General features: G+C 34.3%; 5 protein-coding genes and 2 pseudogenes across 7 annotated transcripts; 3 read left to right on the top strand and 4 right to left on the bottom strand.

Moving 5' to 3' along the window:
- The first annotated feature begins 2,689 nt into the window (after window positions 1-2,689).
- Window positions 2,690-16,022, top strand: LOC143637221 (kinesin-like protein KIN-5B). The gene is made up of 24 exons (XM_077104664.1): window positions 2,690-2,964; window positions 3,608-3,737; window positions 3,807-3,962; window positions 4,054-4,391; window positions 4,481-4,619; window positions 4,714-4,811; window positions 4,916-5,072; window positions 5,227-5,296; window positions 5,385-5,461; window positions 5,551-5,604; window positions 5,697-5,776; window position 6,179; window positions 12,927-13,038; window positions 13,114-13,200; window positions 13,284-13,459; window positions 13,522-13,683; window positions 13,801-13,908; window positions 14,039-14,198; window positions 14,305-14,387; window positions 14,468-14,673; window positions 15,129-15,230; window positions 15,303-15,412; window positions 15,506-15,654; window positions 15,804-16,022. The coding sequence occupies exons 1-24, from the start codon at window positions 2,765-2,767 to the stop codon at window positions 16,020-16,022; spliced, it is 3,174 nt and encodes a 1,057-aa protein (XP_076960779.1). The 5' UTR covers window positions 2,690-2,764.
- A 2,006-nt stretch (window positions 16,023-18,028) lies between these two features.
- On the bottom strand, window positions 18,029-19,914 carry LOC143637220 (WAT1-related protein At2g37460-like). The gene is made up of 3 exons (XM_077104663.1): window positions 18,717-19,914; window positions 18,277-18,438; window positions 18,029-18,187 (listed from the first exon to the last, which is right to left on the bottom strand). Exons 1-3 carry the CDS (start codon window positions 18,879-18,881, stop codon window positions 18,032-18,034), a joined length of 483 nt encoding a protein of 160 aa, XP_076960778.1. The 5' UTR covers window positions 18,882-19,914; the 3' UTR covers window positions 18,029-18,031.
- Window positions 19,915-37,986: 18,072 nt separating this feature from the next.
- LOC143637235 (disease resistance protein RUN1-like) lies at window positions 37,987-38,778 on the top strand. Its single transcript, XM_077104681.1, has 3 exons — window positions 37,987-38,177; window positions 38,281-38,391; window positions 38,562-38,778. The coding sequence occupies exons 1-3, from the start codon at window positions 37,987-37,989 to the stop codon at window positions 38,776-38,778; spliced, it is 519 nt and encodes a 172-aa protein (XP_076960796.1).
- Window positions 38,779-45,549: 6,771 nt separating this feature from the next.
- On the bottom strand, window positions 45,550-48,665 carry LOC143637234 (WAT1-related protein At2g37460-like; annotated as a pseudogene).
- Window positions 48,666-50,155: 1,490 nt separating this feature from the next.
- LOC143637217 (uncharacterized) lies at window positions 50,156-57,958 on the top strand. 2 transcript variants are annotated; one of them, XM_077104661.1, is made up of 7 exons: window positions 50,156-50,537; window positions 52,149-52,176; window positions 52,549-53,421; window positions 54,162-54,230; window positions 54,318-54,516; window positions 54,604-54,689; window positions 57,792-57,958. In XM_077104661.1, the coding sequence occupies exons 2-6, from the start codon at window positions 52,174-52,176 to the stop codon at window positions 54,669-54,671; spliced, it is 1,212 nt and encodes a 403-aa protein (XP_076960776.1). In that variant the 5' UTR covers window positions 50,156-50,537; window positions 52,149-52,173; the 3' UTR covers window positions 54,672-54,689; window positions 57,792-57,958. The 2 variants fall into 2 exon arrangements, with proteins under 2 accessions (XP_076960776.1, XP_076960777.1); XM_077104662.1 differs by lacking the exons at window positions 54,604-54,689; window positions 57,792-57,958 and having other exon boundaries at window positions 54,301-54,443.
- Window positions 54,794-57,481, bottom strand: LOC143637219 (WAT1-related protein At2g37460-like; annotated as a pseudogene). Its single transcript, XR_013154390.1, has 7 exons — window positions 57,225-57,481; window positions 56,619-56,681; window positions 56,432-56,548; window positions 55,791-56,031; window positions 55,543-55,704; window positions 55,166-55,317; window positions 54,794-55,096 (listed from the first exon to the last, which is right to left on the bottom strand). The product of XR_013154390.1 is annotated as a WAT1-related protein At2g37460-like (transcript).
- Window positions 57,959-64,013: 6,055 nt separating the features above from the next.
- LOC143637233 (F-box protein At4g22280-like) lies at window positions 64,014-69,101 on the bottom strand. Its single transcript, XM_077104680.1, has 3 exons — window positions 67,864-69,101; window positions 67,336-67,482; window positions 64,014-64,145 (listed from the first exon to the last, which is right to left on the bottom strand). Exons 1-3 carry the CDS (start codon window positions 68,755-68,757, stop codon window positions 64,014-64,016), a joined length of 1,173 nt encoding a protein of 390 aa, XP_076960795.1. The 5' UTR covers window positions 68,758-69,101.
- Between the last annotated feature and the right edge of the window lie 2,988 nt (window positions 69,102-72,089).

The raw sequence follows: 72,089 nt of genomic DNA, 5'->3' as shown, positions 1-72,089 counted from the left end.
GGTTGATAAATTATTTTTCGAACATATTAGTTATTATGATGTATGAAACTTTAATAATTAAAAAATATAATGTAACATATATTAATGTCAAACATATTAATCAATTTTGTGTAAGACGTTTAAAATTTAAAGTATAAAATAAATACATAAAAAACTATAAATATAAAATGACTTCAAATATTTCAATATATTTACAAATCAATTACAAATTTCTAAATACTTCTTTATATACAACATTCATTGTTGTATTTGAAAGATTACCCTCACTATCTAGAATAACAACTTTAAGGCTGTCTCGTCTTGTAACTCTTGATAATGCAACATACAACTGACCATGTGTAAAAACTGGTTTTTTTAAAAACAAACCAACTCTTGATATTGATTGTCCTTGACTTTTGTTTATGGTCATTGCAAAACATACGGCAAGCGGAAATTGTCTTCTTTGTAACTTAAGGTGGAGTTTTTTATCTGTAGGTACCAAAGTAATTCTTTAAATATAATGACGATCTCCAATGTGACTTCCAGATATAATCTCAACTTGTATTACACGATTTCCCAATGAATGGATAGGAAAATAAATTGTATAACATTGTTAGGAAAATAAATGGATAGTGTGAAATGTTTGTACTACTACTAAAAAATTGTATATAATAATAATAGTGAAAAAAGTATGTTCAAAAAGTGGACTAAAAGTGAAAAAAGACTACGTAAAACTCAAAGCTCAAACAGTGGACTACAATAAGAACAGTATAATTAAAAAAAAAACATTAACTAATTATAATATGTTAGTAAATATGAATACAGTAAAATTAAAGATAAATAGATGTTAGTCTTAACGGAATCATTAGAAAAAACAGTTGTCAAAATTACTACAACAATCAACAGTGTTATGTATCAAGAGAGACTAAAGAACTGTTTGGTAATGAAATTATTAAGTTACATGTATATTAGAAAACATAAAACAGTCTAATAAGAGAGATGTGACAATGCTAGTTATGCAAGGTGTTACTACATATAAATGAAACAAACATATTTCTAAATAGATGCAAGTATGTTCAAACAATAGACCAACAATGAAAAAAGACAACTAAAATTCAAAGCTCAAACATTGGAATATAATAATAACAGTATAATTAAAAAAACATTACCTGATTCCTTTAGAACATGTTCAAATCGAGGAAACCATCTTCTGAGAACATTAGCTTGCATTGTAGTACCCTATAAGTATAAAAAAAAGTACCATATGTTATATACTTTAAAAGATTTAAGTTTACCTAAAGCAGTGGCGAGTGACGGTGATTGAGCAGAAATCGAAACCGCATAAAGAAATATGATGATGGAGAAGAAACCAGGAAGAAACAGGGAATGTTTATTGATGGAGAAGGAAGAAATCTTGTCGATGGAGAAGAAGAGGGAAGAAAGAAAAGAGAAAGGAAAGAGATGCGGCGTGTAAAAGATAATTAGGGTTTGGAATATTGAAAGGGAGACATGGATACGTAGAAATCGAACACGTTAGTAAATTAAATGTGAAGTGAACACGATAGTGTTTGAAATATTAGGGTGACACGTGTCCAAACCATTTTGCTTTATTATGTATTAAAATTAAAATTAAAATTAAAATTAAATTAAGATTAAGATTATTATCATTATATAAAATCAACAGTAACTTGGTTTATGATGCATTACTAGTAATTTTAAAGTATGTTTGTATTTTCGTTGTATTTTAATTCATACTTACAATTTTACTAATGACAATCATAACTTTCATTTTTGTTGCCAAGAGTAATATGGTAGCATGATCATCAAGATTTTACACTCAATTTATATTTTATTATACTTTATTTCACTAGTATATTTTTCCATTTCATTCATAATCATTATTATGAGAAAAAAGTGAGTTAAAATCAAGTATAAGGATTTTAACATTGGGAAAATATGTAATTAAGAGCCTTAAGAAGGGGATATTGTGATGGATGACCCGGAGCACCCGGGTTCGAATCCTGATTCTTCCCGGTTTTACCATAGTATTCAGATTTCGGTCTGGTTAACTTGACCGTCGTGCCTTCGGGCGGGTTGAGGCTATCGGATTTTCCCGGGGAACGCCCAAGCCAAACTCGGACGCCAGCTTGGATTCGGTTAAGACAACATAGTCTGGCCTGAGTGAGGTGGACGGGCTCCTCTTAGAGGAGATGTGGCATCCCATTATAGAGAGTCACTGTTTCAAAAAAATGGAAGGGGATATGTATAAAAATTCCTTAAAAAAAATTAATACGCGTTAAAATAAAAATATATGGTTTTAAATATGGAAAATCTGTTCAAGGCGCCTCATATTTAAACTTCAACAATTTGAATTGAATCATTATTCGTACAAAAAAAGCCAACCTGGACCCCACACACACCCTCAAATCGTCAAATAAATATTCAACTCTTTGTAGCCGTTGGCAAATCTTCAATTCAAAAACCACACACAAAAACCGCAATCGCACTCCACAAATCATCGATTTGAATCACTGTTTCCGCTTAAATCACTTCAATCGCAGGTATAATTTCACTAATCTGCTTTCAATTTCGTGTCTTGATACAGTATCGAGCTTAATTTGTGATGAATTATGTTTTTAGGTTTTGATTGTAGTAATCAGCTTGATCAGCCTGTTCTAGTTCAATTTGAGGTAATATTTCAATAATTTGCTTTTAATTTCGTGTTTTGATACAGTTTCGAGTTTGTTTTGTGATCAATTTTGCTTTTAGGGTTTTGATTGTATAAATGGAGTATAAGAGGAGTATGAATTCAATGACGCCGGATCAGAGTGGAAAAGTGGGAGTCGGAATGGCGGCTAATCCGTTGCCGTTTCTTACGCCTAGGCCGGAACGAAGGCGGCCCGATTCGAGAGGTATAGATTGGAATTCGAGTAAAGGTGACAAGGATCGCGGTGAAGTTAATATCCAGGTTCTGCTTAGATGCAGGTATATGTTGTTAATTTTAGCTAGGTGTTTGATTTATGTGTGTTTTTGGATCCTGAATGACTAATTGAATTGATTTAATTACGGTTTGTGTATTCGATGGAGATTGTATGTCATAGATGTTGAAATTTGTGTGATTTGGCTGCAAACAATAGATTCAAACTGCCTTTTTTTTCTTTTTCTTTTCAACTGTGAAATTCTTTTTTTGTCTTAAAATCTTAACGTGCTTGATTGATTGACCAAATTAACATGGTCCAAGTTGAACCTTCATCTTTCCCTTCCTTTGAGCCGAGTCGAGCTTGAGCTCGGCTCGTTTCAAGCTCTTTTTTTGAAGCTTCAGCTCGGCTCGTGAGTCGTTTTTCAAGCTCGGGCTTGATAATCAAACGAGCTTTGTTTGAGGCTTGATAAGGCTCGGCTCATTTCAACCTTTTTATCGATCCAGTCTTGAGTAACTCGCGAGTAGCTCGACTCATTTGCACCCCTAATATTTTTTTTAATCAAATTTACATGAAAGTTGTGAAACTTGTGTATGGTTTCTTGTGATTGTTCCAACATTGTATGGGATATGCACAATTTTTGATGTGTTGAATTCGCTTGAAAACGAGTTAAAATGTCTTCAGGTCTAAATTTTCTAATGTTCTCATAGGCCCTTATGTGACGAAGAACAAAAATGCAATGTACCAAGGGTGATAACATGCAATGAACACAAAAGAGAAGTCTCTATATTGCACAATGTTGCTAACAAGCAAGTGGACAAAATCTTCACCTTTGACAAGGTACATCAGTTAATCTATATACCTTTTAAATGTGAACAGTTATCTTACTATATAATATTTCTTTTGAAGGTTTTTGGACCCAAAGCGCAACAGAGGTCGGTCTACGATCAAGCAATATATCCTATTGTGAATGAAGTGCTTGAGGGCTTCAACTGCACGGTGTTTGCATATGGCCAAACTGGTACCGGTAAAACATACACAATGGAGGGAGGCATGAGAAATAAGGTAGTTAAAATAAGCAAACAGTTAAACTATTTTCACATCCCTTATGATATTGACATAATAACAATTCTCTTTAACTTTATTCACATTAAAGGGTGGAGAATTACCTGCTGAGGCTGGTGTAATTCCAAGAGCAGTTTGTCAAATATTTGACACTTTAGAGGCTCAAAATGCTGATTATAGTATGAAAGTTACTTTTTTGGAACTTTACAACGAAGAAATAGTTGATCTTCTTACCACAGAAGACAACACAAGATCTTTAGAGGACAAGCAAAAGAAGCCCGTATCATTAATGGAAGATGGAAAAGGTTGTGTATGTGTGAGAGGTTTAGAAGAAGAAGCTGTATATAGTGCAAATGATATTTATAACCTTTTAGAACGAGGTGCTGCTAAAAGGCGTACAGCAGATACATTGTTAAATAAGCGCAGCAGGTAGACTTATTCTTACAAGTAAATTCTGTTGGGGGTTCGGATAGATTGTGTTTCATTTAAAATGAAAAAATTACATTTTTTTCTTGCAGTCGTTCTCATTCGGTTTTTACGATAACTGTACATGTCAAACAAGCAACGGTTGGTAGTGAGGAGCTTGTTAAATATGGAAAGCTTAATCTTGTTGATTTAGCAGGATCAGAAAATATTTCCCGATCAGGTGCCCGAGATGTAAGTAAAAAAACGAAACTTTTTTACTTTGTATTTTCCAAAAATGCTATTTTCATTATGAAATTAATGAAAATTAATTTTTTATTGATTGGAGGGCAGAGCAAGGGAAGCTGGAGAAATAAATAAGAGCTTGCTTACTTTGGGTCGTGTCATTAATTCACTTGTGGAGCATTCCGGTCATGTGCCTTACAGGTTTGTGCTGATATTTTAGATATCTGCTAGTATTAGTTATGATTACAACAATATATTATTACAATAATTATTCAAATCGAGATGTTATATGTTTAATGTTACAGGGACAGCAAACTGACTAGACTGTTACGTGACTCACTTGGTGGGAAAACCAAAACATGCATCATTGCAACGGTTTCTCTGTCTGCTCATTGTCTAGAAGAAACATTAAGCACTTTAGACTATGCACACCGTGCTAAAAACATCAAGAACAAGCCAGAGGTCAGCATGGTTATAATTATAATTCTTACACATACAACTATTTATACGTATGTATGTAACTATGTATGTACACAGACACATACACCTAACTGAATTAAAATTTATAGTTGCTGTTCTAAAAACACTGTACTCAAATTTATATAATTTATTGCAGGCAAATCAGAAAATGTCAAAAGCTATGCTTCTCAAAGATATGTATTTGGAAATTGAGAAAATGAAGCAAGGTTTGTTTTGCATTATCCATAGTTGTGGCATAATTTATTAATGTTGCTTATGAATGCATACGTATATATAATATTGCAATATATGTAGATCTTCGAGCAGCTAGGGAAAAGAATGGTGTCTATATTTCACATGAAAGATATGCACAGGAAGAGACTGAGAAGAAGGTATGCATCCATGAAAGTGCCAATTTTATTTTCACAACGTTATCTTTTATTTATATGTGATTATGTTGACAATTGCATCATCTTTACAGTTGAAGAATGAAAAAATTGAGCAACTGGAGATTGATCTAAACATTAACGAGAAGGTAAACTAGTTAGTAGTTGTATTTTATCTACCTTCACTTAATTACTTGAAGCATCACTGAAAAATGAAAATTATATATATTTTTTATTGTAGGAAGTAAATAAATACCGTGAGCTCTATGAAATTGAACATGAAAAGAGGATGAGTTTAGAAAGTGATCTTAATGATTGCAAGTAGAGGTGCACAAACCGGTTTTTTTAAAAAAACCGGTTAATCGGACCGGTTTTTTTGGCCCGGAAAAAAACCGGTTCGGTTAATAACCGGACCGGTTAATAACCGGTTTTTTGCTGTCAAAACCCTAACCGGTCTAACCGGTTAGGACCGGTTTAGAAACCGGTTAGAACCGGTTAATAAACCGGTTTTTTTATTAACCGGTTTTTTTTATCAACCGGTTTTTTTTTTTTTTTTTTTTTTTAAATTTCGCGGTTTCAAATACGAATATTTGTTTTTTATATTTTGTACTTAATGAAGACCATTATTTTTTCACAGTATAAACAAACCGGTAACTACAAGGCAAAACGGTAACTACAAGGCAAAACGGACTGACCGAAGCCATTCTTTGCTTTCGTTGTTAGGGTTCTTTGCTTGGAAGATGAGTATGAGTGTGTGTTGGTGAATGTGTTTTCAACAAACCAAAGATTAAAAACACATAACTTTCATTTATAGTTTTTACATTAAAAATACAAACATTAAATCGTTATCGCATATTCGTAACTCAAAAATACAAACATTAAATCATTAACACTGAAGAAATCTCTGCCAAGAACTGTTGTTCATGATTTAACTCAAAAATACAAACATTAAATCGTGAACTAGCAGATGCTCCTGTTGTTCCCAATCGCAGTTTGTTCATGATTTGCCTCCATGTTTGCTGTTTCTTTAACTAAATTAGAAAAATCCAAATCAACAAGTAAATAAGAGCACATAATAGTAAAAAGAATGCTTAGACACGATTACATGAACAACTTGCTCTTTCTTACTCATGATTTGCCTCCATGTTTGCTGTTTCTTTAACTAATTTTCTTCGCTACCCGATCCCGAGCTATTTCTTAGGTAATCGTCGTACGCGGCTTCTTCATCGGTCATTGGTTGAGTGTGTCCTTCATTGACCTCGTCTTCATACAAGCCCGCTTCATACTCCATTTCCCCCTCGAGTGAGCGTTGATGTTGTGCCCTATCTAAAGAGTCCAAGTAATCCTTGTAGCAAATCGACATCTCTATAGCTGGTGCAGTGAGTCGAGTCCTCCTAATCGATATAACCCTGCCAGAAACAGAAAAAGCAGACTCCGAAGCTACCGTGGAAGCTTGGACCGTTAGTAAATCTTTGGCCATGGCGGCGAGGATCGGAAACTCATCCTCCTTACCTCTCCACCAAGCCAGCAAATCAAGACTTCTAAATTCCTCCGGAGTCATGTGTTTCACAAAGTTGGTACCACCATACCTTCCAAGTTCACTGCTTGGGGTGTTTACCTTTTGACGTTTACCGGCGTCTTCCCAAATCATGTAGTACATCCCCATTTCAAGGTCGGTTTAGGATTGGGATTGGGCAACAGCTCTTAACGAGTCATGAATTTGGGAAACTCATCCTCCTTACCTCTCCACCAAGCCAGCAAATCAAGACTTCTAAATTCATCCGGAGTCATGTGTTTCACAAAGTTGGTACCACCATACCTTCCAAGTTCACTGCTTGGGGTGTTTACCTTTTGACGTTTACCGGCGTCTTCCCAAATCATGTAGTACATCCCCATTTCAAGGTCGGTTTGGGATTGGGATTGGGCAACAGCTCTTAACGAGTCATGAATTTGGGAAGACGACCCGTATTTTGTAAGGTAGACATCATACATGTTTGACAAGGTGGTGTTGAAAGCATTCTTTAAAGTTTGGCTATAATAGGGGTTTTGATCGTCGTTTAACCCTAGCTCATCACAAATTTTTTCTATTAAAGCTTCAACACCACCAACATTGATGCAAGGGTTTAACGCAGCAGCACATGTCAAAACAGCGGGTAGTTCTTGAAAATATTTTCTAAATTTTTCTTTCATTTTTACACCCATATCAAAATAAGGTGCACCCCTACAATGAAGTTCACTCAACTTTGTGCACATGACAGCAATTTTTGGTAAAGCAATGGGGCTTGTTGGATAGTAAACCCCGGATAAACTAGTTGTGCAAGATTTAAAAATTTGAAGGACCTCTGTAACGATCTCAATCAATAACCAGTTTCTAGGATCGTACGGTGCAAATTTACCCCTACTTGACAAAATTTGATGAAACGCAATTAATGATTCTTTTTGTTGGATGACTTTCTCAAACATATTACAAGTCGAGTTCCATCTTGTTGGACAATCCCAATTTGGCCCCAACCATTGACAATTAGCTTCAACACAAAATTTTTTGTATCTTGAAAATGTTTTATTGTTGCTAAAAACATCTCGTAACATTCTTTTAAAATTGTTTCTTTGCGTTTCGATCACGTTTAACCCATCTTGCATGGCCAAGTTGATAATATGTGCAATGCATCGGCTATGAAAAAACGCTCCATCACAAATAGGTTTATACTTTAATTTTAAATGGCCAACCGCGGCCGTATTGTTGGACGCGTTATCAAACGAAATTGAAAAGATTTTATGTTCATTCTTGTATTGTCGAATGACTTTATCCAAGATTTGAAAAATATTTCTACCCGTGTGCGGGTAATCAAACAATTGAAACGCAACGGTTCGTTTCATCATTTGCCACGACTCGGGGTCAACCCAATGAGCCGTCACACAAATGTATGAGTCGGGCGAACCATGAGGTACCGACCACACATCCGTTGTTAAGTTTACACCAGTTTGTAAGTTTGAAAAGTATGAAATTAGTTCGGATTTAGCGTTTTTCCATGCTTTAAGACAATCTCTTCTAAGGGTCGAACGACTTACGTGTTGGTAGCGTGGTTGAACATAGTTTTGCATCATCTCCGTGAATTGAGGGTTGTCGAAGTGGTTGAAAGGAAGTGTTTGTTGAATCACAAAGTTTGAAAACTGTTGACGTACCGCTTCAACGTCGTACGTAAACACCGCTCCTTGATTCGTCATCTCACGCTATATGACGAATCAATTGGTTAACCGGTTTATAAAAAAACCGGTTTATAACGGCTATATGCCCGTTTTTTTTGTTTTTGGACCGTTTTTTTTTTTTTTACCATTTTACCCCCACAAACATCTATATATAGTTTAGGTTGGGTATTGGTTAGATCACACTCGATTATACAACTCCAAACGCTCTAAACGTTTATTTCATACGCGATTATTTTGTTATCTCACGCTCAATTATACCACATTACCACTCCATACGCTCTTATTTCGTAGTCGTTTATTTCATACTCGAGTATACCACTCTTATTTCGTAGTCGATTATCATGGCCTCCCAAAGTGCTGCTTCATCCGACAACATGGGTGCCTCGAACACGGGAGAAACGGTCGTTCGGGTCATCCCCACGAAACGAAACCATTATGTTTGGCAACATTTCGACCTATGCGAAATGTCTAACGGTAGCCAAAAAGCTCGATGCAAACATTGTTTGAAGTTTTATGGCAAAGATGCAAACTCCACTTTAAAAGCGCATGTACAAAGGCCCTTTTGCAAGGCCTTGAAGGACGAATCGGGAAGTAGTTCGCAGCCGGAGATGACGAATCAAGGAGCGTTGTTTACGTACGACGTTGAAGCGGTACGTCAACAGTTTTCAAACTTTGTGATTCAACAAACACTTCCTTTCAACCACTTCGACAACCCTCAATTCACGGAGATGATGCAAAACTATGTTCAACCACGCTACCAACACGTAAGTCGTTCGACCCTTAGAAGAGATTGTCTTAAAGCATGGAAAAACGCTAAATCCGAACTAATTTCATACTTTTCAAACTTACAAACTGGTGTAAACTTAACAACGGATGTGTGGTCGGTACCTCATGGTTCGCCCGACTCATACATTTGTGTGACGGCTCATTGGGTTGACCCCGAGTCGTGGCAAATGATGAAACGAACCGTTGCGTTTCAATTGTTTGATTACCCGCACACGGGTAGAAATATTTTTCAAATCTTGGATAAAGTCATTCGACAATACAAGATTGAACATAAAATCTTTTCAATTTCATTTGATAACGCGTCCAACAATACGGCCGCGGTTGGCCATTTAAAATTAAAGTATAAACCTATTTGTGATGGAGCGTTTTTTCATAGCCGATGCATTGCACATATTATCAACTTGGCCATGCAAGATGGGTTAAACGTGATCGAAACGCAAAGAAACAATTTTAAAAGAATGTTACGAGATGTTTTTAGCAACAATAAAACATTTTCAAGATACAAAAAATTTTGTGTTGAAGCTAATTGTCAATGGTTGGGGCCAAATTGGGATTGTCCAACAAGATGGAACTCGACTTGTAATATGTTTGAGAAAGCCATCCAACAAAAAGAATCATTAATTGCGTTTCATCAAATTTTGTCAAGTAGGGGTAAATGTGCACCGTACGATCCTAGAAACTGGTTATTGATTGAGATCGTTACAGAGGTCCTTCAAATTTTTAAATCTTGCACAACTAGTTTATCCGGGGTTTACTATCCAACAAGCCCCATTGCTTTACCAAAAATTGCTGTCATGTGCACAAAGTTGAGTGAACTTCATTGTAGGGGTGCACCTTATTTTGATATGGGTGTAAAAATGAAAGAAAAATTTAGAAAGTATTTTCAAGAACTACCCGCTGTTTTGACATGTGCTGCTGTGTTAAACCCTTGCATCAATGTTGGTGGTGTTGAAGCTTTAATAGAAAAAATTTGTGATGAGCTAGGGTTAAACGACGATCAAAACCCCTATTATAGCCAAACTTTAAAGAATGCTTTCAACACCACCTTGTCAAACATGTATGATGTCTACCTTACAAAATACGGGTCGTCTTCCCAAATTCATGACTCGTTAAGAGCTGTTGCCCAATCCCAATCCCAAACCGACCTTGAAATGGGGATGTACTACATGATTTGGGAAGACGCCGGTAAACGTCAAAAGGTAAACACCCCAAGCAGTGAACTTGGAAGGTATGGTGGTACCAACTTTGTGAAACACATGACTCCGGATGAATTTAGAAGTCTTGATTTGCTGGCTTGGTGGAGAGGTAAGGAGGATGAGTTTCCGATCCTCGCCGCCATGGCCAAAGATTTACTAACGGTCCAAGCTTCCACGGTAGCTTCGGAGTCTGCTTTTTCTGTTTCTGGCAGGGTTATATCGATTAGGAGGACTCGACTCACTGCACCAGCTATAGAGATGTCGATTTGCTACAAGGATTACTTGGACTCTTTAGATAGGGCACAACATCAACGCTCACTCGAGGGGGAATGGAGTATGAAGCGGGCTTGTATGAAGACGAGGTCAATGAAGGACACACTCAACCAATGACCGATGAAGAAGCCGCGTACGACGATTACCTAAGAAATAGCTCGGGATCGGGTAGCGAAGAAAATTAGTTAAAGAAACAGCAAACATGGAGGCAAATCATGAGTAAGAAACAGCAAGTTGTTCATGTAATCGTGTCTAAGCATTCTTTTTCCTAATATGTGCTCTTATTTATTTGTTGATTTGGATTTTTCTAATTTAGTTAAAGAAACAGCAAACATGGAGGCAAATCATGAACAAACTGCGATTGGGAACAACAGGAGCATCTGATAGTTCACGATTTAATGTTTGTATTTTTGAGTTAAATCATGAACAACAGTTCTTGGCAGAGATTTCTTCAATGTTAATGATTTAATGTTTGTATTTTTGAGTTACGAATATGCGATAACGATTTAATGTTTGTATTTTTAATGTAAAAACTATAAATGAAAGTTATGTGTTTTTAATCTTTGGTTTGTTGAAAACACATTCACCAACACACACTCATACTCATCTTCCAAGCAAAGAACCCTAACAACGAAAGCAAAGAATGGCTTCGGTCAGTCCGTTTTGCCTTGTAGTTACCGTTTTGCCTTGTAGTTACCGGTTTGTTTATACTGTGAAAAAATAATGGTCTTCATTAAGTACAAAATATAAAAAACAAATATTCGTATTTGAAACCGCGAAATTTAAAAAAAAAAAAACCGGTTAATAAAAAAAACCGGTTAATAAAAAAACCGGTTTATTAACCGGTTTCTAAACCGGTCCTAACCGGTTAGACCGGTTAGGGTTTTGACAGCAAAAAACCGGTTATTAACCGGTCCGGTTATTAACCGAACCGGTTTTTTTCCGGGCCAAAAAAAACCGGTCCGGTTAATAACCGAACCGGTTTTTTTAAAAAAACCGGTTTGTGCACCTCTATCTCCGGCTGCGAACTACTTCCCGATTCGTCCTTCAAGGAAAAGGGCCTTTGTACATGCGCTTTTAAAGTGGAGTTTGCATCTTTGCCATAAAACTTCAAACAATGTTTGCATCGAGCTTTTTGGCTACCGTTAGACATTTCGCATAGGTCGAAATGTTGCCAAACATCATGGTTTCATTTCGTGGGGATGACCCGAACGACCGTTTCTCCCGTGTTCGAGGCACCCATGTTGACGGATGAAGACTTTGGGAGGCCATGATAATCGACTACGAAATAAGAGTGGTATACTCGAGTATGAAATAAACGACTACGAAATAAGAGCGTATGGAGTGGTAATGTGGTATAATTGAGCGTGAGTTAACAAAATAATCGCGTATGAAATAAACGTTTAGAGCGTTTGGAGTTGTATAATCGAGTGTGATCTAACCAATACCCAACCTAAACTATATATAAGAGCGTATGGAGTGGTAATGTGGTATAATTGAGCGTGAGTTAACAAAATAATCGCGTATGAAATAAACGTTTAGAGCGTTTGGAGTTGTATAATCGAGTGTGATCTAACCAATACCCAACCTAAACTATATATAGATGTTTGTGGGGGTAAAATGGTAAAAAAAAAAAAAAACGGTCCAAAAACAAAAAAAACGGGCATATAGCCGTTATAAACCGGTTTTTTTATAAACCGGTTAACCGGTTTTTCCATAACCGGTTAATAAAAAAAACCGGTTTTTCCATTAACCGGTTCGTTAACCGGTTTTGGATCTAGAACTTGTAACCGAAAGACGAACCGGCGGTTTCTAAACCGGTCAAACCGGTTTTTAAAAAACCGGTTTTCGTAAAAACCGGTTTCCGGTTTAAACCGGTAAACCGGTTCCCCAACCGGTTTTTTTGGCCATCTCTAATTGCAAGGTATGAAATGAGCAGTAAACTTATGCATATGAATTTATGAATCTTGATTTTGTTTTTTTATAATTTCTGTTAATATTGAATTCAGGAAAATTTGGAGAGCAGTAACAAGGCCTTGTTAGATATTCAAGGTAAACATAAGGAAGCTGTCTTAATGTTGAAGAAAAAAGATTTTATCGTCTCCAAACTTCTGGATTCAGGTTAATTGGTTTTGTTTACCCTTTGTTTATTACCTCAATATCAATAATTCTGATGATTTTTGTTTAAAAAAGCAGAAAACTGTTTGGTAGAGCATGCAAAAGGTCTGCGAAACAAACTACAAGATGCATCAGAGGACGTGACCGTATTATCTTCCAAAATAGGTAAATCCATTATCATATTGTTTTCATTTAATTTTATTTTGCTAGGTAATAAAAACTAATATCATTAAATGTTGGGTTTATAGATCATAAGAGCAAGTTAGAAGCAGAAAACAATGGGCTGCTTTTGTCATTTAGTTGTCAACTAAATCACGGCTTAAAGGACCTGCAAAAGGTTATCGTAAGTTCGGTTTCACAGCAACAACAGCAAATGAGATCCATGGAAGAACATGTTTCTTTGTTCCTTGATAGTAAACATGATGTAAGAAATTAACTTATTTTCAAAATTTACAAATTCACGACTAATTATCTGTTATTTACCAGAATGCCCAGATCTTGGAATCTAGAATCAACAACATAATCGGCACGTACACTTCAGGCATGAGGTTATTAAAGAAGCTAGTTGATACTGTGCAATTGAAAGCTTCTTCTGATTTGACTCATATGAAGTGCAAAATAACTGATCAAATAACGGCAGTTGAGAATGTAAGCAATCTAATTTTTCAGCATAATCGAGATTCGAACAAATAATTTTTTTTCCTGAAGATACATATTAAATAGCAATATGTTTAGAAACATTGTTTTGCTATTTTGTGTAAACAGATCTTTCAAGATGCGGTTATGGAGGCTAAAAATGCCACCTGTGATATTCAAAACTCTATAGCTGATCAAAAGCAAGTATTGGCTTTATCTGCTCAACAACATGAACAGGTGAGTCCTTTCTTAACTTAAAAGTTTTCAATGTTATTATCCTTTTTTTTATTGATTTTATTTATTTCCAACAAATATTCAACACTCTTTATATTTGATACTTATTTGATTTTTCTTTCTAATTGTATAGGGACTACATAAGAGTCTGGCTTCTGCGCACAAGATCGCGACCGCAACGATTAATTTCTATAATAATCTAAGCCAGCAAGCAACTAAACTCATGGCAGCTCTTGAACAAAATCATAAAACTAGATCTCGTGAGCTGGCAGAATTTGAGAGAAACTTCAAGGTCAAGAAAAGCAATAATATTGATAAATTATTTATAATAAAGTATGCGGGTTTAATAAATAACTTGACAAAAGCTAAATTTTGAGTCATTACATTTTGTTTCACAAAAAGATGCAACTAGAGAACAACAACTGGCAATAGAAAACATTTCAGCAATTTTAAGAAACTTAACATCAAAACAAACTTCAATGGTAAGCTAGAAGACCCTTTGTTGTACATATCAAGAGCTCGTGACGTAAAAACGTTAATCCATAATCAATATCATGATCAGGTTACCGAGGCGTCACGAAAAGCTGGCGATTCAAGTTCAGAAGATAACAAACAGTTGTTAAAAGATTTGTCTGACATGGTGCAAATAACAAATGATGGAAAACATGAGATGAATGAATATATAGAGAGCTCAAAAACTCGTTTTACAGAAGACACATTTATGTCAGCTGAGAACCAAACCGTTATGGAGAATTGCCTTGAAGAGTGGTAATTATTATTGTGTTAGTTAAATACTAAAATACTAAACTTTTTATGCCAGTTTTAACTTTTATGGAAAATTGACTTGCAGTACAGACAAGGTCGAGAAATCTTTACAACACTGGGATAACACAAAGTCAACTATCAGTCAACGTAATGAGAGTAGTATGGCTGATACAGAATCATTTATAAGGTACTATACATTATGCATAATAGTATATAACAAACAGTTGTTAAAAGATTTGTCTGACATGGTGCAAATAACAAATGATGGAAAACATGAGATGAATGAATATATAGAGAGCTCAAAAACTCGTTTTACAGAAGACACATTTATGTCAGCTGAGAACCGAACCGTTATGGAGAATTGCCTTGAAGAGTGGTAATTATTATTGTGTTAGTTAAATACTAAAATACTAAACTTTTTATGCCAGTTTTAACTTTTATGGAAAATTGACTTGCAGTACAAACAAGGTCGAGAAATCTTTACAACACTGGGATAACACAAAGTCAACTATCAGTCAACGTAATGAGAGTAGTATGGCTGATACAGAATCATTTATAAGGTACTATGCATTATGCATAATAGTATATTTATTATTATTGCATTCTTTTGACCACTTTAATATTTTGTACAGTGAAACGATGCATGTAAATAAACTCAAAAATGAAGATATTGCGGCAGCACACGTGTCAATGGATGCATTATTTCAAACACATACTAATGATCTTAAATCAACTGTTAATGGTAATCTTAAACTATAATAATATGTGATTAACTTTCAAGAATTTATCTACTTTTGAACCGATAATTTAATTGGGAAAATGGTGTTACAATCAGATTCACTGATGCTGGACCGAGAAATGAAAAAAGAGTTTGACTTAAAGCGAAAGATACTTTTGGATCACGTGACATGCTTAAAAGACAAACATGGTGACACAACAGAAAAAATGATAAACCAAGTTGACAGTCTAAAACAAGATTATCAGGTAAACCATAGATACTTTATTATTTATTATCTTACAACTCCAAACCAAGTAATCTTGCAATAGAATTAATAATCTATGCAATTAATTCTTTTGAGAATTATAGAAATAGCTTGGGATTTGTATTGATGTTTGTATGACATATATAACAGGTTGATAATGATTCTACTCCAAGAAAACATGAAATAGATGTGCCTAGTTTGACATCTATTGAGGCAATGCGAACACCGTCTTTTGCTGATCTTTTGGCAACAACAAATATTGTTAGCGAAAACCGACAAAATTGTGGGGAAAAAGGAAGCAAATTGAAATATCATCAACAAGTAACCTTGGGATCTCCAAACAGAAGTCCTTTTGCAGATGTTAATTAATTTTTTTATTTTGCAAAATAAATATAAGATTGTATGTTCTTATATTGATCTTGACAATATATGCAGTTAAAACTCGGTTTTGTCCTCATCTACCGATGAGCATGAATGTTGTAATGGAATTGAGTAAGTTCAAATTTTTATTGTGGTATTTAATATCATTTATCATAAAATGTATCCATTATTCCTATTGAGTTTTATATATTGTTACAATTAGGCTATGTGTTGGGTTTTAGCTAAAAAGTGCCGAACACACTGCCAAGTAGGTGATTTAACTAAAATTAAATAATAATGTGTGTGTGTGTGTGATTGGTGGAGTGTAGTTCCTAACGCCCCCCCCCCCCCCCCCCCCCCTCTTCTCTTTTTAAAATGCATGGTGCGTTGTTTAACTAACTTTTTGAGTTTTATCCAATTGGAAAATTCGAGTGAAGCGCCAAATTATTTGGAGAATTATTTGGATCTGAAAGTGTCATGCACGACTCGCAGATTATCCAAGCGTTGCATCTTATGAATCCCCTACAAATGTTAAAATTGTTAACTTAGGATGATGATGATTAGTTGTGGTTCTGATGCTATAATCCTGTTATAATGATTTTACTTTTGCTTTTTGTATCACTTCACTCAGTTTGTAACTATGTGCCTTTCGAACATTCAGTTTGATTACAAGTTTTTGCATCAACTGAGTGAATACATTCCTGTTATTTGTCCATTTCCTACACCTTGATATCAGTAGATTATGTTTCCCCAAATTATGACTTACTAGTTACTACAACACTCCCTAAACATGAAATGTTGTTCGTTAACACGTAGTAAACTTTGTTATAAACCTCAAAAGGTTTTACAACAATAAAGTCTAATTCTGCTGACTGATGTAAGCTAAACAGCATAAACTGGTTAGAATCTTGCCATTGTAACATGTTATAAAGGACCTGTCTTTGATAACATATTAAAATTTGCAGTAATGAAGTATTTTTAACATAAATATGCAGAAGTGTTTATGTGTTGGTGAAGTATTGCATTAAATAACCAAATGTATACAGAACTTATGTTTGAAAACTTGATAGTGTTTAGCAATCATGCAATATTTTTAGTGACTTTTAGCAAATTTATTGACTAGATATACAGATTAACTCTTCTGCGCTTTTTGGGAAATATGAATTATATCATTTTGACTATTTAACTCGAATGTTTATTATGAATATTCGTCTAATTATCGCTATGTAACCGGGCGATTTAGTGAACGGTATATGGCAATGTACCACGAAGGACAACTAACTTATGTGAGATTGATTCTACATTTAGAGGTTTTAGTTATGGTGAGATTAGAAAAGTCAAAGTCAGTAAAGTCAAAGATGCTGATAATTTTCTGTGGGTCCATCTGCCAACATTTTAAAAATCCTACTTCTGTTCTGATATATATTATTTGCCTTTTTAATGTATTCTTAACACTATAACTTTCTTCATTCTTCAGCATCATTTCTAGCTGCTACTCGTGAGACTCAACAGATATATGCGCAAGAAGAAGAAATGGCGCCATAGACGGTTGACTTGGTCAAGGTACGACACGTTTCAAGCATAGTTCTATATATCATTTTTGTAATACTATAGTTACATAAGTAGGCTAAAGACATTGGAACATTAAACCTATTATTTCTAAGGAAGGTTCATTTTATCTTACATTCAACCTGATATCCTATTTTGCTTAATTGACGGATGGAATGCTCGGCTCAACATTTACTATTACATCAACTGTCTTATCTTGTTTAGCACATTTTTCATCTGATGACTTGATAATAATAATAACCTTGTGGCCACCGTTCTCTTCGGATTCCTTCTCCAGTAATTCTTCTGGTAATATTCGATTGCCAGTAGAAAGCTCGTTATCCTTACTTTTACCCCAAACAACCATATAGAGCCCTGCAACTATCACTATAGCTCCAAGAACCCTGTAAGAATTTAAATGAGTTAAAAAAAAGTAGAATTTTTTACTTTTGTAAAAAAATTAATAATTTTTACCTTCCTAGATATGTTTGCTCGGCTAGAATAATCGAGCCCATGATAGCTACAATGATCATACTCAACGGACTGAATGCAGTCACGAAAAGCGGACCCTTGTCTTTCATTACTATTCCTTGGATGTAGTAAGCAAGACCCGAACATATTACGCCCTGCATACACATAAATAAAAAGTCGGGTTAAATATTATTTATACAAATTATTTATGAAAGTTTTTATTAATTAGTTAAGAGATCCTTACACTATAGAGTGTTGTTAGAAGTGAGATGTCCCACTTAATAGCCCAAACTGCTAAGTTACTTCTCTCCATCACTAATGCCACTATTGCTCCCTCAATTGTGCCCAAGAAGCATATCCAAGCGGTTAATGACAGCGCAGCAGGATAAGACTTTAGTGTAATCGCCTACATATTATAATAATAATAAAAAAAAACATATTAAGTTATTGTTAACTGTTAATAATACTTGGTTCACTGGCTGGCAATTCCGACCTGTTTAAGACACGATTAAACATGTTTAATGAAACATGCATACAACGAGTTGTATGTTTCATTAAACATCTTAGTACATGACACATACAACGAGTCGTATTCATGTTTGATACTTGTGTTAATCGCGGCATTTCTGGCATGTTAAACACGATAGACCTGTTTTGCCAGCTTAAAAACATATAAATTCTTACTTGCAAAACCATGAAGCAAGCCCAGCTAAAGATTCCAATTATGATCATAATAGCACCCTTGAGAGAATGATGTAAATCTACCCCGTTATTTGTTACATTTCCATTATATCGTCCTTTTGTCCAAAATAGCTCCAAAACCGGGCTTTTAACCAGTGTCTTAACCATGGCTCCTGCAACGGTTGTAATCGTTCCAACTACTTTGGCTTGACTGCGGATACTCTTTATTTTGACCACCTCAAGCCTGAGTCAACCAAAAGGTTAAATCTTGTTTTATATTGACTTGTTTGACATAAGCAATAAAGCACAACCCAAATGGTCAAAAAGGGCCATCTTTTGTTTCTTTGACCACTTAATAATATTACTGGTTTTATACTTTTATGTTAAGTTTTTATTTTATTTTTTTACCTTAGAATGCATGCAATGATAAAAGTTATAGCAGGAAGAACATTGGACAATGAAACTGCAAATGTTGCTGTTGTGGCTTTCATTCCTAGAAAGAAAAGATTCTGATCAATAATTGGCCTGTCAAACAACAAACATAACATAAGGTTAATCATTTAATCACAACATAGTAACACTTAGCACATGCTTCTCTTATTATAACTTACTCCAATAGTGCAAGCAGCATAAGCTTTACAAATATCGATTTGGTCATCTTCGGTCTTATTTTCCTGTTAAAAAAAAGTTAATAAATATTCAAATATTAAACCGGTGAGAGAGAGAGAATAATTAGTGAAAACATAAATTACATAAATAATTATTTTCTTGTTACAAAAGTAATATTAATTTACTTGTCTAGAACGATGGCGAAAGGGGCCATGACAACAGTGGCTATAACGTTACGCTAAACAACGAATACATAGCTACTCATTCCTTCGTTCATCGCAACTTTAGAAACGACACTCAATCCCGCAAGCCCGAATTGCAGAAAAATAACTGCAAAAAAGGGTTTTCCCTTTTGGAAAAACTCACTCACTCTCTCACTCATTACTTGCTTACTCATAGTGATATTTATAAGTAACACTTGTTTTAATTGTATGGAAATATGCTACCATCTTATGTCTATTTATAGTAGACTTCAGCAAATCAGCACTCAGCATGATCCTATCAGATATTCTGCATGGCATTGTTTGTAATTTCATATTTTGGTTCTTTTTTTTTGTTGGTAACATTTAACATATTTTGGCTGTTTTGCATGAAACTTCAAATATATTTTGTGACGGGGTTTGTTGCCCAATGACAGAGACAAAAGTCTCTCGGTCATCTAATGGTCATAGGTTCGAGTCCCAAGAAATAAAAGAGCTTTTCCGTTCTGGAAACAAAAAACATGTCATTCTGCTATATCGGATTTATGGTAAGTTTTTTGACCTTGGTAAAATTGTTTTGGCCTTTGGCTAGGATGTGTTACGGACTGAAACCATTGCAAGGTTTGAGACTTGTCTCAAGTCGATTGTATGGGCAACTGATGTGGGGTTTAAAAACCAAATGGGTTCCCTCACCCAAAAGACTAGTCTAATAGGTGAGGGAACTCATTTGGCTTATAAACCTCACATCAGTTGCTCATACAATCGATGTGGGACAAGTCTCATACCTTGCAATGGTTTCAGTCCGTAATAGCACATTGTGATTTGACTTTTGAGATGGTAGTAAATGAGTATTTTAATTGTTAAATTCAAGGAAAATATCTTGCAGGTTTCTCACTTCTATTCTTGTTAGATAACTTCAATTGCAATTGGCATGGGGATGATAGTATGAACGGTTGGTATCTTGTTCACTCAGGTATTGGAGGTATTTTAAAATGATGTTCAAGAAAAAAATAACTTCAATTCATTAAATAGTTATTGACTTAATATTTAAAAAAAATAGCATTGTTGAATAGTTAATTTGGATTGGTATCGGTACCGAATTTGATACCAATTTGGTACCGCCAGTACCGAATCAGTACTAGGTTTTGAGTTTTTGGGAAATACAAGCACCAAATAATTTCAAATTTCGGGATCGGGATTTTCGAGATCGATACCGATACAATCCCGAGATCATCCCTAATCTGGATTCGCGCAACGAATGTTGGAAGCGGATCCTTATGATTTGAACCAAATTCCAAATTTGGTTTTTGACTCAAATTTGAACTATGTATTTTAAATAGACCCGATTATTCGAATTCAATCTATATAATTTTCTATAAAAAAACATTTATTTTTTATGTGTTGTGTGTATCTATAGATTATGTACCTATTATTTATTGTTTCTCGTTTTTTTATATATAGTAGATAAATAACGCTCATGATTACGATCTAATTTTTTATTTTAAGGTGATGATAGGAACTATATCATTACTTTCTTATATTTTAACAATTAAAAAGTAAATAAATAACATCAACATCACAATAAGTTATCTGCTTAGATTTGAGGGGAAAAAAACTAGCAATGCATTTCATAATCAAGGGTTATGATTGCATACTAATATACTGTATTCAACTATGCTGAAGTTGATTATTATTTTCTTAAAAGACAATGCTACCCTACCCATCTTACTCCTTCTAACTAGTGTTTAATACAAATAAATGGAAAACGAAATGGAATGAACCATTATAACTTTTAAGGTAATGAAAAACAGAAAGACGTTTAGTTAATCAATGTAATGGAATCATCAAATACATAAGGAATCTCATTCTATCCACACGATTTTTTTCCTTCTTCACCCTGTACTTTCTCGACACCACCTCCAAATGGCCATCGCCACCACCACCACCACCGTCACCGTCACCATTGTTGATGTCATCACCATCACCATCACTGTATGTTGCCACTAATAGTTGCCACCCACCATCACCATCGTCGCCACTACCACGTTCGTTGTTGCCCCGTCACCGTTATTACCATTTTTTGTTTAGGTAAATTTTATTTATTTTGAGCCTAAAGGTATTTTTTGTCATTTGTATTTTATTATTTCATTTTTTCTTACCTACCAAGCAACCAGGAAATGTTAATGACGCATTTCATTCTAGTGTCCATTTCATTTCCTCATTCATTGCAATATCCCATACCAAATAAACCATACACCAAACTAAATTACACTAACCTGCTATAGTCGAGGCTTGAAACCCTTAATATCAAAAGTAGCTTCACCACTCTAATTGTTAGAGCATGTTTGGATTGAGTTTTAAAAAGTCAGGATTTAAGGCTTTTAAAAAATTATTTTTTAACCATTGTAAAAGGCTAAAATAAAAGAAATTTTTGTGATTGCCAATAAATACCAAATACTATTTAACTTATTAGCTTTTTGAAAAAGCTAATAAACCAATAAGATGTTTTTAAACTCAATCCCAAGTGATGGGGTGGACGTGGGTTTCTGCATAAACAAGTAATAAAGTTTGGCCTTAACCCAACTTCCAATTTTTTTAATAAAGAGCCATGAAAGTTGATTTTTTAAATATTTACATTACGCATGTAAAAAAGTCAGAATCATGGATAAATATAAATGAATTTTAGACGGTGTGTAATGGGTAGGTGGGCGTGAAAGGATACGTGTTACATCAATATCACGTCTACTATGACATTGCACCACCGTAGTTTCATAAGGCGCAAAGAGTGTTACGATCGATGAGGGAAATCGCGAGCGTTGAGACAAAAGAGAGTTGAGAGGGCTATCTAATTTAACTATTTAAGGGTATTCTCAGCTCGTCTTCATCCTCATCTCTATAATTACATTATAAAAACATCACATTTCTTTCATGTTCAATTAAAATAATCCTTTTTTTATACATTTATCATATAGTTTATCTTTCTATACTAACAACCAATTGCAATATATACTAAAAAATAACTTGGAGCAAACAAGCTTTCCACAAATTACAAAATATCACTAAATTTTTTCTCTCATTCACTCATAAATGATTTTGATTTGGAATGGTTTAAAATATAAACATCCTAAGGGGGAGGGGGTGGTTTCATTTCCATTACCCATCACACTCAATGGGATGGTGAAACCTCATCCCAACCAAATCCATGACATGTGATGGAATTTAGTAGGGGTGGTGGTGTGGTGTGGTGTGGTGTGGTGTGGTGTGATAAGATTTTTTTTTCCAACTTAAAAAATAAAAATAATATTTTACTTAAACATAATACAACTTAAAAATTATAATTAAAAAATAAAAGTTACAATAAAGGTTTACTCCTCGTCTGAATCCGGAAATTCCAAACCTAAAGAACCTATACGTTCAACTAGATCCCATCTCAACCGATGGTGAATATTGTCATCCCGCAAGTCTAATTGCACATCATCGGGAACGGGAAATTGAGTAGGAAGATCTGGTACCTAATCTGGAGAAATTGCATGTCCATATTCTTTTATTAACATATTGTGTAATATGATGCATGCATATACGTAGCTTTGCACGAACTGTTTGACTGAGTATGCACCATCTACCCTTTAAGACATCGAAAGCTCTCTCGACATCTTTTCTTGCCGATTCTTGCAACTTCTTGAACGCTTTTTCATTGTCCTCGACAGGAAACGAAAAGACTTTTACAAAAACAGAAAGGTGCGCTACCATCTGTTACGCTCTGAAACAACGGTGATGTGTACAGAATAATGATGTCGTTGTTTGAGCCGGGAACACCAAAATAAGAATGCCAAAACCATAAATCATTTGACGCGACCGCTTCAAGTGAGATGGTCGGATCGTTTGATATCACCCCTAACATACTCCCCTCGAAAATCCCGTGGACAATCCTCCATTCGATATGTGTACAATCGATGCTACCGAGCATCCATGGAAAATGCCATCTAGCCTCATGCGCGGCGTAAAGACGTGTAATGTCGTGTCTTGTTGTTTTTCGTAGAAACTCTTTGCCATACAATTTATTAATCGCGATACAAAAGAATTGTAGACATTTACGTGAAGTTCTCTCAGACAGTTGTAAGTATTTATCGAATTGGTCGGGTGGGTTACCTGTCGCTAATTGACGAATAGCGGATGTGCATTTTTGAAGCGCCGTAAAACTTCGTTTGCCCCTCACGTCGTAAGATGCTTGAAACCATTCTTCGCTTACTTCGACGTCGGCTACAGTCTTTAAAAATAAAGATTTTGGCAAATGAAATCGTTCCCTAAACGTCTCGTTATTGTATTTCAGCTCCTTCACAAAATAGTCGTTCATTAGCACTTCGTGGGCATGCATACGATCACGATCCACCAATTTTTTCTTTGGACGGATCAGGCCTTCAAGTTCGTTATATAACAACGGGAACCATTCGACAATGTCATCGTCCGAAGACGAAGAGCTATCGGTGTCTAAGGGAACCAAGTTGTTCGGAAATTCCATATTTTATTGTTTTGAATGAAGTGAAAGATTGAGAGTGTTTTGAGTTGGATTTGGTTTTGAGTTGGATTGAAATGGTTGTTTAATTTTTATTTATATTGTTTATTCTTTTTTAAATCCCCCCCCCCCCCCAACGGTAATATTTCTTGGGTTTCAAACGCGTGATGGCCACCACGCTAACGTGATGAGAGGGCTGGCGACGGTGTTTGCCAAGCCATCACGTGTGATGGTTGGCTATCTAGCTCCACCCCCGTCCCCTCTAAACTGTATTGAAATTCCAAACTCTTTTCACCCTCTCTCCTCTCTTTCTCTATTCTCTTTCTTTCACCTAGGAGCCACCTATGATTCAAACAACACAAAAACTTATCATTGGAGATACCCTAATGGAGCTTCACCGGTTCATTTTCTTTTTATTTTTAATATTTTTTATTGTAAAAGTTTATTTAAATTTTAATTTGATTGTTTTTAAATAACTTATACACTATAGGTATCAGAGGTGCAAACGAGCCGAGCTACTCGTAAACTACTCAATATTGGCTCGTAAAAAGCTCGATTGAGCTGAGCTTAATCGAGCCCGAGCTCAAACCTAAAAGTAAGCTCGCTTAATAAACGAGCCGAAACCCGAGTTTCACTTATCGAGCTCTAGCCATAATACTTAAAAAATGTATAAAAATAATTAATGACAATGTTTACTAATACTTAAAAAATGGTTCGTATTCACATTTTCAGAAACCATCCAACCTTTTTTTGTTTTCGGGAACCTTGTATTCTAAATCATGGATTCGAGCAATGGCAGAACTAGAATAAAAACTCAGGGTATTTCAAAACTTTTTCTTGGATCTAGGTGCATCCTAATATTTGCTCATAGGCATCCCAATACATAAAATGGAGAAGATTATTTTTTTTAACGCTAATTTTTCACTTGCAAGAAAATTGTATGCCAGATTCGCCCTGAATATAAGCATTTGCCAATACGAGTAATTGATTGTTTCATGCTCTTACTCTATGTCAAGTTGTCAACGTGGCAACACTTTTTTTCACACTCGCTAACTCAGGACGGATAATATCCTAAATGAACAAACAATCTAATTTATTAAATTTGGTTGATTTATCTTCCTGCTTAAAATCAAACTTTCTGTGTGACATTGACATTCATAAAAATATTTTCTTAAAAGAAATAATATCTTTCACCAAAAGAGAGTCGAGTATTATAATCTTTTGGTGCTACGAACATTTGAGAATAAACTAATATTTAAATTCATGCAAGACTGCACCTTTGCATGTGTAAGCTTCTCATCCAAAACGAACAAAACTTTAAATATAACCGAGTGGGGGTGTTCACGTGACAGGACCTTCTGTAGAGGTAGAGGTAGGGTATTGAACTCACCGTTTAACCAAGTATAACACCCAAACCCAACTTTACTAGAACGCTGGGCGAGTCAAGTGGCGGACAGAATTCCTGTACGCCAAGTGTAGCACAAGGCGCCAAAGTTATATCCCAATATAATAAATTCCCTGACACCTAGGGAATGGCGCCACAAAAGTCTCATAAGCATGGGACAAAAAGATACAACTTAAATAGGGATAAACACTCAACCAATATGAATTGAACAACACACAAAGGACGGTACAAAATAGTACCACACGTCCCTACCAAAAAACCATGATGTCCACCAACTTCCACCAACCTCCACGGTCACATGGGTAAAGAATATTATTGGTGGAAATACCTGACAAGGTAGTGGACCACACTCTCTCTCCTCCGGCTATAAATACCAATAGACCTCAAAATGGTAAAGGATATATACATTCTCATATTATCACTATCAATATCTTACATTTCGTACAACAAAGTAATGATTCTCACGCCGGAGGGTGGTTACGAGAGAATCCCCCCCATTCCTCGTAACGAGCTCACGGTGTTCTGTTTTGCGGGATATACTCATCTGCGCCCGGAAGGTTTTATAACCCATCGTGGGGAATACTTAACCATAACCCTCGGACTATCGTGTTAGACTTGATTTTTTAAATATTTACATTACGCATGTAAAAAAGTCAGAATCATGGATAAATATAAATGAATTTTAGACGGTGTGTAATGGGTAGGTGGGCGTGAAAGGATACGTGTTACATCAATATCACGTCTACTATGACATTGCACCACCGTAGTTTCATAAGGCGCAAAGAGTGTTACGATCGATGAGGGAAATCGCGAGCGTTGAGACAAAAGAGAGTTGAGAGGGCTATCTAATTTAACTATTTTAGGGTATTCTCAGCTCGTCTTCATCCTCATCTCTATAATTACATTATAAAAACATCACATTTCTTTCATGTTCAATTAAAATAATCCTTTTTTTATACATTTATCATATAGTTTATCTTTCTATACTAACAACCAATTGCAATATATACTAAAAAATAACTTGGAGCAAACAAGCTTTCCACAAATTACAAAATATCACTAAATTTTTTCTCTCATTCACTCATAAATGATTGCAATTATATCCTATAATTTCAATGATTTGGAATGGTTTAAAATATAAACATCCTAAGGGGGAGGGGGTGGTTTCATTTCCATTACCCATCACACTCAATGGGATGGTGAAACCTCATCTCAACCAAATCCATGACATGTGATGGAATTTAGTAGGGGTGGTGGTGTGGTGTGATAAGATTTTTTTTTCCAACTTAAAAAATAAAAACAATATTTTACTTAAACATAATACAACTTAAAAATTATAATTAAAAAATAAAAGTTACAATAAAGGTTTACTCCTCGTCTGAATCCGGAAATTCCATACCTAAAGAACCTATACGTTCAACTAGATCCCATCTCAACCGATGGTGAATATTGTCATCCCGCAAGTCTAATTGCACATCATCGGGAACGGGAAATTGAGTAGGAAGATCTGGTACCTAATCTGGAGAAATTGCATGTCCATATTCTTTTATTAACATATTGTGTAATATGATGCATGCATATACGTAGCTTTGCACGAACTGTTTGACTGAGTATGCACCATCTACCCTTTAAGACATCGAAAGCTCTCTCGACATCTTTTCTTGCCGATTCTTGCAACTTCTTGAACGCTTTTTCATTGTCCTCGACAGGAAACGAAAAGACTTTTACAAAAACAGAAAGGTGCGCTACCATCTGTTACGCTCTGAAACAACGGTGATGTGTACAGAATAATGATGTCGTTGTTTGAGCCGGAAACACCAAAATAAGAATGCCAAAACCATAAATCATTTGACGCGACCGCTTCAAGTGAGATGGTCGGTCGTTTGATATCACCCCTAACATACTCCCCTCGAAAATCCCGTGGACAATCCTCCATTCGATATGTGTACAATCGATGCTACCGAGCATCCATGGAAAATGCCATCTAGCCTCATGCGCGGCGTAAAGACGTGTAATATCGTGTCTTGTTGTTTTTCGTAGAAACTCTTTGCCATACAATTTATTAATCGCGTTATAAAAGAATTGTAGACATTTACGTGAAGTTCTCTCAGACAGTTGTAAGTATTTATCGAATTGGTCGGGTGGGTTACCTGTCGCTAATTGACGAATAGCGGATGTGCATTTTTGAAGCGCCGTAAAACTTCGTTTGCCCCTCGCGTCGTAAGATGCTTGAAACCATTCTTTGCTTACTTCGACGTCGGCTACAGTCTTTAAAAATAAAGATTTTGGCAAATGAAATCGTTCCCTAAACGTCTCGTTATTGTATTTCAGCTCCTTCACAAAATAGTCGTTCATTAGCACTTCGTGGGCATGTATACGATCACGATCCACCAATTTTTTCTTTGGACGGATCAGGCCTTCAAGTTCGTTATATAACAACGGGAACCATTCGACAATGTCATCGTCCGAAGACGAAGAGCTATCGGTGTGTAAGGGAACCAAGTTGTTCGGAAATTCCATATTTTATTGTTTTGAATGAAGTGAAAGATTGAGAGTGTTTTGAGTTGGATTTGGTTTTGAGTTGGATTGAAATGGTTGTTTAATTTTTATTTATATTGTTTATTCTTTTTTAAATCCCCCCACCCCCCAACGGTAATATTTCTTGGGTTTCAAACGCGTGATGGCCACCACGCTAACGTGATGAGAGGGCTGGCGACGGTGTTTGCCAAGCCATCACGTGTGATGGTTGGCTATCTAGCTCCACCCCGTCCCCTCTAAACTGTATTGAAATTCCAAACTCTTTTCACCCTCTCTCCTCTCTTTCTCTATTCTCTTTCTTTCACCTAGGAGCCACCTATGATTCAAACAACACAAAAACTTATCATTGGAGATACCCTAATGGAGCTTCACCGGTTCATTTTCTTTTTATTTTTAATATTTTTTATTGTAAAAGTTTATTTAAATTTTAATTTGATTGTTTTTAAATAACTTATACACTATAGGTATCAGAGGTGCAAACGAGCCGAGCTACTCGTAAACTACTCAATATTGGCTCGTAAAAAGCTCGATTGAGCTGAGCTTAATCGAGCCCGAGCTCAAACCTAAAAGTAAGCTCGCTTAATAAACGAGCCGAAACCCGAGTTTCACTTATCGAGCTCTAGCCATAATACTTAAAAAATGTATAAAAATAATTAATGACAATGTTTACTAATACTTAAAAAATGGTTCGTATTCACATTTTCAGAAACCATCCAACCTTTTTTTGTTTTCGGGAACCTTGTATTCTAAATCATGGATTCGAGCAATGGCAGAACTAGAATAAAAACTCAGGGTATTTCAAAACTTTTTCTTGGATCTAGGTGCATCCTAATATTTGCTCATTGGCATCCCAATACATAAAATGGAGAAGATTATTTTTTTTAACGCTAATTTTTCACTTACAAGAAAATTGTATGCCAGATTCGCCCTGAATATAAGCATTTGCCAATACGAGTAATTGATTGTTTCATGCTCTTACTCTATGTCAAGTTGTCAACGTGGCAACACTTTTTTTCACACTCGCTAACTCAGGACGGATAATATCCTAAATGAACAAACAATCTAATTTATTAAATTTGGTTGATTTATCTTCCTGCTTAAAATCAAACTTTCTGTGTGACATTGACATTCATAAAAATATTTTCTTAAAAGAAATAATATCTTTCACCAAAAGAGAGTCGAGTATTATAATCTTTTGGTGCTACGAACATTTGAGAATAAACTAATATTTAAATTCATGCAAGACTGCACCTTTGCATGTGTAAGCTTCTCATCCAAAACGAACAAAACTTTAAATATAACCGAGTGGGGGTGTTCACGTGACAGGACCTTCTGTAGAGGTAGAGGTAGGGTATTGAACTCACCGTTTAACCAAGTATAACACCCAAACCCAACTTTACTAGAACGCTGGGCGAGTCAAGTGGCGGACAGAATTCCTGTACGCCAAGTGTAGCACAAGGCGCCAAAGTTATATCCCAATATAATAAATTCCCTGACACCTAGGGAATGGCGCCACAAAAGTCTCATAAGCATGGGACAAAAAGATACAACTTAAATAGGGATAAACACTCAACCAATATGAATTGAACAACACACAAAGGACGGTACAAAATAGTACCACACGTCCCTACCAAAAAACCATGATGTCCACCAACTTCCACCAACCTCCACGGTCACATGGGTAAAGAATATTATTGGTGGAAATACCTGACAAGGTAGTGGACCACACTCTCTCTCCTCCGGCTATAAATACCAATAGACCTCAAAATGGTAAAGGATATATACATTCTCATATTATCACTATCAATATCTTACATTTCGTACAACAAAGTAATGATTCTCACGCCGGAGGGTGGTTACGAGAGAATCCCCCCCATTCCTCGTAACGAGCTCACGGTGTTCTGTTTTGCGGGATATACTCATCTGCGCCCGGAAGGTTTTATAACCCATCGTGGGGAATACTTAACCATAACCCTCGGACTAACGTGTTAGACCTTGAGAGGTGGGTTTGTGTTTCTTTATTGGCGTCATCCGTGCATATAGCTAGAACAATTACTAAGCTCTCACTCCGTTCTTGACTCAGATGAGTGGCAAGACCACACCAAAAGAGGTTGGCCAAAACCCAAGGCCAACCAAGAAGGAAATACAAAAAATCTGGACATCATTGGTACCAGTGAAGGTTTCGTTAACGCGTCCACCATTCATCCTACCGTCACAGACAAAGAAAAAACAAAAACACGTCCCAAAGCAACCATGCCGCCAGATATCATGGCTTGGTTAGAAGCAGAACAACAAAAACTGCGGGACAAAGTACAAGAGAAAATGACATCCGTTGTGAAACCTAGAACGCTGTTCGATACAGCCTCTAGTAGCAACGAAGAAGACGAGTACGAACAACACTCAACGCCAATTCGCACGAAGAAGTCACCGCTGGCTCAACAAAACAGCAAAGAAAAACAACAGTCGCGTCGAGAAGCAGACTCGCGACTAGATGACCCAGACTATGCCAAGAAAGCTGGAAGAGGTTCTGGGAACATATCAATGATCACACGCTTCCAAGCGGTCCGAGAAAACTTATTTGGTTCTTTTGTTTACCTTAGAAATTTATATTTGTGGGTGACGGGGTAATCACTTTCTAACCCGGTCTAATTTAGTGGCTAAAAGTATTAATGTTCCGTCTACTCTTTACCCCTTATGTACGTAATGACGGAATAGAATATGCTCTTCATTTGTTTATTATTGTAGTCTGGTAGACAAGATTTGGGTTTTTGTTGAATGCTCGATGTAAAATTACTTACTTTAAGATTTCCTTTAGATTTAATGGACTGAATAGATAACTCTTTGTTAAATGTTGCTAACAAAGAAGTTGTGGTCACGATTATATATGTGTTGTGGTTGTCGTCGGGTCGTAGCAGTAGTTTATTGTATTGCTTTAATCCATAAACTTTGTTTATAATCATTTTAGCCCAACACCAATAGGGTGTCATTTTACTTGTTTTTTTATTCATAATAATAGTAGTGGTAAAATAAAAATAGTAATAATGGATGGTAAACCCTACTTTTCATTTTTTAGTTCAAAACTTTGTTTATTGTAATGTTTTAATCCATAAACATTGTTCACAATCATTTTAGAGCTTTTCTTTAGTGGTTGTCGAATTGGACCGGCAACATTTAGTAATAATAATAATATGATGCTAGATAAAAAATATATGCAAGTTAATAAATTGTTTATGGGTGGAGCCCTGACCCCACTTTTAAAACGCTTAAGTTTTAGGCTATGTGTAAAATAAGGCGTTTTATGACACGTGGTAAAAATGGACGACATGTAGCCTAGGGGGGCGGTGTTCTCGCCCACAAATCGCCCCATCCTTCAATCACTGATCACCACGTCATCATCATCTCTTCAGCTGTCGACAAATTCTCGTCGCCCCCTCCACTTATCGCCCCTTTGTCGCCTAAGGGGGGATGTGTTCTCGCCCTCGTCGCCCACATTTGTAGCCCCATTACGCATAGCCTAATGATATTCACCGGATAATCAAATGAATGGGAGAATAAAATACAACTGAAATTAATTATTATTATTATTTGATTGTCACGTTTGGTTAACGTATGAAAATTAAATGAATAATTAATTTATCATGTTTGGTAGACATGAAAATACGTATGAATAGAATACAAATGACAAAAAAATACTTTTATCTTATCGCAAAGTAACGAACATGTATCAAAATAAAAAATGGCAATGGCAGTGGTGGTCAGGTGGTGGCAATGGCAATGATGATCGCTGCGGTGACGACGACAACGGTTGTCAAAACCATGCTTATGATTTTTTTCCATTTCATTATCTCTTTCACCCTACTTTCTCGACACCGTCACCGTCACCGTCGCCACCACGACACCAGCACAACTTGACCATCCCCATCGCCTCCACCGCCACCACTTGACCGTGACCACCGCTGCCACCAGCATAAATCTACGTATTTGCATTCTCAAACTTTTAAAAATAATCAAAATTATCATTTTTTACCCGTAACAAATTTTGACTTAAATGTTGTTAACTTGTACCAAACAATCTATTTACCAACTTTTGATCCATAAAATTAAATTTAAGTTCCACAAAAAACACAAAACAATCCAATAAAAAAAACTAAGAAATTAAATATAATAGACTTTGTTATGTTTGAAAGTGATTCATATATAATATCCTTACATTTTAACATGTATATAGTTTACTAAATTAACCAAAAAAATAAAATGGATAAATTTGAAGCATATATTTATAATTTATAAACTTATACGACAATTTATAATAATAATAATAATAATAATAATAATAGATAAATGAATTGATTTTAAACACATGGATCGACTTTTAAGCATATATTTATAATTTACGATTAAAAAAATTACTTTGTAAAATGAGAGCATATTCGAGTTTTGTTTTTCTTTACAATCTTCTACAATATAAAAACACAATAAGTTAATGATAATATTTAAAATTATATTCTTTTCAATCTTTGAGAAACATGGTTTATTGTTGATTTTTGGATTTCACTGATAATTTTGGAATATATAGTAAAATAATATGTTAATATTTATTTTTATAAAAATGTGTATGTTAATATAAATAGAGTGTAAAAGAAAATTGAATAATTATTGATCTATTACATATATTAGGTCCAATTAAGATCTTAGTTTTTGAGAGGGAAAATTGTGAGAATTAACAAAAAGATGACAAGTGTCCACAGTTATTTTACTTTATTAGAATATGTATATGAAAATGTATTTTAATTAACTAGTTAATTTTAATATAAAAAAAATAAAAGGTTTGGGGATGGGTTGAGCTAGGGCGATGAGAGCGGAGACCCACCTATAGCGTGTGAGTAAACATCACTCTCATTGAGTGGGAACTGTTATGTTGAGAATAACTGTCTTTGATGATGACTTCTTGTATTTGATTGGTTCAAAACCTATCACACATATTGAACCGTAGATCCATTGCCATGCGAGAATGAATTTCGAATTGCCTGCTATTATCACTTAATATTCATATTTCATATGGTGAAGGCATGGTCTTAGCAAAATATGGTATAAACGGCTAATCATGTGACACATGGATATTTCCTTTGTCGTATTTACACTAGCGAGTTGATCTGTATCTTGACCCATATAGTGTTGGGTTACCATATGATCGAACGAATCAATCGATTCTAAAATATCAATAAATTTGTATATGAACTGAGACACTGAGTAAGAATAAGAATTAGGGTTGTTCACTAGCCGAGCCGAACCCGAACCGAGCGAAGGCTTATTCGTTTACAACCAAACCGAACTGAACGGCTGAAATTCGAATTGAGTGAAAATCGAAACGAGCCAAATCGAATTGAGCATTTTTCGATCGAACATCGAGCGATATTGAGCATTATATATTTCTTTTTCACTCTAAAATTTTCAATATAAAACAAGTTTGAATGTTGTAAATAATATATTTTGGAAACAAATTAGTAGTTTTAGACTAACATGTAATAGAATGTAATCTTTTAGGAGAAAGAAGTTTAAAATGAGAAATAATGAACATTCAAACAAACTTCTAATATTCTGAAAACATGAATCGAACTAATGAAACTATAAAATTGACGGAATAGGAAAAATTTTAAAGGGTTTGTATACTTATATTTTATGTGTGTAGTCTATATATTTATATATTTGTTCATATATAATTATATATAGAATAAATTAAAAATATTTGAGCCTTACCGAAGCGAGCAGACCTTTGCTCGTTGCTTGGCTCGTTTGCAAACATAATCGAGCAGAGCGTCTCGTTACAATCCAGCGAAATAACAAGCGAGCAATTTCCAAGCGAACGGCGAGCGAGTTCGAGTGACGAGCGGTTTGAACAACCCTAATAAGAATAAGAAACAAAGTAACAAACACAAGACAAAAATTGAATCCGCCCATATGATTTTGCCCAGCGGTCCAATAATCTAATGGTCTGATACTTAACCAAGCCCGGCCCCTCAGTTTACTAGACTACATGTTATGACCCAAATACATAAAACATAAATTGTCTTTAATCAAACAAACATTAAATTAAAAAAGCCCAAAGGTATATAATTTAGTACAAACAAATTGTTTAATTAAAACGATGCGTGCAAATAACCTCAAAAGTGAAGATGTTGCTGCAAAGCATCAAACATGCATGTCTCTATGGATGCGTTATTTCAATCACATGCTAATGATCCGAAATCATTTGTTAATAGTAATCTTATAATCATGTGAGTAACTTCATAAAATTTACGTACACTTTAACCAATAAATCAATTACACGGGTAGTCCGTGTAATTTGGCTATATTGCAACTTTAATCGTCAAGTGTTTAAAAAATTACAACTTTAGACAATTAGACCAACTGTTTGTATGAACATAACACCATCGGTCCCTAAAATGGATAGAAGTTAAGTGTTCGGGTTAAGTGTGGTGAAATGATCAAGCTACCCCTTAATATAAAAAATAAAAATAAAAAAACTTTTGTAGTTTTTGAAACAATAATAAGGGTAAGGGGATCCCACCATTCGAATATTAAGGGGTAGTTTGGGCATTCCACACACACTTAAAGGGAAAAACTTAATGTCCATCCACTTTAGAGACCAATGGTGCTATGTTCATGGCTTCGTGCAAACAGTTTGTCTAAAGTTGCAATATGTCCGATCCACAAGGACTATCTTGAGTATTATGGAACTAGCTTGTGATCATATGTATAGATTTTTGTGACATGTACAGCAGGTTGATAATGATTCAGGGCCGTCTTTGAGGCATGGTGGGGTAGTCGACGGCCATAGGCCCGACACCCTGCTAGGCCCGAAATATTTTTTTTTTCAAAAATAATTATATGTATTTTTATAAAAAAATATGTATAATAAAATATTTCAACACAATTATATAACCACTAACCAAAAGGTTGTGGATTCTAATCTTGTTTGAGACAATTTTAAGCTTATTTTTATACAAAAAAATTTTACACAACTCAAATCATAATTAAGTAAGCACATTCAAAATTAAATTGTTTAAAACCAATAAAATTGTTATTTTACTTAAGGCTCGAAAAAAATTTCGTCTTTGGCCCAAAAATTTTTTCGCCTTCTCGGAGCCGGCCCTATAATGATTCTACTCCAAGAAAACATGAAATAGATGTGCCTAGTTTGACATCTATTGAGGCAATGCGAACACGGTCTTTTGTTGATCTTTTAGCAACAACACATATTGTTCGTAAATAAAAACTGACAAAATTATATGAAAAATGGAAGCAAGATATCATCATGAACAAGTAACCTTGGGATCTCCAAATGGAAGTCCCTTTGCAGATGTTGACTAATTCTTATATTTTGCTAAATAGATATAAGATTGTATATTCTCTTATATTGATCTTATGACATATATGCTTGAGATTAGTGAACTCCAAAACTCGATTTTGTAGTCATTTACCGATAAGCATGAATGTGGTAATGAAATTGAGTAAGCTAAATTTTTTATTGTGGCATTTAAATAACATTGATCATAAATTGTATCATTTATTCGTATTGGCTTTTTTACATAGGTGGTAAAACAATCGGGTTGGGTGAAGGGTGAAGATTTGAATGTGTTAAGTTGACCCATTGATTTTTTTCATTTAGGTTAAAGTCTTAGTTATGATTACAATGCCATAATGTCAAATATATGTTATAATTGTTTCAATAGTGCATTGAGCTTGAATGTTCTGATGACTCCATCTTTTATTCCTATATATTATTTTTAATACCTCATTGTTAAGAAAAAAACAGGCGGGTTCGGTAACTTGTCAAAAGATAGGCCTGGGTTAAAATTGAGCAGGGAAAACTTTAAACATGTATGAAAAAAAAATTCATACTTTCTCTGTTAAACAAAAGGTGATGAAAACATGAAGTCCCATGATTAACTTTGTGGCATATGGTTTTTTTTTTAATAATGATTTCTTACTAAAAACATGAACAAACAAGAACTAATTGTATCGATAAGGACTCAGATTTAATCGTTTTGAAACCAGGGGACTTATTCGAGTCATTTTGACTTCTATGAGCACAAGGTGCACCCGTATGGAAACTACATTGACGCAAATAGGTATTGTCTCATTTTTTAAATTTAAGTTTGAGGCCTTTCAAAATTGCAAAAACCGGCCATGTGCCTAACTAAAGTTTTTTGTTTTTTTCATAATTAATATACGTTCGGATGTATTTTAATCATGGGAACATGCAAAAATTTGGTAGGCAGATTATGTGAAATTGTAGTTGTTGGTCTTTTATTTCTTCATAAACATATTCATTCCTCTTGGTATGAATCTCCTCCTTTTCACTTTAATCAGTTCAATATTTCCTAATGGTTCATCTCACTGAAATTTCATCATCTTCATCAAGTAATGCTGATCAATACGATGTGTATATAAGTTTTCGAGGTATTGACACGCGTCTTACATTCACCAACCACCTCTATGAAGCTCTCGTGAATGCTAATCTGACAACCTTTTTGGATAATGAAGAGACTGAAACTGGAGAACCGTTGTAACCGGAATTGGAGAGTGCGATTAAAGCATCCAGGGCTTCTATGATCATGTTGTCCATGAATTACGCTTCGTCAACATGGTGCCTAGACGAATTGATCAAAAGACAAACTTTAACCAGATCGTTATCCCTATCTTCTATGATGTTGAGCCCACTGATGTCAGGAAGCAACAAAGAAGCTTTGGGGATGCAATGGCACGACACAAACAGAAGATGGAGACAGAATCAAATGCACAAAAAAGAAATCAATGGGCTCAAAAGATGGAGTTATGGAAGAGTGCACTCATAGAAGTTGCTGATTTATAAGGGAAAGATACAAAGGGCAGATAATCACTTCTACATATGAGATATATAATTTTCTCCTTGTGCATTTGTGTATCTCACAATCTTATAACATAAGACATGTATATTTATACCTCTCCCTGTAATCAATTAGCTAAATATTTGGTTTGGATCTATAAAATGCCATATCTTTACCATGGCGTTCATATTTCTCCTTGAAATTAAATTTTCAAGAAAGAAACGGAGTTGATTGAAGAAGTTGTGACCGAAATCCACAATCGATTAGGTGTACCCTTAAGTAATACCCTTCCACTCCTTATCGGGATGGAGGGTAAAATTGAATTCATTAGTTCATGGTTGGTGGATGGATCTTGTCATATTGCCGACATTCTCACAATTGTAGCCATAGGTGGGATTGGGAAGATATGTTTGGCCAAATTTGTTTTCCAGCTATACTTTGGTAAATTCGAGAAAATAGTTTTATTGAAGGTATCAGTACACCAGGGCCGGCCCAAAGCGAAGTAACATCTTGAGGCCTTTTTCCAAAATAATTTATATTTGTTTGCGATCCTCGGATGCCGGAATATGATAATATTAGGTAATACATTTTTACGTGGAATTTTGTATTAGCTACTACGATTCATACGGTTATAACGTGTCAGTTTTGATGATATTTTTTTTAGATTAATCGCTTGAAAAAGAAATGATTAAGAAAAAAAATGATGAATGAAAATAAATTAAATAATTGCTTAAAGAAATTTTGTGACACACAGTATCTCCAAAATGGAATATGTCTTTCACTTAACATATCAAAAAACTTATGTGCATAACACATACACACAATATTGCAAGCCAGAAAGCTAATAACATATATCCAATCCAAAATCAAGATTTACAACAATAAAAAAGAACAATCCAAAATCACATTTTTGTTGTAAGTTCAACAAATAAATAAGTGTTTGTTTCTATGCAACCAGAATGTCAAACGAGAGAATTAACCTAGTGGTAAAAATTGGGGGCCTTAAATATGTGGTGGCCCTAAGCTAGGGCTTTGGTTGCCAATGCTTAAGGGCCGGCCCTGCAGTACACGATGTAATGAACACTTTAATGGATTGCTTGATTTACAAAGGCAGCTTCACCGATACATTTAAAAGAAAATGTCATTACAAATTTATGATATTTCTTTGTATGCCTCTCACATCAAGAATGCGCTAGCTCGTAAAAGGGTGCTTAGAGTGCTTGATGATATTGATAGTCTCGACCAGTTGGATGCTTTACTTGGACATAAAGGTTTACATCATGGAAGCAAGGTCATAATTACAACCAAGGATGCATCTTTAACAGAGTGGTGTGCTTTGTTCAATTCACAAGTTCAGCCGAAGCATACGAAGGTCTTGCTTAGCGGCTTATATGAGTCTGAATCACTAGAGCTTTTATGTCTTCTTGCTTAGTGGCTTATATGAGTCTGAATCACTAGAGCCCACAGAAGGTTATAAAGAGGTTTCAAAAAAGCTCAAGAAGTATTGTGATGGACACCCGCCGGCTCTTGAAGTTTTGGGCAGGTCTCTACATAATAGAGATGTATCATATTGGGAAGAGTGTATAAAAGGCCTGAAGAAGAACCTCGTTCTCGTATAATAAGGCATTGCAGATGAGCTTTGACTCGTTGTTATTCAAAAATGATAAGGACTTGTTTAAGCATATTGCCTGTTTTTTTTGTTGGAATAGATAGATGTGTGACTGAAATAATATTGAATGCGTGTGATATAAACACAAGATCTGGGATCACGAATCTCACTGACAAATGCCTTCTTACTATCGGGCGCAACGAGTTAAAGATGCATCAATTGGTTCAAGAGATGGGAAGGGATTTAGTACGACAAGAATCACCAGAAAAGCATGGGAGCGTAGTCGATTATGGTGTCATGAGGAGTCATTCGAAGTGCTGAAGCAAATAAAGGTAAGAGGCCATGCATATGTTTTAGTAGTTATGCCTGTACGTTCGAATTTTTTTTATTAATATATGTGTAAACAAAGTCTATATTTGTTACATTTCCTTGTTTTCAGGGCGCAGAAAACATTCTTGGCCTTGTTCGTGATATGAGAATGCTTGAGAAAGAACAATTAATTAGGTCATCATAACTGAATTCAGATGCACTGAGTAAGATGGATAATCTAAAAATTCTACAACTCAATTGTGTTGAAATGATAGGGTCTTATAAGAACATATCAAAAGAACTAAGATGGTTGTGTATCATGGTTTCCATTTGAAGTCAATACCTTCAGAATTACATATGAAGAATGCGTGTGTTGACCTCACTGGGGTGTTCCCGTTGGTGGGGCTGAGAGACAGTGGCTTCGTACCGGGACATGCGCTTTTGAGAGCGGAGTCTAGGAAGGTTGCTAAGCATGAGACATCGTGTTTGGAGAATCAGCACGTGTTCATTCCATTTGCCTTCGACACTTTTGGATCCCTAGCTCCCGAGGCGGTTCGCTTCTTGGAGCGGGTGCAGAAGGTGGTCCACAGTGACTCGCAGAGCCCGAGGAACCAAGGATTTATATTTAGTAGAATAGGCTTTGCGATTCAAAAGGGATAGCGGCGCAGCTTGTTGCTCGCTTACCCATTATCCAGATGTAGTTCGGTTTGTGTTATATGTAAAAGGATCAATATGAAGAATCTGGTTGTTCTTGACATGTCACATAGCAATATCGAATCATTTGGCATGTCTCGCAACAACTTGTGAGCAGACTAAAGGCAGTTAATGGATTTTGAAGAATATTTCATTGTTTATGGTATTCTTTAATAAGTTAAAGAAATTCACTATGCATGTACTTTAGAGATTGACTGGATCAAGCTCAAAAGAGAAAGAATTGCTTGGATCACTGAAGATTCTTGATCTGAGTTTCTGTGAGAAACTACGTAGTCTCTATGGATTTTTCGAACTCCCAGTACTTGAGAGGCTAATAATCGAAAATTGCACAAGTTTGATTATGATATGTGAATCCATTGAATATGTGTTGAACTTGTCTTTATTGATCTGAGTTATTGCAAGAAGCTTACAAAGCTCCCAAGAAGAAGGTCAAAACAATGTTATCAAATGGTTGTGACCTTTCTATTCATTACAAAAGCTCAATATGGACTACATTGATATAAACTCCTATTCCCCTGCAAGTGTGGAGGCTACATCGAGAATTCTGACGTCTTTTATAGATTATTTGCCAATACCATTAGTACACTTGTCGCTTAAAAACGGTAGCTTGTCAAACGAATCCTTTCCCGACTTGAGTAGCCTATCCATGCTGAAGAAGTTGTATTTAGATTGTAATCCAATTGTATTAATGCCTAGTTGTGTAAGAACCCTTCCTAGGCTTGAGATACTCAGTATGGTGATATACATGTACATATATATATATATACGAAATTAACGTGCTAAACGTGATAATCAAGTAGAGTAAGTATGTAATTATATCATAGAGTAATTACATAATTACTCTACTTGATTATCACGTTTAGCACGTTAATTTATTTGTACGTTAACTCCCTCCTCTCTCTCTCTCTCTATATATATACATATATATATATATATACATATATCTTTGTGTGTGTGTACGTGTGCTAACGAATCAAAAGTTTTATTTGGCAGATGTATTATGAGTTTGGAATATTCAACGCATATCATGGGGGGAAAGAGATGCCGAGTTGGATTAATTGTAGAATCAATGGATCATCAATAGCATTTACCATCCCATCATTTCCTGCTAAACTTAAGATAATGGAAAGCTTGAGGCCTAAAATTGCCATAGTGGAGTTCATATATAATATGTTCCAAGTATATGAAGATAAAACTAGAAGTCATCTTTGTTTCTCCTTGAAGCTTTACACATACTATCGTTTTTACCATGTACTTTTTATTTTGTTGGGTATTTCCTCTTACAATTGAGTATTTAAAATATTTTGTTGAAATAAGGTATTGGTTCACTCTATTCTTGTTATGCAAGTGTTAATCCCACAAGTTTTGGCATGAGATCGGGCTCAAATTTTTTGCTTGTCATTTTCTCGGTTGATAGATATGAATCAGTGTCGAAACTAGGAACTTTTTGTATGGGAGGCAAATATTTTTTAGGGTCAATTATCTATCACTAAATACTACTCGTATAGGTTTTCTGGATGGGTCGGGTCGTGTCATGTCACATAATAAAAGATAGAACCAGTTTAAAATTTAAATGCATAATAAAAACTAGAAGATTAAAATTCATATATAATATGTTCCAAGTATATGAAGATAAAACTAGAAGTCATCTTTGTTTCTCCTTGAAGCTTTACACATACTATCGTTTTTACCATGTACTTTTTATTTTGTTGGGTATTTCCTCTTACAATTGAGTATTTAAAATATTTTGTTGAAATAAGGTATTGGTTCACTCTATTCTTGTTATGCAAGTGTTAATCCCACAAGTTTTGGCATGAGATCGGGCTCAAATTTTTTGCTTGTCATTTTCTCGGTTGATAGATATGAATCAGTGTCGAAACTAGGAACTTTTTGTATGGGAGGCAAATATTTTTTAGGGTCAATTATCTATCACTAAATACTACTCGTATAGGTTTTCTGGATGGGTCGGGTCGTGTCATGTCACATAATAAAAGATAGAACCAGTTTAAAATTTAAATGCATAATAAAAACAGGTCAATCATCATTAGAAATCAATAATATAAATACAATAATACAATAGTCACCTTGATGGCCATTGAACTTTTAACCGGCACCATTCTTGGTTCTAGTTTTTCAATTTAAACGGCTAGGGGCCGATATGTTCCGATGTTCTTTGGCCTAGGTTTGGGCTTGGCTTGATAAAGAATATCAAGTTAATGGAGATTGAAGACAAAGGAGACTTATGGGCAGACTGTTATTCTTTTTGCCTTAAGCTCGCTCTAGTTTTCATATTCTCTAAGCTATAAACTCTAATTAGTCTCTATATAGTAATACTTATATTTGTAATTCCACACAAGAGTAAGAGATATGGCAATAATATATAACCTAGTTTCAGCCAGCGGATATAAATTAGTTTAAACCGAACATTAAAATTATGCTAGAATTGTTTTTTTTATATAAATAAGAGGTTTTAAGCATTTGAATACAACAATGTACCTTGTAATGTCAGCAAGTAAAATAATTATGATAATTGTATCCAAAGGCCATGTTTCCAAGATCTGATGAGAGTTATGGCTTGGACCTAACTAGTAATCAGGTTATCCTAGCCAAAGTAGTTGCTTTGTGTTGCGAGCTTGAGGGTCTCAAGGAACCACCTCCGGCAATGAAGTCAACCTATGTGTCTGGGGTAATTAAGAATGAAGCTCGCTTTAGAGGGAGGGATACCGTACCAGTATTGTAAACTTGGTACCTTACCGGTACCAATCGGTACGAGTACCAAATTTGCTCATCCATAGTCATGAGGGTGCTACTTACAAAGGGGAAAATTTGCTCATCCATAGTCATGAGGGTGCTACTTACAAAGGGGAAAACCAGCAATGTATTATACTTATATGAGTTATATGCATACGTAAAAAAATATGAAATACGTGTAGCATAAAACAATAAAAAAAAAAGTAGTAAGTCAATGTTTCTAATAATGTATTCTGGTTTAGATTTGGCATTTTTCTTTTAGCTAAGACGTTAGTTTGATATACAAATGGGACCGACACCATTAATGCAACCCGTGAGAGGGAGCATTTGGCTTCCAAGATTCCCCACGGTTAGAAGCTTTGGTAACTAATATGAATGGTTATATTTTTGTGAGCATGGGAGCTATAATGAATGAAAAACGTACATGACATGCTTAGTAATGAGGTATTTTTAACATACGCATGAAGAAGTGTTTATTTGTTGGTGTTAAGCATTGCATTGACATAAGAAAATGTCAACAATCATGAAATTAACATAGGAACGTCAAAATACCCAACCCAGAAACTTTATTATATATCGACCCTTGAGACGAAATCTTGTATAGACCTACAATATCGTTAACAAGACAAAGAGAATATACATAAACAATACAAATATGTGATCAACATAGCCAGGACTAAAACAACTCTAGAACTTCAACAATACAAGATTTAAAGCTATAACAAAGAAGATGAATACAGACCGTAAAGACAACAATGAACGAGTCGGTAAAGACAAGATTCTTGGCATATGACAACTCACGCTAATAGCCCCCAACGCCAAGAAGATGATAAAAAGACTGTGAGTTTAGATGGAGACAATGGCTTGATATGACTTGATCACAATAAGCGACATATGTTTAGTCAATATATATATATATCTTCCAATTATTCGAATGCAATGATATAAGCACGAAACAGAAAACGTCAACCTACAAAAACTGCAACAATCCCATATCCTCTTACTAGCATCCAAACCCAATTGCTCCCATTCATCTCCAAATAAACCTAAATGCAAAAATACACAAATAAATAAGCCCGAACGTATTTTGGCTTCAACTCTTCAAGTTAAAAGAATAACCAAATACTTGACATTTCAGTCAAGTAATAAATAAATAACCGAATGTACGGAGTCATGCATGGAGAACTTATATATGTTTGAAAACTAATGATGTTTAGCATTTATAAGTAAATCAAGTGGCTTCATCAAATTTATTGACTAGATATACATTCTTAGAGAATTCTCATCCAATTAATCCATTATCTCTAATTAAATCTATAATTACACTAAAAAACACTATATTTTCTCTTTCATTCTCAATTAAATAATATGTTTTATACCTTTCTTTATCTCTCTTTCACTCACAACGGTCCTGTTTGTTTTTGCCTCTTTTCTCTGAATAGAGGAAAACGTCTGATTCGGTCGGACGTAATCAGACGTGGGGATGTTTGTTTTTTTTCTGGCATTAAGAGGTTCAGTGTCTTAATAGCATCTGAACTAGTAAGAGCTTTTAGTGGGTCTGAAAACCTCTTAACCCAAAAAAAACATTTGTTTGTCTCCGACCTCCATTAACTTCTAACCCGGAGGCTAGGCTCCATCTCCGACGACTAGAGGTTCGTCTCTAGCCTCCACCTCTTAATGATTCAGATTTCAGACATTTGAACCACCTCTTAACATTCAGATGTGGTATTCAAATTCAGACTTAAATCTCTAAAAAAACAAACGGGGCCAACCACTTTCAACAAATATTAAAAAAGTATAAGGGGTGAACAATATCTTTTCAAATATACAAAAAAATAATTGTATTTTTTCTCTCATCTACTCACAACACCCTAAACTACTCCCTAAATTATAAAAAACCCCACTCAACAAATTTGATGATCTGAATGCGAATGCTCTTAAGCCCTCTTTGGGAAACATGAATGATATCATTTTGACAGATAAACTCGAGTGTTTATTGTGAAAATTTGTCTGATTATCGCATATAATGGGGCAACTAAAAAGGATTTAAAAAAGAATGCATAATAAACTAAAGTTGAATAAACCTCTTATATTTCTTTGATAAAGTTTCTATGTCTGTGAGTTCATCTTCCTACATTTAGGGTATGTTTGGCAAAACTAGCGGGCAGCTGTAGCTGTAGCTGCTAGCTGGAAGCTGGTGGCTAGAAGCTGTAGCTGGTAGCTGTAGCTTTTAGAAATATTTAGGTGTTTGGTAGAGTAGCTGGAGCTTTTAATAAAACTAGTTGGGTGCCCGTGTGGTGCACCGTTTTAATCCGAAACCTATTTTGACTTGACCCTTTCGACTCAAAACCGTACCAACATGAACCGAACTAAATTAGCCATTTTTGCATCGACTCGTTCCGACCCTAATTTGGTCTTACACATGACCCGGGCTTGCCTGACTCGACTTGTTGTCAATTATAACCAATATTCACAAAATATGTAAATTTTTTAAAGTTAAAGAAGTATAACAATATGATACTCATATTAAAGAGAATAAAATGTTCGTTTTTATGATGCAAATTTTTTAAAAAAATATTAACGTGCGAAAAAGTTATGGTGTTTTAAAAAGTCATGGAGGTAATTGGTTTTGAATATTAGATTAAATATGTAATTATTATATGAATTAACAAAAGATTATGAAAGTTCAAATACCAAAATTGTAAAATTTGAAATACCAAAAACTTGTAGTATTTTCTAAACGCTAGTAGTTGGAGCTTTTAGCTTCAAGCTTTTTCTCCTAACCTAAAAGCTTCAAGCTACTCTAACTAAACAAGACTTTTCAATAAATATGAGTTTTTTCTTAAAAGCTTATAACTTAAAGCACTTAAAAGCTTTTTGCCAAACATACCCTTAATGTTTCTATGTCTACGGGTTCATCTTCTTACATTTTAGAAATCCTATTTCTGTAATTCTCTTTTATATTATTTGTCTTTTTTTTATAAATTTGTTCTTAACCTTATTACATTCTTCTTTCTTCAAAACATTTCTAGTTGCTACTTCTGACTTCTGAGCTTCCACAAATATATTGGAAAGAAGAAGGAATTGTGCCATAGAGAACTTGATTATGGCATGACACATTTCAAGCACAGTTGTATACATCATTTTATTATTGATATCTTCTATATAATTAAGTGAGTTCAATATCATAGTTACATGTTGATTTTACACTTAATCAATAAACCTATATAAGGAGGTTAATTTCCTCTTACCTTAAACTTGATAGCTTATTTTGTATCTATACTACATTTTTTTCCATGATTTCTTTTTTTTTTTTACTTAATTGACGGATGGAATGCTCGACTCAATATTTACTATTACATTAACCGTCTCATTTTGTGTATCACATTCTTCATCTGATGATTTGATAGTAATAACCTTGTGACAGCCGATTTCTTGATATTCTTTATCTAATATATGTTCTTCTTGTGATATTTTCTCCCCAACACAAAGCTCTTTATCCTTGCTTTTACACCAAATAACCATATATAACCCCGCAACTATCATAATAGCTCGATCCAACAACCCTGTAATAATATAATCAACTAGATGTCACTTTTTTATTCCATGTTTTTCGGTTAGTTATTTACTTTGATCACCTTCCAAGATATGTTTGCTCGGCTAGAATAATGGAGCCCATGATAGCTACGATTATCATGCTCAAAGGACTGAATGCGGTCACAAAAACCGGACCCCTGTCTTTCATTACTATTCCTTGGATGTAGTAAGCAAGACCCGAACTTATTATGCCCTGCATACACATAAATAAAAGTTTGATAGTCCATACTCCATAGTTATTGATAGAGTCTAGAATCTGGACTCAAACAAATGATTCAATTAATATAACATAATAACCCGATTCGAGATGGGAGGTCTCCGATTACCAGATTCGAGATGGGAAGTCTCTAATACAATGTTAAAGAAAAACCTAATACTTAGATAATAATAAACATTGACATCATCCTCATTATAACAAAATATATAAATAAACACTAGTAGAATAATAACTTGCCCTAAACTTTAGCTACTCTTTATTAATAGAATAATAACAGGTCCTAAATTAATTAACCCGCTATCTCCTCTTTTAATAACTGCTTTGACCAAGATATGGGACCGCATCAATACATCTCATTCGTACAAACGACTTGTCCTCAAGTCGAAAATCTGATAGTTGTGCCAAGCGATCAACCATTCAATTATAGGCTGATCTACATAATAGATACATCCAAAGCTAGAGCAGATTGTGAAGACCCTACGATTTCCTTGTCTTTTGCATCCACACCCTACCTTGATGACCGTTTGATTTCATCGATTTCCTTCTTATCATGTGTGTCCCATGTAATTACAGTTGGTTGTTCAGAGTCGGTATTCTTTTCCCCTTCCCCTAATTCCAATAGTTTGCATGTTAGGAATCGCCCGCGCTTCACATAATCATATATGTGTGGAAAGATTTTAGGAGTAGATTGCGATGACTGACTAACAACTGATAAGTTAGGTTTGAAGGCAGATGTTGATACTAGGTTTCTGTTGGGCTTCGTATGGCCAACTTTGGACTCGGATTCAAGGACCAAACTCGTGACATTAGGTTTATCAGATTTAATTTCAAAATATGATGACGATTTTTCTGGTTATAAGAGTTGACCATCTCGCCTCTTTTTTTGAACATTAAACTATCCTCGACCCCCATGTTCTTCCGACCTTTATCCGTTTTTTACAATAGCTGCCATCTATTATCATTTGGGACTTGATTTCTACACCATCACTCCTCAATCGTGAGAGTATGGTGTCGAGCTTGGCGGTGATGTTTTCAAATTATGCGACGATTTGATCGGACGTAAAACCGCTACCGCACTACCCTCGGTTTGAACGATACTTCCTTTAAATGTTTCCCGGAAATGGAAACAAATGATAGAGTCTAGAATCCGGACTCAAAAACAAAAGATTCAATTATTGGCCCGATACGAGTTGGGAGGTCTCCGATTACCCGTTTCAAGATAGAAAGTCTCCGATACAAGATTAAAGAAAACCTAATATTAATAATAAACATTGACATCATCCTCACTTTAACAAAAGATATAAATAAACACTAGTAGAATAATAACTTGTCCTAAACTTTAGCTACCCTTTATTAATAGAATAATAACCGGTCCCAAATTAATTAAACCACGATCCCCTTTTTTAATAATTTATTTGACCAAGATATGGGACCGTATCAGTTTACATCTACCATATTGCCTACTTGGTAGTTGATACTAGTTAAACGGGCCAAGTGCCCAAATTGTATATTTAATATTATTTTGTTTTATTCTTGATACTAGATACTAGACAAGGGAGGGTTACAATGAAAACCATATTCAACTTGAAAGCTTGTGACAACCACTTTAAAACAATAAGATTTTATTTTTTATTCTTTTATTTTTTATATATTATTAATATTTGCAAAAAATACCTAAAAAGGAATTATAAAATGTAGTTTGCTAAATTACATTTATGGATTTGATACGAGGTAATATATGTATATGACAAGTTATCTATATGTATCTTCATGAGCTACATGTAATTCTTTTTTATTTTGACAAAAAATAATAAAAACTCTAAAAAATTTAAAAACGGTTTTCATGAGTTTTCATGTATCTTATTGGTTTGTATTTAATCCATCCTCTTTAAAGATTTAGTCTTACACTGTATACTGTAGCTATAAGTGTGGCGTCCCACTTTATAGCCCAAACTACTGAGTTACCTTTCTCCATCACTAATGTTACTATTGCTCCTCACTGTGCCTAAGAGGCCAAGAAGCAAATCCAAGCGGTTAATGACAACTCAACGGGATAAGACTTTAGTGTAATTGCCTACATATTGCCAAAAAAACATTGTTAGCAATATTTAATTATCATATTTATCGTATATAAATTCCTACTTGCAAAACCATGAAACAAGACCAACTAAAACATCCAGTTGTGATCATAATAGCACCCTTAAGAGAATGATGTAACTCTACACCGTTGTTCACTGCATTTTTGTTGTTGTATTGTCCTTTCGTCCAAAATAGCTTTAAAACCGGGCCTTTAACCAGTGTCATAAGCATGGCTCCTGTAACGGTTGTAATTGTTCCAACTACTTTCGCTTGTCCACGGATACTCTTTAGGTTGACCACCTCAAGCTTGAGTAAACCAACAATCAAATCTTAATTCAGTCTAATTATAAATTGTGTTTTAATAATATTGGTTTTGTGTGTTAAACATTTTTTTGTGCCGTAGAATGCATGCAATGACAAAAGTTATAGCAGGAAGAACATTAGACACTAAAGAAACACGGATCTGACCCCTTAACAGGTCTTAGATTCAATGAGTCCACATGGTATGGTACGAACGATTACTAACAATGATACGAGTCATATCTCCCAAGTCCAATGACTGAAACCTGCAAAACAGACACCGTGAGCTCGTTACGGGAATGACAAGAGGGGGGGGGGTCTTTCCGTAACCACCCTCCGACGTGAGAATAAGTACTATTCCGGTTAAGATAAAGTACTTAGAGTATTTAGAGTAGATAGTTGGAAGTGAATGCCTACCTCATGAATATTGTGAAAGCATTTATAGCCGAAGGATATGGGAATATAATTGGTCTAGTTGTCCCTTTCTAGAAGATGCTCTCATAACCGTCTAGACACGTGTCCTCAAGTGATAGGTTAAGCTATACGACCCATGTGCATGGTTGTAACAACTTGGACACGTGTCCTTCTGCAATAGGACGAGATAAACCTAACCATGTGCACTGTTATAACAAGCTGGCCACATGTCCTTCCCATATTGGCTAGATAATCGCTTGCTATCTAAGAAAGGATTTTGGTAAATCTTCAAGGAGGTAGGTTTATTATAGCTGTCAATGTTTTAGCGATTTTAATCGTAGCAAGAATACGATTTTATTGGTATAAAACTTACTTTAAATTGACGCTAAAAAAACTAAGGGTCTGTTTGGTATGGGGTAATGGAATGGATGACGGAATGGAATGGATGTGGTAATGGAATGGACAAAGGAATTGAATGGGTTATTACCATTCCAATGAAATGTTTGGTTACCACGTGGGAATGAAATGAATTACTTCTTTGTATTGTTGGTAGGTAAGAAAAAACTAAAAAAATAAAATTAAAATGGTAGTGGTGGTGGTGGTGGAGGTGGGAGCGGTGGCGGTAACGGTGGAGGTGGTGGCTGTAACAGTGGAGGTGGTGGTGGGCAGTGGTGACTGTGGGCGACGTGTGTGATGGTGGGGCGATGATCGATGGATGCGGCGGGCGGCTGGAGGTGGTGGGTGGCTGGAACTGATGGCGATGGTTTGTGGAGGTGGGTGGTGGAAGCGGTGGACGCCGATGGTGGTGATTGGTGGTAATGGCGGCGGTGGTGGCAAGCATTGAGATATATATGCGACGGGCGGTGCTGGGTGGCCGGCACCGATGGCGATGGTTGGTGGAGGTGGTGGCGGCGGCGGTGGACGGCGATGGTGGTGGCTGGTGGCAGCGGCGGTGGTTGGTGGTGGTGGTGGGTGTTGATGTTGGGTGGTGGTGGTGGTGGGAGGGTGGTGGAGGTGATGTAGGGTGAATGAGAGAATATAATGAAAAAAAACATGGGGTATGGATGAAATGAAATTAGGGCTTTTTAGAGGGAATGAAATGGACTAGGTAATGGGTCATTCAATTCCTTTGATTAACCAAACACTATTTTTTATTTCCTCACAATAGGTCATTCCATTCCATCCTCCATTCTTGCATAACAAACGCTACCTAATTTACATGACCTTTGGTTTGCCTTTTATAACTTCCTTAAAACATAAATGTAACTTTTTTTTTTAACTAGAATTAAAAATAAAACATAAAAGTAAAAAACATAAAGCACTACAACGAAAATAAAAAAAAATAGCCTATACATTCAAACCTAGGCTACGTGTCATCAAAAACAATCCATAAGCACACAACACTTGAAAACTCACAATCCCCTGTATCCAACTCCACCATAAAGTGTTAAAATCACCTCGAACTCCAGCCCATCCATCAATCCAACGACCCAAATCCGTCCACGTACGCCGGTCCAACATCCTAATCGTGCATCACACCATATCTAACCCTTTCTTTAAACTAAAGCAACAAATCCACTCACAAACCTTCACTTTGCGTAGATCTCGCTTCCGTACACTTCTGTCACCGGATGGTTATTATTATTAATCCATCGTCAATTCATAATTTATAACACACCGCCGGAAAAGTTCGTTACAGGTATAATATTATTTGTTTACTGAGTTCAATTTGATCATTAGTATATGACTATATGCAATGCCAACTGTATTACTGTAGTTATTATCTGTATATTATTGTTAATCGATTGGAGATCGTACGTCGTTTGATTTTACCGAGGTTTTTGATTACTTTTGAACTTCAATTTGTTAATTTATTCATGTTTCTTCAGTTATTTTGTATATTATTTGTTATTGAGCTCAATGTGTTTGCTCATTAGCGTATGCAATGCGAACTGTAATTGTCTGTAAATTATTAATCCATTGGAGATCATAACTTGCTTGATTTTAACTAGGATTTTGAACTTTAATTTGTTAATTTATTTTTGTTTTCCAGTTATTTTTGCTTTATTTTAGGTATATTATCTGTTTTTGAGTTCAATGTGTTCATCAGTATATGCAATGCAAACTGTAATTATCTAGGGTTTTTTACTTTTTTTCTTTGTTAATTTCTGTTATTTGCAGTGTTTATGCTTCATTTTCGATTTAGAAGTATTAGAAGCAAATGCCTTGATTATTTTCTGAACTTGACTTTTAAGTGTTTTCAGCTGACTGGATCCAAATTGGCACTTAGAATATGAACATAGTTAGTAATTAGTACAAAATATCTGTTGATTAATATGATTAGTAGTTGATTTGATGCAACTTAAATGGGCCAAAATTACTACATTATTCTAAACGAGCTAAATATTCGTGTACTGTTCGGCGGAAAATTCGTTTATGTTCGTTCATTTAATAAACAAATGAACGCGAACAAAGTTTTTGTTCGCTTAATTAAATGAACAGCATGAACGCATGTTTTGTTTGTTCATTTATATTTATGTTCTTGAATGTCCGTTTATGTTCGTTCGTTATTTTATGCTCGTGAAAATTTTAATAAATACATAAGCAGTTATTTTTGTATAGATATAAACATAAAAGTTATCCGTTTATGTTTGGTCAATTGTTTCGTTTAAGTTAGTTTGTTTATGTTCGTTATGTTCGTGAACTGTCCGTTTAAGTTTTAAACGAATGAACGCAAACATGCCCATTTTCATCAGTATATGCAATGCGAGCTGTAAACCATTAATCAGTCGAGATCATATGCCGTTTGATCATGTGTGAGTTTTGAAAGTAGTGAGGTTGACTTTTAAGTGATTGCTAAAATATCTGTTGATTGATATGCTTAGTTGTTGATTTAATTTGACTTTAAATGATCAAAATTGCAGAAAACTTCTAATCAGTGAGATTAGGTAAAATTTAGCTTGACAATAATATTCTTATAATGTTATATCAATAATATGCTTAGTAGTTGATTTGATGACATTGCACTTCACATAATCAAAAACGTTAAGCGTAATTCGTAAATACACGGCAAACTTTATTAAAACCTTAAAAGGTGTTACAATAATATAAGTTTTAACTCTACAGACTGATTTAAACTTACAGCATAAACTGGTCAAAATCTTGTCACATTATAACATATCAGAAAGGACCTGTCTTTGTTAACATATAGTAGTGTTTGCAGCAATTTGTATAATTTGTATATGGTTTCTGTTTTGTAATTTGTCGGTGATTTGGTAACTTACCTGAAAGATTATATTTTTGTGAACAGGGGATCAGAAAAGCAATGCAAAAACATGGTATGCTTATCTTTCTTTCTTTCTTTCTTTTAATTTCTTTTAATACAGTTACAGTTTTCAATATATAAATCATAAACACGTTACATAAAATGCTGTAAATATTACTATGTTAACAACCATAGTAATTATGCCAATTTTTTTGTCATATATGTAACATCAAAATAGTTGGTATGCATTTTCTGTAGCAAAATGCATTTTCCCAATGTATGGGAAACTTTTGTTTAAAAACTTAATGGTGCTTAGCATTTATGCAAGTAATTTTATTAACTTTTAGCAAATTCATTGACTAGATATACAAATTGACTGTTCTTATGCGCTTTTTAGAAAATTTGAATAATCTTATGACACTACTCACCGCTTCAGTCTTACCAGAACATAAGTGAAAATGGTGAAATAACACACAGTAATTCTTCACGAGCGGAGCCAAAACGTTCACATAATTGGTTTATGGATGGAAACAAAGCAGAATTATTTCCCAACAAGAAACAGGCAGTTGAAGTTATAAACGTTCCACACCCGAATTCATACACTGCACTCTTAAACTCAAACATCTATTGTGAAAATCCGTCTAATTTCTCCTCTGTAGCGGGTCAATTACAATTCAGTGAACGGTTGCTTGACAATGAACCACCAAGAACAACAACCAACTCATTCGGGATTGATTCCACATTTGGAGGTTTTAGTTATGGCGGGATTAGGAAAGTCAAAGTTAGCCAAGTCAAAGATTCTGATGAGTTTCTGGCCGACACTTTCAGCAGGGTGGATAATAGTAATATTTCAACAATCACTCAATCATTAATCAAAGAGGATGATAACTCTATATCTATGGATGCTTTCAATGAACAAAACAGTTCTTTATCAATGAATCTTCTTTTCAAAACTAATGACAGTGATTTATCAATGAGACATTCATTTGGTGAAGATAATGTTATATCGTTTGGTGGATTAAATGATGATGCAGATAATATTAGTTCTTCTGGAAGACTTGTATGTAATTATGACTTTTTGATGGGTCAATCTTCGGTTCAAAGAGCTACTGAAGAAACGGGTTTGTCTGAATCTACAAGTGATGCGGTTATTAGTGGTGGACACGTAATTTCCCCCTCAGATTCTGGTTTAAAGAAAAAGGACCAAAAAGTAAATAAAAAGATTCCTCCAAACAATTTTCCTTCAAATGTTAGAAGTTTGTTGTCAACTGGTATGCTAGATGGTGTTCCCGTGAAGTATGTTGCATGGTCAAGAGAGGTATCTTATATGCGTTATGCAAATTAATGTATTTTTTTTGGCAATTATCAAGAAAAGAGAAAAAAAACCATAGACTTTCACTGAATATGCATGTAAGTAGGCGTGTAAACGAATCGAATAGAACGTTCAGTGGGAAGACCGTTTTTTAACAAACGAACAACATGTTCATTCGTGACGGATGAACATGAACAAGAAAACTTCGTTCGTTTAATTGTTCATGTTCGAATTGTTTGTTCTGTTAATGTCAAGTGGACGAAACCTTCGTGTTTGTTCAGTCGTTTATAGGCCTACAAGAAAGTAATGAGACCTCATTTTCATGATTAAACCCTTAAGTAATAAAACTTAGCGAAATGTTCGTTTTATAAAATTTTAAGGATTTGATCAAGTAAAAAAGGCCTTTATATATAATTCTAAAAAGTTGAAAATTTAACCATGTACAAGAGATTATTTTTGTTAAAAATTAAAGTACAAGGAGTTTATTGTTTAAGTTCTTGTATTTAAGTGAGTTAATCTTTCAAAATTAACGTCAAAGAAACTTATTTTCCGATATAGCAAGCCTATTGTTATTATTATTATTATTTAGACAAATAACCTATGTTTTTTCCCCCTAATAATTCATATGCTTGATAGAAGGAACTTCATGGTGTTATTAAAGGTGCAAGCCAAGCCTGTTGTTATTGTTATTATTATTTAGACAAATAACCTATGTTTTTTCCCCTAATAATTCATATGCTTGATAGAAGGAACTTCATGGTGTTATTAAAGGTGCAACCTATCTTTGTGGCTGTAAATCATGTACTTTTTCAAAGGTTAGCTTATTGCATAATGTGATACTTATGTAAGTAATATTTAATCCATTTTTGCTCACCTAACAACCAGGTATTTAATATTTTAAGGCGATTAATGCTTATGAGTTCGAGCGTCACGCTGGTTGCAAAACAAAGCACCCAAATAATCATATCTACTTTGAGAACGGGAAAACAGTTTATGGTGTTGTTCAAGAACTAAGAAACACACCTCAAAATATGTTGTTTGAAGTTATTCAGAGGATTACTGGATCACAAATCAACCAGAAATCTTTTCGAATTTGGAAAGGTGTGTTTTTTATTTATTATTTTTTTATATTATTTGTCTTTATATATATTATTTATTCATGACCGCATAATTTTTATTTGTTTTCAGAATCGTTTCTAGCTGCTACTCGTGAGCTTCAACGGATATATGGCAAGGAAGAAGGAACCGTGTCATAGAGAGTTGACTTGGTCAAGGTACACATATTTTGTCACTCTATGAAGTAATAATATTAGATATGGACTTTAAGATCATAGTACCATAACTAGGTTAATAACATTGGTTCCAAAAAACATGACCATTTCTAAGGGAAGTTCATTTTCTTATACATTAATATCAACGCCTTATTTTGCTACCACCTACTCCCAATCAATGCCACATTTTTTTCCATAATTGTTTTTGAATATTTCTCTGCTCAACATTTACTGTTGCATACATCATCTGTCTGATTATTACCATCTGATGATTTTATAGTAATAACTTTGTGACAACCGTCTTCTTCATATTCCTTTTCCAACATTTGGTTTTCTGGTGATATTGAAGGCTCGATATCCTTGCTTTTACCCCAAACAACCCTGCAACTATGACAATAGCTCCAAGAACCCTGTGTGAACATAAATGAGTTAAACGATAAAAAAAAATTAGGATTTTTTACTTTTATAATTTTTTTTACCTTCCTAGATATGTTTGCTCGGCTAGAATAATAGAGCCCATGATAGCTACAATTATCATACTCAACGGACTGAATGCAGTCACAAAAACCGGACCCCTATCTTTCATTATTATTCCTTGGATGTAGTAAGCAAGACCTGAACATATTACACCCTGTATAGATATAAAAGTTGGTTAACCCATAGTTATTAATTATTTTAGTTAGACTAGTTATATGATTATCATATCTAGAAGGTATTCAAGTGTAATGTTATTCTCTTTATATAGAGCGGAATGCATATGTAACCCTATTTCATACACAGTCAATATACAATACAATTATGTGGTTCATCTATTGTTACAAATTATATATTGTTTTAATTATTTAGATATCCTTACACTGTAAATTGTTGCTAGAAGTGTGGTGTCCCACTTAATAACCCAAACTGCTGAGTTCCCTCTTTCCATCACTAATGCCACAATTGCCCCTTCAATTGTGCCCAAGAAGCAAACCCAAGCAGTTAATGACAGCTCAGCGGGATAAGACTTTAGTGTGATTGCCTGATTATTACCAAAAAAAATATATTAAAAATTAGAATTGATAATAATAAATGATTATCATATCTATCTGAAATATGAATTCTTACTTGCAAAACCATGAAGCAAGCCCAACTAAAACATCCAATTGTGATCATAATAGCACCCTTGAGAGAATGATGTAAATCTACGCCGTTGTTTACTACATTTTTGTTGTATCGTCCTTTTGTCCAAAATAGCTCTAAAACCGGGCCCTTAACCAGTGTCATAAGCATGGCTCCTGTAACGGTTGTAATTGTTCCAACTACTTTGGCTTGGCTGCGGATACTCTTTAGGTTGACCACCTCAAGCCTGAGTCAATAAAAACTTACCAGTTTAATAAAACTACTCTCTTTTGTCGATTTTTCATATATATTGCGTTACATATGATTACAAAAACAGTACTATTACATCAATATTCTAAATCTTTGAATAAAACGGTTTAAGAGGTTGTATGCATTAATAACGTTTTTTAATTATAGGGTGGGTTATTTTTAGTGTCTTTTACATATATACTGTGTTAGTTACATATGATTACAGGAACATTAGTATCACAATAGTTTCTTTAATCTGGTTGCTAATGATGGTTTTATGCGCATGAATTTAATGGAAGTTAGAACATAAATATATTGTGACACATGCCATGCATATGTTTTACTCAATCATTGCTGTGCATGTTATGCATGTCAATTATAATTTTTTTTCTTTTTACCTTAGAATGAATGCCATGATAAAAGTGATAGCAGGAAGAACATTGCACATTGAAACTGCAAATGTTGCTGTTGTGGCTTTCATCCCTAGAAAATAAAGATTCTGATCAATAACGGGCCTGTCAAACAAGAAACACACGTTAATCATCTAATCATTATTTCTAATTATTAAGAAATATTAGAACTTACTCCAATAGTGCAAGCAGCATAAGCTTCACAAAAATCGATTTTGTCATCTTCGGTCTTGTTTTCCTGTTACAAAGAAATTATTAGTGAAATATGATCATAAATGAAGATTAAAATGAACTGGTGTATCTGTGTGTAGGAATTTAAAGAGCTGAGCCTGAGCTTGACTCATTTAACTTATGATAGCTTGAGCTTGGCTCGTTTTGAGCTTTATTTTTGGAGCTTAAGCTCGGCTTGTTTTGATCTTTTTTAATAAAGCTTGAGTTCGGCTCGTGAGTCTTTTTGTTAATTAATTTATATACATATTTAAATAGAACTTGTGTACATAACATAATATGTATTGCTTATTTTTTATCATAAATTTATATATATAAATGTTAAATATACTAAATGAAGTATATAAATAGTAGGCTTGTTAGCTCACGAGCCAGCCTGTGCATAAGTGAAGCTCGGGTTTGGCTTGCTTATTAAACATGCTTGTTTTTAGGTTCAAGGCGGGCTCGATTTGAGCTTTTAGCAAGTCAATCTCGAGCAGCTCACGGCGGGTTGGCTCGCTGACACTTGACACTTCTGTGTGTGTGAAAGAGTCAAAGAGAGAGAGATGGATACTTGTCTAGAACCATGGCGAAAGGGGCCATGGCAACGGTTGCAACCGCATGGCGATAAACAACAAATACATAATTACTCATTCCTTCATTCAGAGCAACTTTGGAAATAACATCCATTCCCGCAAGACCGAATTGCAAAAAAATGACTGCAAAGAAGGGTTTCCCCTTTCTAAAAAACTCACTCATTCTTTCATTTTTTTCAATTGCGACATTCTTATTCATCGCGATATGTTAATGATGGCTTAAAAAGCTTGTAAGTTATAAAACTTGTTTCAGTTGTATGGAAATATGCTACCCTCTATGTCTATATATATATAAGGCTTCACCAGTGTGAATAATCCTTTCAGATACTTTGCATGTTTACCCATCCCCACTTTTATCCTGAAAACAACACTTAAGTGGAAAAAAATGATGTCACTTTATATTATGAATGGCATTCTTTTATAATTTCCTACTTTTGATATATATAAAAAGGTTAATTAAAAAATCATTAACTTTATATATTGGCTTTTTGAACTTAGTTTTGGGAGATATGTATAGCATTAAACATATTTTGGGTGTTTTGCAGGGGGGAGATTGCAAAAATAGCGGCTGAGGCTCTACCTTAAACTTTGGAAGCGAAAAACATGTTGAGTTTCCGTTATGATTTCGGTATGTTTTTTGTTGGCCAAGTTAAGCTGTTTATGGTAAAATGTTGTGATTTGTGAAGTAGCATAATTAAAGGCGTGTTTGTTATGATTGCGTACTAATTAAAATGATGAAGTTGGTTATCTTAAAAGGGACGGTCACTGCATAAAAAAGTAATAAACTTTGCCCTGATTTTGGTAATAATTATCATGAAAACATTATTTTCATGTCTAAAAAGTTAGCCAAGTTTCAATTTTTTTTTATGAAAAGCCATAAAATTTGAGTTTTTTTAGGTAGTGTATGCACGTTACCCATGTGACTAAGTCAAAATGTCAACGTTTAATACGTTAACTAGGTTACAAATTACCTTGCGATGACTAGTATTTTATACGATTCCCAAATAGATCACGTCACAAACTTATAGGTTTTGGATTCTAATATCTAACCTATTTAATAAACATGTGTTTGGGTTTACTTGTTTAACCCGCTTAATTAAACATGTACACCGTCTCGTATAACCCATATGTTACAGCTTGTTGCTTTTACAACTGAATTCCAACCCATTTACAACCTATACCTGTTTGAGTCACATTGGTAGGTGGGTTGAACGGGTTGTGTTCAGTTAGGGTTGAGACACTGTCGTGTTTGGGTTGTGTTCAGTTAGGGTTGAGACACTGTCGTGTTTGGGTTCATTCGACCTCCAACCGAACACAATTGCTACTTTTTTATATGTAATAACCCCAGTCTAAGACCCGGGGCCCGGCTCCACTCTCACCGCCTTTAAAACAGCATACATATAAAATGCCATGTGCTTTATTCTCCAAATCAAAACCTAGTTCTTAAACTAAGCAGTAGGCACTCAAAAGCATACTGTAGAGTTAGTATAATTCTATATTTAGCCATTTGTGCTTTCCTCATAAGCAATGCACCATCAAATCTTTTAACTTAGAATCAAGAATCAAGAATCTAGAATCCACTTTAATATTATCTGTTATCCTTGTTTCATTATTCGGTTCATATTCGAAAATTTATATCCTGCCTAATTGTTCACGGGTTTTCATTTCTTACCCGCACTTAATTGTCTTTATGACCTCATCATAGGATTTATCGTTCTGTTTACTTGAAAACCTTACAATGGTTGTACTTTATAGCTTGGCTCTTGTAACGCGTGTTAAATATGTTATGCTTTGTTTGTTACCGGGTGATTAGTTGATGGGCATTGGACAATAATAATGCAAAGTGAAAGTTGTGTATGAAAGCACTAATGTTTTGAGTCAAAAGCCATTTCTTTTAAAAGGGGGAAATGAATGATAGTGTAGGGCAATTGGGTTGTTTTATATGTTCTCCACGTAATTTACTACTTTGCTTTTGTGTGGTGGACAATGTCGTAGATTGTGTTGTTTCATTGTTGGAGACCTTTGTTTCAGTATCAATGTGTTTGTGATTTGTGTTTTTCTGGCCCTATGTCGGTAGCGATTGTTTGTAGTATGTGCCCTTTCACTTCATGGAAGTGTCGCTTAGACATAGTGGTTGCAAAATGAGAGTGGTGATAGAGTTTGTGACGGGTTTAAAATGTAGCTTTGGGTACGAGTCTAGACACCAAGTGTGCTTGACGGCCTAACCTGCAATCAAACATAGATGTGGTTAGTAGGTTCCACGTATTGGTAGAGTTAGGGTTATAATAGACGAAGTTAGACTTGTTTAACCAACCAAACGATGAAACCGAACACAAAAATGAATAAAATAATAATATTGGTTTCTTGTTTCATTCAAATGAAAATGTTGTAGTGTTTATTTATGTGTGTTCGTTGATATGTTAAATGAACACAAATGGACATTTATCTAATTATGCACGTTGCAAATATAAGAAAAGATCAAAACTTATGAAGTGTGAAAGAATTATTAATCAAGCCATATGAATGCTATTGGTTAATATGGGAGGGGCAAATTGGGAATAGACACAATTGGTGATATTTTTTTTATTTAGTTCATTATTTTAAAATATAACTTTCGTAAACTTTTTTACTTTTAAGCAAATCATTACTTTTAAAACGGCCATTTTTTTTAAAGGTTGATACACACTGTGTACAATGGTGCGTCTAAGCTGTGTCAAACCCATCATTATATATTATACATTTATACGGTATGCCACGAATCATCTACGCTGTGTGAGGAAATCATTATATGGTGGTTAGCTTTACATGTTTTTATGCTTAAAATATGTGTAATTCGATTATAGCTCGCCAAGTCACGTGTCACGGCCTAGTTGCTCTTCATGTTTTTAACTCGTCGTTGAATAACCGTCTGTTACAAAAATAAATGAAGAACATAGTTTGTATATTTTGTTCTAAAAGAAAAAAAAACACTATTTATGAATATTTATTAATTAACGTGTTTTTATTGAAAAAAAAAAAGAAATCTATTGTATTGTTAACAAATATGCGTCCTGTGACATTGACATGTATAAATTTATATTTCTTTAGAAAAGAATCATAACATCCACCAATCGAGGGTGAGTATTCTAAAATTTCTAATCATAAAAGGTATCGGTGCTAAGAATATTTTAGATTAAAGTAATATTTATTTAATGCATATGGTACATGCATAAGCTTATAATTAATCCAAAGTTATTAAAACTTGAAATATATTATGTGCGAAGTGATAGTTAAACATGAAAATAATTTGAGCAAGGAAACATGAGAGATGAAAACAGTTTTTAGTGACGAATAATTGAGAATTATATAATGCATATGAAATTGAAAGTGTACATGAGATGCATAATTTGGTTATCTAACCGTTTTGTTTCCTCTTTTTTATGTATTTGTATTATGTGGTTCCATAATTATTTTTGGTGAATTGAATTCATTAATCTATTAGTTTGAATTATGACCCGTTAATTGATAATAATTCATATCGACAATTTATTTAACTAATATCATTTTTAACTTTCACATCCTTTGTCAATAAGAGCCCCGGTCTAATGGAGAAATAATTTTGCATGTACCATATGCTAAATAATTGATATCTTTATCTCAATCAGAATATTAAAAAGAAATTTGAGATTAACTACATACATGAAAATTAAAGCCTGATAGGATTAATTTTTTAGAATTGGATTGTCACGTGTAACAAAAATTAAGTTGAAAGTTGTTTTGTATTTTTTTTTTTAATATTCTTGGCCCATGGGTTGTATGCTAAATTATTAAAATTCAGTTTTATTAAAAAAAATTAAAATTGATTATGTTATTAACGTTGTATTATATAGTGGAGTAATTAAAGTAAGTGGATGAATGGATAATACATTTTGGATATAGTTTTTCAAATCTTTTTGAGAAATGAATATTATTTGGTGGAGTCCCTTTAGATGAAGCTGACTGCTGATGTTGGAAGTGATGGAACTAAACGTCATACTATTCTATTCCTTAGAATCAATTTTTTTATATTGACTTTTAAAATGGTATTAGTTATTTTGTTTCAACCTTTTGATTTATCTTTTATTTACAATTCTATCAATTTTTTTAGACTAAACTATGTTTGGTTCAATGTTATAACCCATAACGTTTCGTGTTTGGTTTAGTTTTAGATCGTGTTTAATTGTGATTATTTTTAGAATGTTGTTATCGGGTTTTGGCTGGGATGTAGGGTGGGTGTCAAGTTGAAACGTTTGAACTTAAAATTCTTAGGAAAATTGAAATGAAGATTGGACTAACATTGGGTGAGTCGGGCTCGGTGTTTTTGAGTTGAGTTGGTCCCCCCGATTTGGGCTATGACCGGTTACGAATTCTGAATGCTAAGAGGTTTTATCACTAGCTTATGAACTACACACATACACAATCTTATTATAAGATAATATAATAATTAAGTGTGTTTAGCCGGGTGAAACTGAACTTGAATTCACTCTTAAAACTATAACCAGGTTAGGATCGTACCGGTAGTCTCAGGTTGGTCCTGTGATAAATATTTAGGTTACTATGTCCAACCCAAATCCTGCTCAACCTTAATTAGGGAGGCGAACTATATTTATTCTCTCTTTTTGCTATTTTTAATAATTTTCTGGCATTGCTGTTTACACCAAATATCAACATCCATGATATTGCCTTGTCGTCTTTGCTCTATCAAGCACTAATTTATCTGATATTAACACCCAATATATCCAAAACAATAATGGGAAAATCCCTAAATTGTTTATTAACCCCATAAAAATAAGAGAATGTCCACCAGATTAAAAAATTCCAAACATATCCATTAAAACAGTGGCGAAGCTTGGACATACACGTCGAGTGGCCGGACTCAATATGTATAAAAGAAATTCATAAACTAGACGGGGACGGGCCCAAAATTTCAGTTCAAAACGAGTAAATTTACACTATGTATAAAAATATTCGGCCGGAAAAGGATAAATTTACACTACCGAGCATAAAAAACGGAGTGTCCGGGCTCAAACTTTTGGTTAGAAACAAGTAAATTTACACCATGTATAAAAGTTTTCGAGCGAAAAAGAATAAATTTACCTTACCGAGCAAAAAACAGAGGGGGCCGGAATCAAATTTTCGGTTGGAAACGGGTCAATTTACACTATGTATAAAAATTTTTGGCCGAAAAAAAATAAATTTACCCCACCAAGCAAAAAAACGAAGGGGGCCTAGGCCACTTAGACCCCAACTAAGCTACGCCACTGCATCAAAATATCTTCGGACCTGACCTGTTTGTTCTTGTCAAACGACAATGTTCTAACCCATCACACGGCGCCACGTGGAAAAATTTTTGGTCGATTTCACTAGTTGGCTAGAAATCCGACGATATTTTTGTAAGTCCCGACCAATTTTAATGTGATCTAACCAAATCGGGCATTTTGTTAGGATCCGAATAGCTAAATGACAAGTTCATTGTGTTGTGAATTATGCGAGAGTCGGTATTTATTCCGGTCCTCAAAATGGGGCTCCGAGAATCCGTATCTCATGTGGTGAAATAGTGAGTTCACCTTCAAATGACAAATATGCTCACTATTTGCTTCCAATCACATCAAACTTTATGGAAAATAGTGATTCGGTTTCGGATCAAATAGCACGAACATGATATTATTCATATTCCTTTGTTAAGATTTTATTGGACACGTGGATGATCACGAACACATAAAATTATGAATCAAATTTTGTGTTCATGTTTGTTCTGTACGGAAATTAATTTATTCGTTTCATTTGTTAATTTATCGGTATGAGAAGGGTTAATATGATTTTAATAATTTATCAACTGAGGTATAAATATGTATTTCAAAGTAGTAAGTTATTAATTTTATTTTGAACAGAAGTAGTTATTTATTATTTCAAGTGTAATAATCAACTTTGGAATCTAATTTTTGTTATCATTATATTATAATTTATAATTTAGAGGCTAATCAGTTTAGGTTATAACTTATAAAATTGGTTTTTTATAAGTGTTTATGGATTTTTTAAGTTAAGGTGTAAAATAGTATGTTAGAGCATACACATTTTGAGGGTTGTTTTTTTGGTGTTTTAACACGTTATCGGTTTTTACTTATCGTGGACAAGATTTTTAGGTTCATTTTTAAAAGTTCTTGGGTAACAATTAAAAAAAATGAGATGGAGGTGGATCCTTATGCAGGGGGGGGGGGGGGGGGGTTAGATGGGGGGTTTTGGGTGATGATATGATATTTTTTTTTTTCGTGTTTTTAAGACATTTTATTGGGTGAGTTTTTGGTACTCTTGTAAAACAAAGTTTTTATGATGTGACATATGACTATGCATGTTTTTTTTAGTGTTTTATAGAGTTCTTATTACTTTAGATTGAAATAATTTGGTCATTAGAAAAGACTTATTAAATGCAAAAAAATCCATAAGCACTCACTATTATAAACGATATTTATTATTAGGAAAATTGGATTTTAATAATCTAAACTATCAACTATTGGCCAATAATAATTCTAACTAACAATGTAACCGGTGATAATCCCAACTTTTAACTTTGTTACCAATAACAATTCCACACTAACGGATTGTTAACTCCATTTATTTTAATTACAAAAGGAGTCCATGTGGTTTAGAGAGATTACAAATTTGATAAAAAAAAACCTTTGACATTTAAACGAGTACTCAATCCTTGTTTGTTTCCGGCGACCATAACCACCAGTCGTCCGACCCAACCATCACCGGCCAACACCATTACCGGTCACCACCATACCACCTACACCACCATGAACCATCTTCATTTTCTTTCTTTCTTTCTTGTCTGAACCAATGTGCGCCATCCCAAATGATGACGTAATCATCATCCACCCCTAATATCACAACACAATCACACAAATTCAGATATGTAACAATTGTTATTAACAAAACAAATTACAAAAAATAATCATCATGTAACCAGAAAAAACAAATCAATACGCACTGTTCTTACTCTTGCAACGATTTCGCGTAACCGCGGCCACGTTCTCCGCTTTCTTTCTTCGCCGCCTCGAATGATTGCTTCAATTCCTTCCCCATGATGAATTCACAATTCCGTTTACGTGTTATAAAACAACGTTTACGGCTCGTCAGCTTCATCTGGATTTGTGTTTCACAAATTTGAAAATCACCTCCCTCACCCAAAAATTGTTTCATCGGTGGTTGATTACATTGGTTGGGAGTGGTGCACGGTGGTTCGAGTAAATGAAATAAAACGAAGTTGGTGTTGCACTGTGGTTCAGGTAGGATGGTGGTGCACGGTGGTGGTGGGTGGCGGTGGTGGCCGGTGATTGTGATCACCAAAAATATAGAAGGATTACTCATTAAAGGTTAAAAGGTTTTTTTTTATCAAATTTGTAATCTCTGTAAACCAAATGGACTCCTTTTGTAATTAAAAATAAACAAAGTTAACTATTCGTTAACGTAGGATATATTGTTATCGGTAACAAAGTTGAGAGTTTGCATTGTCACTGGTTACATTGTTAGTTGGGATTATTATTAGCCAATAGTTGATAGTTTGAATTATCAAAATCCAATTTTCCTATTTATTATGCTCAACTTTTTTTTTTAACTCTGAAACATATAGTAATAGTAACTATCAAGGGGTGTTTGGAAGATCTTATTTTTATCTTTTTATAACTTATGATAAGTTAAAAAAAAATTGAATTTTCTTATTATGCGAGAGAAAATGTTGAAAAGTTACACATTTGTAATTAATGACTCTCTTTACAAGTTATAAGGATGTAAAAATAAGGAATCCCAAACACCCCCTCAATATAATGGTAAATATTAATAATCCTATAAAATTATATGAATGCATAGGATTTAAGACGAAAATAATAAAATAAGTGTTTATGAGTAAGATATAGATAATAAAAAGAATGATCGACGTGAGATGTTTTTATATTACAAATAAAATTTAGAGAAAAATAATGCTTTTCGGTGAAATATATTCATAGAGACGAAGAACGAGATGTGAGTGCTCTTATTAAATCCAAACATTATCTTATATACCTCATTTCAGTACTTGGTTATCTGGTTAAACCCAAGGGTATGCGAGTATCAAGTTGTATAAAAAATATATTCTTCTTCGTACATTTGAGAAATCTTAATGAATATTTTGATTTTGAAGTATGATTAGAAAAGTGTTACAGCAACTTCGCCCGCGCCATATTTACGCATAAAACTATATAACCGTCCACATTTTATGGAAATTATGAATGTACAAAATTGACCATAAAAATAATTACGCAACTTATTTTCATATTTACGCATGTACAAAATCACAAACACTATATGTGCAGTACGTTCGTTAATAAACGAACATGTTTGCATTCCTTCGCGTGCGTTCGTAAAAAAATGATCTAAACGAAGAGTTCATTAACGTAAACAGACACAAATGAATACGAACGAATTTTAACTTGTAGTTAATTAACCTTTAAATAAAAAGGGTTTTTTATTTGATGTAACATGATGGGTTATCCTCCAGAAAATGAAGAATGAAGAACAAGGGTCGCCATATATACAATTAGAGTCATTGTGCATTAAACAAGGATTTCCCTTTCATAACTTTGTACTTTTAATTATTATGCAAATCAACATTATTGATGCTTTATATCTTCATACCATTGTCACAAATTGCAAGTAGCTTTCCTCCTCATTGACTATCTTTTCATTGTCTCTTTTCTAACTTTTTATAGGATTAACCCGTCTAAGTACATGTAAACAAAGGCAATAGCATTAGATATTTCGATCCATGAAAGAGAGGTTCTCAAATGCGAGAGATAATAATTAGATACGACAAAGAACGAGTAGGATGATTATTGAATCAGTTTCTGATCACTCGAAAACTTTTAAAGTATGTGATACGAACTTGCAGCATCCAACTTTTCAAACTCAATGTTTAAAATGCGGAATTTAGGTCCTAACTTTTTTCATATTATAGTATTAACAAAATGGTATACAACCAAATGAATTAACATTTACAAATTACAATGATGTTCCACCCAAAAGTATATTATAAAATTTTGTTAATCAATACTAAATGAAGGTTTATAACTTAGTTCAAAAGTTGTGTTTGAATCTCTTCCGTTGTGAATTATCATTTATCAACCTATTACCTATCCTTAGTACCAAGATGGATTCTTACAAGAAATTATTGAAACCTTGACAAGCATTTATGCACAAAACGAGAAACATAGACTAACACAGTGAATACACGAGCTACCCCAACTTGATCAATACGTTACTCAGCTACGAGTTGGATTTATGCTTAATTCCCAGGAAAACTTGGGATTTCATATATGTGATTACCTATATGTTTTTCTAAATCTACAAGGAGTATGTATATGATTTGAACTATTGATTGTGAAATGTTTTGGCATCAAATTAGAATGATGCTCTTAAGAGACATGATGTGGTGGTAAGGTGTGTACCCTCGATCCATTTAGACCCAGTTGGAGGTGAAGGGTTCAAATTATGCAAAATGTAGGTATAGGTGGTTTATAGGAGTATGCTAGTTTGCCAATAAAAGAAAATCAAATAAGAATGCCAAAGAAAAAAGTAAAGCTCATAAGTATACAGACCGGAAATGTCAAATCCATGGCTTTATAGTAACATGGCAATGCTAAACAAGCGTCAATTACTGAAGGGGCTAGATGCTTAAGAATGTTGCAGAAAATGAGGAAGAACAAGGTCCAGAAGAGCGCACCAAAAGTTAATATATGTCTAGAAGAGCGCAACCAAAGGTCCAGAATCAGAATATGATTTAGGAGATTATTATCTTTTATGCATTAAAAGTTTACTTGCAAACTGTTAATTAACCCGTTCCCTTTCTATATACTTTTCTTTATCTTACCCTATAAACTCATTATTTGATAATACATAACCCGGACCGGCCCATTAATTAGTAAATGAGATGAAATTAGCACCTCCAATGTAAAGATCATAGTGAACAGAACATATATTCATAAGTCAATGAGTTAGCTTTTTAACTTAGGGAGTATTTGGGACACGTAAACTTACATCTGAAAAGGTAATATGCTCAAGATTAGGCATTTTATTTAAGAGGACCAGAAGCACTCTCCAGCCTAAACTAGCTTTAATTTCAATCACAAACTTAGCCACTTTAAGGAATGTGGGGATGTAAACACCATAAAATTGGGATAGAGACTGCAAAAACGAAACAGTAAGCATCAGCATCTGAATCCAAAGTTTCTATCTTTTTTTCTTAATTATTTCAGTATTAGTTCTTGCTTGCATCAAAAGTTTATTTGACTGTTTCCTTTTTTTTGTAACTGTGAGAAAGCGTTATAGTAATACCCTATGAAAACACAACTTGCGTTGGAAAGGTCGCCTTCAAGGGGGTTGACGGCGAAAAACCAGTCTAGCAAGAGACTCAAGCGCTCATCACCCCCTTGAAACTAACAATTGCATGTTTTATTTCAAGGAAACTTAAATGAGCGATTTAATCAGCCATTACGGTTAACAGTTTGAATAACCAACTAAATATCTTAATTGGATCAAACTTTGAATATAAATGAATAAACATACCATTAAAGTCCTATGATTTAGTGTCAGGATTTTGACAGACGTGAGGCACCTCACGGTTTGAGGACCAGGATAAGATTGTTCTACGTTAATGTGAGCTTCAGTAAGCGCCAACCGCTTGGTTAAAGAGTAGTTTGATGACATAAAGTCCAATACTCTAAGGTATTCCAGATTAGGGGCATTGATAGCAACCCTAAGATTCTCATTAACACGCAATGCAAATGATATCCTTAATGTCTTCAGAGATGTAGATATGACCTCAAATGTATCCATGTTATCAAACAGACCGTTTAACAATTGTCTCTCCACAAACAACTCTTCCAAAACCGGACACCCGCAAATCAGATTCATAAAACTTTTATTGCAACAATAAACAATAGATATTAGATTGACCGTCTTTAAACATGGAAACAACATCTCGGCTTCATGAGGCACATTTAGCACAAATTCGCCACACAAAGTTAAACTGACTAGAGTAGTGCAAGTCTGAAACAAATCCCAGCAAAGTCTAACCGTAAATCTGTCCGCAGGAAACCTGAGCTCAAGCTCTTGAACCTTACACTGGACAACTTTACGAAGCCAACCACTAACACGGTCATAACTACAGTTCTTAGAACAGTAGAGATAAAACCTTTGGATCGGCATATTGCCACGAAGATCAAGGGCTTGATCGACCAAGTCATGAAACCTGTTGATTTCTTCTGCCGTCCAGCAAAAGGGCATCACTAGATGAAGAACGGGGAGAAGTGCCCACAGGTTCTTCCACCTTTTTGACAGAATTCGTGTTCGTTGTGCATCTGGTAATGGAAGAAGTGACAGGATTTGAATAAGCAGTGCGTCATGCAATCTGCTTATTAAATCAGCTTTCACCATAGCTCTGTTTGAGTGTGAATTCATGGTTTGTTGCAGAACTAAGAACGAAGGTTCAAATCTATTGAAAACTGAAACAATTTGCAGAAATTCTGAAATGGGGGTTTTAGGTGCAGATGAAATTATGGAATCACAGAGGTTTTAATTTCTGAACTCAGGAGGTGACCGGATTCTCGTAATCTGATTCAAATCTTTACATATATATGGTATAATAACATTACACCATTTTCTCTTATCACACTGTTTGTTAGTAACATTTAAGCCAAGTTCTGAGCATGAATTTTTTTCTTTATTTGTTATTGAATTTTTTTCTTCTTTTTTTTTTTTGCCTTTTTACATTATTTAATTTCATGTTCAAATGATTACAATCCACAACCCATTTTAAATGGCAACACCATCATACTAAAAAAATTGTTTTGGGTCTTAGAGATGGAAATATACCACACACGACCCATAGAACCCTATTAATAAACTACATAGCCTCTCAGGGGCTAGAAACGTATTGAAAGAAAAAAGGATAAGCACCTGTTGCTTCTCTAAACACATTTTCTCGTAAACTGATAGTTTATATACATACTAGTTCTGGATCTAGGATTATAAGACAAACAAATTGAACTGAGAAAGAGAACGAGGATCATTATGGCGGTTTTTTATTTTGTTACTATTAAGAATCATTTTCCTATATCACATAATTTATTATTTTTATTTATTTATACATATATGTATAATACTTGTTTTTCAACTTAAAACCCGTATGTGTATGTGTGTGTGTATATATATACGCACACATGTTTTTCTTATACACATATGTATAAGTTCAAAAACGAATTGCTTAATTGTAAATTAGTGGTTCAATTCAAAATGGTTCTAAACGGTTCTCAATTTAAAAAAGTTCTCTTATGATCCTCACCATATATATACTTGTATGTGGCCCATGCTTTTCGACGGGTTCATAAGAGTTAAATCTAACTCGACTTGTCTTAAACTTTTATTATATTTGAGTATTATTATTATTATTATTATTATCATCGTCATTATTAAATGTATATTATTATATGTACTTAATGTATTCATAAATAATTAATGTATATTAATTAATAGTTTTTACACAAGACAATTTTACTCCTTAAAAAAGTTTTGTTCATTCAAAGTGAATGCACAAAGTGTTATGCTATATATTGATCAAATGATGTAAAACTTTTAAATTACTTAAAACTTTCTTAATTACCTATATCAAATGTTTATATATATACATATATATAATACTTGTTGTAATGGTGGTGGATCATTTGAGAAATGATATTAATCAAGAAATCAATCATGATAATTGATTATGTGTATGCAAATCAATAGTTTACATTAAAAATGGCAAATTTATAATTATTACTAGTATAACTTAGATGTATTTTGTTACCAAAAAGGTACTTAGTTAATTGATTAATTAATTAAGTAGCTATTAATGTGGAGCATTAATGTACGTAATGTAAAGCATTAATGAAATTTTTAATTTTATGTTATTAGTCTTGCATAATATTAAAGTGTATACTATATTTCATGGCTTTCCATGTACATTTTTGTTCTTACTAATAATTTGTGATGCCTGAACTAAACTTTTCTACGGGTTCATAAGAGTTAAATCTAACTTGACTTGTCTTAAACTTTTATTATATTTGAGTATTATTATTATTATTATTATTGGCATTATTATTGTTATCATTGTCATTATTAAATGTGTATTATTATATGTACTTAATGTAGTGAATTAAATATTCATTAATAAATAATATATATCAGATAATAGTATATGCCAAAGACAATTTTACTCCTTAAAAAAGTTTTATTCATTCAAAGTGAATGCACAAAGTGTTATGCTATATATTGATCAAATAATGTAAAACTTTTAAATTACTTAAAAAAGTTCTTAACTACCTATATCAAATGTTTATATATATATATATATAATACTTGGTGTAATAGTGGTGGATCATTTAAGAAATGATATTAATTAATTGATTATGTGTATGCAAATCAATAGTTTGCATTAAAAATGACAAATTTATAGTTATCACTAGTATAATTAAAATGTATTTTATTACCAAAAAGGGACTTAGTTAACTGGTTAATTAATTAAGTAGCTATTAATGTGGAACATTAATGCATGTAATGTAAAGCATTAATGAAATTTTTAATCTTATATAATTAGTCTTGCATAGTATTAAAGTGTATACTATACTTCATGACTTTTCCACATACATTTTTGTTCTTAATAATATTTTTTGATGCCTAAACTTAACTTTTATTTAAGATGGCTATAATAAATTTGATGGGCTACAATTAATTTGTTTTGCCTATACTGTATTATATAAGCAAACTTATGCTCACACATCATTGCGTAACTATGTCTACACTACATTTGAAAAGATGCCTACACTACATGCATTAGATATACATACACTACATTAGTTATCCCTACAATACATTTGAAAGTACACATACGGTCTACACTATGATAATTGATAAAAATTAAATTAAAAAAACTTCATCATACCTTTGAGATCAAACTGAAAATAATAATAATGATTAGTCATGTTTTATATTAAAGGATTTTAAATCAAATGAATTTAAATGGATCAAATTTGAGATCAAAATTAATAATAATAATAATAATAATAATAATAATAATAATAATACTTTGTAACTTATCATTAATTAACAATTAATGTTTACTTTTTTTAGAACGACGATTTTTTTGTATTTAAGTTACCGCACTCTTCAAATTTGAAGAGCCCTGATGCCCCACTCTGGCCAGACTATGTTGTCTTTACCGGCCCATGTTGGCTTCAGATTTTGACTTGGGTGTTCCCTAGAAAACCATACCGTCGACTGTCACTTGATAGTCGTGGTGCCCCACAAGAAGAGAACCCTCTGACGTAACACACGTTAAGTGTAACATCCCGAAATTTCTAATAATAATATTTAATATATTATTTAAGTTGGAATAATTAAATTGAGTTAGTAGATTAATATAAAATAAAAATAAAAAAGAAAATGGTAGGCTAGTTAAATGAATGAATTATGGACTAAAAATGAAATATGGGCCTAAGGTCCATGAGTTTAAGGGAGTATAAAAACCCCTTAAACCCTAATCCTTTCCATTTTCATCCATCTCTACACTATAGCCTACACCATCAAAAACACACACTTAAGCCAAACACTCTCTACTCTACAATATTCAACGATCCGAGACCAACCGAAGGTAAGAAATAATTTATTTCAGCTGACCCAACCTATTAGAACCCGACATTGCAGCCCCGTGATTCCGTATGAGCCGTTTGGATCTAGATCTAGCTTTATTCGGG

This window comes from Bidens hawaiensis, unplaced genomic scaffold, assembly GCF_021521415.1.
Source record: "Bidens hawaiensis isolate Kalapana, Puna unplaced genomic scaffold, B.hawaiensis_p1.1 tig00008152_1, whole genome shotgun sequence".
Lineage (NCBI taxonomy): Eukaryota > Viridiplantae > Streptophyta > Magnoliopsida > Asterales > Asteraceae > Bidens > Bidens hawaiensis.
Note: the sequence above shows the minus strand (reverse complement) of the source record. Positions and strands in the feature narration are given on the sequence as shown.

Excerpts from the sequence above, each read along its gene's own strand:
- LOC143637221 (XM_077104664.1), top strand. The coding sequence starts at position 2,765 with ATGGAGTATAAGAGGAGTATGAATTCAATGACGCCGGATCAGAGTGGA. Across the intron at positions 15,231-15,302 it reads GATACAGAATCATTTATAAG|TGAAACGATGCATGTAAATA; the intron begins GTACTATGCATT and ends TATTTTGTACAG. Across the intron at positions 15,655-15,803 it reads GTCTAAAACAAGATTATCAG|GTTGATAATGATTCTACTCC; the intron begins GTAAACCATAGA and ends CATATATAACAG.
- LOC143637220 (XM_077104663.1), bottom strand. The coding sequence starts at position 18,881 with ATGGTTAAGACACTGGTTAAAAGCCCGGTTTTGGAGCTATTTTGGACA. Across the intron at positions 18,439-18,716 it reads CTTGCTTCATGGTTTTGCAA|GCGATTACACTAAAGTCTTA; the intron begins GTAAGAATTTAT and ends TATAATATGTAG. Across the intron at positions 18,188-18,276 it reads TTCTAACAACACTCTATAGT|GGCGTAATATGTTCGGGTCT; the intron begins GTAAGGATCTCT and ends ATGTGTATGCAG.
- LOC143637233 (XM_077104680.1), bottom strand. The coding sequence starts at position 68,757 with ATGAATTCACACTCAAACAGAGCTATGGTGAAAGCTGATTTAATAAGC. Across the intron at positions 67,483-67,863 it reads TAAATCATAGGACTTTAATG|TCTCTATCCCAATTTTATGG; the intron begins GTATGTTTATTC and ends TCGTTTTTGCAG. Across the intron at positions 64,146-67,335 it reads AGCATATTACCTTTTCAGAT|GGGTGGATGATGATTACGTC; the intron begins GTAAGTTTACGT and ends TTGTGATATTAG.
- LOC143637235 (XM_077104681.1), top strand. The coding sequence starts at position 37,987 with ATGTCATTACAAATTTATGATATTTCTTTGTATGCCTCTCACATCAAG. Across the intron at positions 38,178-38,280 it reads GATGCATCTTTAACAGAGTG|TGGCTTATATGAGTCTGAAT; the intron begins GTGTGCTTTGTT and ends CTTCTTGCTTAG. Across the intron at positions 38,392-38,561 it reads GCTCTTGAAGTTTTGGGCAG|ATGTGTGACTGAAATAATAT; the intron begins GTCTCTACATAA and ends TGGAATAGATAG.
- LOC143637217 (XM_077104661.1), top strand. Across the intron at positions 53,422-54,161 it reads ATGTTGCATGGTCAAGAGAG|AAGGAACTTCATGGTGTTAT; the intron begins GTATCTTATATG and ends TATGCTTGATAG. Across the intron at positions 54,231-54,317 it reads AATCATGTACTTTTTCAAAG|GCGATTAATGCTTATGAGTT; the intron begins GTTAGCTTATTG and ends TAATATTTTAAG.